This window comes from Oreochromis aureus, linkage group 11 (assembly GCF_013358895.1).
Source record: "Oreochromis aureus strain Israel breed Guangdong linkage group 11, ZZ_aureus, whole genome shotgun sequence".
NCBI classification, from domain to species: Eukaryota; Metazoa; Chordata; class Actinopteri; order Cichliformes; family Cichlidae; genus Oreochromis; species Oreochromis aureus.
In genome coordinates, this window is record NC_052952.1 from 11,851,276 (window position 1) to 11,923,364 (window position 72,089).

Genomic DNA, 72,089 nt, shown 5'->3' on the forward strand with positions numbered 1-72,089 from the left:
GCTTCCCCTCCAGCCTCCTCCTAGGAGATGCAGCTGTGGCATAGATTTGAAAATCCGACGTCACCTCATGCTTAAGTTACTGTGTTCACAAAGTTGGGTCTCCAAATCACCCATCCACCAGGTGCAGTTATGATGTGGTGAGGTGAAAAAAATGAATTGACAAACATTTGTGCTCCATTTGCAGTTTTATTTTTACACAAGGTTCACACATGACAGACACAAGAACATCATGTTTTAAATTAAACTACACTGAGCCTGAACCCATCACCTTTGATTTAGAGGAAAGTTTGCTACAACCCAACAAGCCACTACTGACACCTGTCTGACTGAATAAACAAAACCAATCCATGGATCTTCTTACTCTGCACAGATGAAATTATATTTATCATAAACAGACTTCTTGTACCACAGATGGTTCCCACTTGTATTCATGGCAGCCCTCGTGCCACAGACTGCTGTTCTTATCTCGTCTGGAGCCCACTGATCAAAAAATACACACTGATCGTTGACCCAGATCCAGAAGCCGAAGCCACAGATGTAGTGAAGGCCCAGCCAGACAAAGGGAGTGTCAGCCTTCTGAGCCTCCAACCCAACCCAGCCCTGGGTCTCTTTATCAAGGATGGAAACCAGATCCATGTGTTCCTCTCTGCAGTGGTACAGGGCGTCTTCCCATGTCTTGTTCTCTTTAATCAGTTTAAATGGCTCTAAAAGGTAAAACATCAAACACATGAAACTTAGAAGCATCAAACCAAACAGTGTTTCTGAGTGTCTAACATGCTGAGTTAATTCAAGCACATAATTCTTACTGTCAACATTTACACATTTATATTGACTCTACTGACTGACCAGTTAACTTACTGGGTAAGAATGTGTTATTGTACCTTTTTTTCTGCCTTTCATCGTCACCTCACACAGAATTACAAACCCAGATGTGTTTTTTTACACAGTTACATAACGCCCCCACTTTGGTTCATTTTCACAGTTAAATGTATTATTTTCTCCTCTAGTAGTTGTGTTGATTGTTGCACACCTGTAAAAAAAGACAAAAGGTTGGACATATGTACAGAAAGAGTTGTGTTTCTGGCTCTGTTTGATTAAATCATGCTGTAAACAGTGGAGACAGTCGAACAGCTGGATAATAAATGTGAGCTGCTGTCTGAGAACATTTTAGAAAGAAGGAAAACACCTACAAATAAACAACAAAGGAAAATGAAAATAAATACAGATTTTATATTTTACTCATAGAATTGATTATTATTCGAGATCACATCCCATCATATTAGACCTCCTATTTCATTTAATAGAACTGATACAGGGTTATCTGTGTTGCTGTATTACTGGGTTTAAAGACATTTAAATGTTCATTATAATTATCTAAAAATATTGGACATGCTGGAGCCTGACTGAGAACAGAATGATTCAAAGTAAGATGAAGGTATTACTCAGTGGTGTCAGCAGCATTTCTCTCAGATGAGTTCCCGATGAGGATCCGAGCGCCTCTTAGATCAATATTTGATTGATTTATGTTGTAAATAGTGATGCAGGAAATGTCATATAGACCTAATAAGTCAACTGTTCACAAGCTGATGGGATCATTTAAAGTGTCAGAACATGTCGTATTATTTCCATCTAAAGCTTTGTCAGCACTGAATTTGAAACCGTTCACGTCTGAAGACTGAAATGCCACTTTGTCATCCAATTTGATAGTTTCCCAGCCTCGACTATATTCTAATGATGTAAATAAAGTAAAGTTACAAAAAAAAAGAAAAAAAAAGACAATGTCACTGGTAATAATACTTCAGACCGGGACTTTGTGTTTCTTTATCAAAATCTCTTTTTCACTCCTAAATAATGAATCTGAATTATGACTTCATAATCTGACTAAATCTTGGTGGCAAACATGTTTTGCACACACACACTAACACACACACACACAGTTGGTGAATAAACATTCATCAGAATTAATGAAATTAATAATTTGACTCTCAAAACATCCTGAAGGATGACCCTGTTTAATATAATCCACTCCCACCCACACACCAAAGACTGCAGGTTTATCATAGCATTTATTTCTAAATCACAGTGATCACGTATCATAGAACATAATTCAATATAAATTTAAATTTATAGCATATATTTATACAGATATTTGTAATATTGCTTCAGTCCAACAGAAAATCCCCACATGGAACATGTTCCCACAAATATGACGTCTACTGTGATGCACAAGTAAATAAAGGCAAAAGCATAAAAAAAATAATTTATAAAAGCACACAATTAAATACTTTCAAAATAAGTATATTCAGAACAGAAGAATCATATTTTTTGATGTAACTTGAAGAAACTGGTTAGAAATGCACTCTTACCTGGATCCTGTTGAGTTGATCTTCCTGTGAAGTTTCAGAGAACGATGTAAGAATGAGTGAATTACTGCCAGCTCTGATATTGTTGTTTGGTAATACAGCAGAAAGCACAGAATGTAAACCATCCTTCAATACTCAGGCAGAAATGAAACCAGCTTTACTAAAGTCAAATCCTCTTTAAACTAAATGAAACGACTTTTGCTTTATCGAGCAGTTTGGATCAACTCACAGTAAAACTGAACTGTTATATTTGATCTTTTCATTCTTTATAAGGATCATTGAAACATCACTGTGCCAGGCAGGAACATCAAATGATCCACTTACCAATCAAAGTGATGAACAACAGACTCCACAGCATCTTTACTTTAGACTCTTTGCACAAATGTGTCCTCTAATAAGAGAAAGAAAAGACTTCTACCCTCACTCTGGAGTTTTCTGTAGTCACACTGATGTTGATATGATCCCCTCTCTGAGTCACAGCTGGATTTGTACTTCTGTCACTTCCCTCATAGCTGCCAACATGAAAATATACATTTCTCCTGTTTACACTGAGAGTGAGGCTGTTATGTTCAGTAGGCAAAGCATTCCCAGACTTTTACATCTGATTTGCAGATGTGAACATACCATGATTGTTATGATCACCATGTTCAACCTACAGTGTGCGTGCATCCAAGTTGCAGCACATGCAAATACTTTAGCATACCAGGAAATTTACTTCTCCTGTGGAGGCTGTGTGAATAAGAGATATTCAGTGACATTTGGTCTACTTTAAAGAAACAGAGAGCCATTCTTAACAATCGGTCATTCATTAATAAGGTGCCGGGGAAAAAACTTTTAAAAGTCCATCATTGTGTCTACTTTCTGCTCTGCATCTGCATTTAGTTGGGACTTCATGTTTCATGCAGAATTATTTAGAGCAAAGTGCTTCTCACACTGCGAGTATTTGTGTGTGCATGAGGGTGGGAATGCATGTTTGTGTCTGTGTGTGCCTGTATCTCTGTCTATGTCTGTCAGTCACCTCCCAGGTGTGGGGGCCAATCTCCCCCCACCACACTGGATGGTTGATGCCATCAGGCGTCTGTGGTTCTGTGTCCGGGGCTGGGAGCTCAGGTATGTACTGGCTCACTCTCCGTGGCTCAGTCGGGCCCCTTCCGGAAGGTGGGGGGCCCTCAGACCTCGGGTGGCTGAGCCCAGGCTCTCCCACAGCTGGCTGCCAGCACAGCCTGCGTGCACGTCACAGCAGCCCCCTGTACCTTCTGCACCGTGGCTGATTGGTGACCCCATCTGGGGTTCTCCTCAGCTCTTTCAAGGTGGGTGGCGCAGCTGCCCCTCCAGTGGTCCTCCTTGGGCTCTCATGCTCTGGGGGAGTCTTTAGATGTCTGGGGCCTGGATCTCCTCCACACCTGCTTCATGTCCTGGGGGGCAGGGCTATGGGTGTGGGAAACGCACTTTTTGGAAGCCACAAACACGCTCATGCACACAGGTGCTCACAGATACACACTATATCTTCCTTGGCTGTTGCCTCAAAGCATACCGTGTGTTGTCTGTCTCGTGTGCTGCTCATTAACATTCAATATGTTTTATTTACTCTTACTTATACTTATCTAGGTTGTTTCTGTGGTCTCCCTACTGTGTTCTCTTCTCCCTTGTTTTCTTTTCCTTTTCCCCCAGCAGGTGATCCAGCAGTTTTTTAGTGTCTTCTCTCACTGTCCCTCTTCCGATCCGTTTTTCTTTCCCTCTCCTTTTCTTAAACTTCTCTTGTCTATGTCTTTCCCTTTCCTATCCCCAGTCATGTCTGTTCCATTTGCAGTAACTTAAAAGTTTAAAAATAAATGATAAAACAAAACAAAATACAATAAAGTAAAAAAGATCATTCCAGTGGACTGTGATGGCATCAGCCACACATGGGTAAAACAGGGCCATTCATTTACTTTATTAGTTTGTACTTGCTTCACTAATATAATTCATTAACGTTTTTACTTAGACTTGACGCTGATATTATGAAGCGTGCACATGATAGCATTGTGTGTTTTTTCTAAAAATGTTTTTTGTTATATTAATTATGTACCTCTTTCTTTGAGTTATCCGGTTTGGGGAGGTGGCTGTTTCCTGTGGCCAGGAACAACCAAGTACTTATCAGAGACGGGTGTTTTTTACGTTTAGTTGTGTTGTTTTGTGTTTCTGGAAATTACTTTTTGTAGAGTTATATTTAGTTGACCTCTTTTGTCGAGCCTGCTAATAATGTAGTTTAAAAAAAAAAAGAAAGCACGGTTTAGTACAGGTTCTACTTTAAAAAGGGGAACCCTTCTTAAACGGGAAGAGCAGTAGCAGAGCCAGACAATAGGGCTTTGGACTTGACGTCATGCCGCAATGCATTGTGGGGGCGCGGCACCATTTTAGCAGGCCACGAATCAAAAGAAACACACTGTGTTGGAAGGAAGATCCAACACGCTACGAACCATACTTAAAAGCAGCTCAAAAGAAAAAGGACGTTATAGAGACAGATTGCGTCCGGATCCAAAGAGACGGTACTCGCAAAAAAGAACGTGCATTGGAAATGTGGACCGTTATGAAATATGGCAGTGGAGTAGAAACCCTGAAGACCGACCGCTATGATGATCCACTTGGTAAAGTAAATCCGTTGGGCCTTAAGACATCAATTCTGACGGCTAAAGAACCAAATGGGACAGGCAAAAAAAAAAAAACAAAGACATAGAGATACAGGCACACACAGACACAAACATGCATTCCCACTCTCATGCACACATATACAAATCCTCAGCAGTGTGAGAAGCACTTTGCTATAAATAATTCTGCACAAAACATGGAGTCACAATGATAGGACACAATGATGGACTTGTGAGGATTTTTTTTCCCTAACAGCTTATTAATGAAAGACTGTTTGTTAATAATGTCTCTTGTTTCCAATCAAGTAGACCAAATATCCACCTGTTGAAATATCACTGAATATCTTTTTAGTCACACAGCCCCCACTGGTGAAGTAAATTTCCTGGTATACTAAAGTATTTGCATGTGCTGCTACTTGGATGCACGCACACTGTAGGTTGAACATGGTGATCATAACAATCATGGTATGTTCACGTCTGCAAATCAGATGTAAAAGTCTGGGAATGCTTTGCCTACTGAACATAAAAGCCTCACTCTGAGTGTAAACAGGAGAAATGTATATTTTCATGTTGGCAGCTATGAGGGAAGTGACAGAAATACAAATCCAGCTGTGACTCAGAGAGGGATCATATCAACATCAGTGTGACTACAGAAAACTCCAGAGTGAGGGTAGAAGTCTTTTCTTTCTCTTATTAGAGGACACATTTGTGCAAAGAGTCTAAAGTAAAGATGCTGTGGAGTCTGTTGTTCATCACTTTGATTGGTAAGTGGATCATTTGATGTTCCTGCCTGGCACAGTGATGTTTCAATGATCGTTATAAAGAATGAAAAGATCAAATATAACAGTTCAGTTTTACTGTGAGTTGATCCAAACTGCTCGATAAAGCAAAAGTCGTTTCATTTAGTTTAAAGAGGATTTGACTTTAGTAAAGCTGGTTTCATTTCTGCCTGAGTATTGAAGGATGGTTTACATTCTGTGCTTTCTGCTGTATTACCAAACAACAATATCAGAGCTGGCAGTAATTCACTCATTCTTACATCGTTCTCTGAAACTTCACAGGAAGATCAACTCAACAGGATCCAGGTAAGAGTGCATTTCTAACCAGTTTCTTCAGGTTATAACAAAAAGTATGATTCTTCTGTTGTGAATATACTTATTTGGAAAGCAAAGTATTTAATTATGTGCCTTTTAAATTATTTTGATATTTTATTTTTCCATGTATTTATTTGTGCATCACAGTAGACATCATAGCTGTGGGAACATGTTCCATGTGGGGATTTTCTGTTGGACTGAAGCAATATTACAAATATCTGTATAAATATATGCTATAAATGTAAATTTATGTTGAATTATGTTCTGTGATACGTGATCACTGTGATTTAGAAATAAATGCTTTGATAAACCTGCAGTCTTTGGTGTGTGGGTGGGAGTGGATTATATTAAACAGGGTCATCCTTCAGGATGTTTTGAGAGTCAAATTATTCATTTTATTAATTCCAATGAATTTTTTATTCACAAACTGCATACCTATTCAAAATTTATAATGAGGTTGCTTGGAAATAATCTGTGTGTGTGTGTGTGTGCGTGTGTGTTTGGCACAAAAGATTTATTCAGATCATGAAGATTCATTATTTAGGAGTGAAAAGGAGATTTTGATAAAGAAATACTAGAAGTCCTGCTCTGAAGTATTATTATCACTGACCTTGTTTGTTTTTTTTTAACTTTACATTCAGTTACATCATCAGGATGTAGTCCAGGCTGGGAAACTATCAAACTGGATGACAAAGTCGCATTTCAGTCTTCAGTCTACACAGAGCCTTGAACGGAAATAATGCAACATGTTCTGACACTTTAGAACAGCCCATCAGCTGGTGGACAGTTGACTTATTGGGTCTATATGAAATTTCCTGCATCACCATTTACAACATAAAACAATCAAATATTGATCTAAGAGGCGCTCGGATCCTCATCGGGAACTCATCTGAGAGAAATGCTGCTGACACCACTGAGTAATACCTTCATCTTACTTTGAATCATTCTGTTCTCAGTCAGGCTCCAGCATGTCCAATATTTTTAGATAATTATAATGAATATTTCAATGCATTTACACACTGAACAGCAACTCAGATAACCCTGTATCCGTTCTTTTTTTTTTTTTTTTTTTGCGACTGTCCACACTGTAAAATATAACTTGTTGTTTCAACTTAAAAATATCAGGTACAGGGCTGCCTTAAAATTTTAAGTTAAGTCAAGAAATAGAGTTTGTTCTTATAACACAACCAGTTGTTATCTTAATGAAAAATCACATGTTGTCTAAACTTTCGTCTTAGTTTAGTTGACTGAGATTTGTTAGTCAGTTCAACTCCTTTAATTGTCCTTTTACTTGGGAAAACATTTTCAGCTAAATTAAAATAATCTATTGTTTAAACTCTTGTCCTAGTTCAGTTGACTTGGGTTTTTAGTTAATTCAAATACTTTAGTAGTTCTTTTAACTTAGGAATCTATTTTAGCTCAACTAACATAATCTGTTAGCTAAGTTGATTTAAGTTTATTAATTACCGGAGCTCCTTAAGGTAGCTGAGTGAACTTGTAAATCATTTTCATTTTAATTATCAGAGTTGATTGACTGGATGTAAAGAAAAAAAATGTGTATTAAACATCTTAAGTTTTGTTTTGTTTTTTTTAGTTTTCTAACATCCATTTCAGCAAAACTACCTGTTAGGTTTATCTTAGATCTCAGGTTTAAATATCTACATTCCTTTAAATTAATTTTCTGTTGTTTACAGAAAAAAAATAAAACCCACAGATTCCATTAAAGTCTATCTGATCATTTCATACAGAAAGTTTGTTTTAAGAACATGACAAGACAATTACTAATGAGCACCCAACATTCACCATTTATTGTGCCATCTTAGTCATCTGAGAAACAGAAAAATCAGTGACGTAGCTCATCAGGCTCACAATCCATCAAAACTCAAAGGCTGCTCCTGTGAAACAATAAATTTGAACTTGGTCTTGAGCCCAGTTTGGGTGAAGAGTAAATTCTGACCAATACTCTAGGAGCAGTAGTGATTCTTGTGAAGTAACAACATAAAGTCTGCATTAATGTAATGTATCAACGGGACACTTGCTATTTTAGAAAAGTTATTCTTTACATTTGCAAAATTTTTAAACTTCATTGTGCTCAGTCACACCTGTTAGCATAAAACTTGAAATACTAAAATAGTACAAAACCTTTGATAAGTGACAGTAAAGATCAGTTTATAACAACTAAGACATCAAACTCTTGTATTTGTCTTCGTTTACAATTGCAACAAATTCCACAGAACCAATATCTCTGAAAATGAGTGCATGCTTCTGAAACATTTGATAATATGAATATTTCAGAAACATCAGTTTGAGTCTGCTCAATTGCAAAACAAAGGAAAAACTACTGACTTGCATGAGACAAGCATCTGCAAAGTCCACCATTATATTGTTGTTCACATAAGTTTCTTAAACCATGAACAAATGAGTAATTGTCTAATCTGGAATGTAAAGTGTAGTCATTTAGTGACATACAAAAGTGAGAATGAAAACTTGCAAGAATAAAAAAACAAACGGTAAAATAAAAACTGTCCTTAACACTAAGGAACATACAATTACAGTTCTGCATGGCTTTCTGCAAGAGTCTGTTTCTTAGACCATGCACTAGTGAGATGCACTGACTTCCACCAATGTTCATTAGGATGTTCTGAATGACTTCAAAGATGTCCTTAAGTTCCTTTGGATAGTCTATGTTGAGGGCAAAAGAAGGCCCATCAGCATGGAAATGGCACTTGAGACATTCCTCAGATTAGACAGGATTACTGCCACCTCAAGGACAACCAACACATCGATGATGTCTTCTTCTTTCACCATCGCAATGCCAACTTTCATCCTCTTAGAAAACGTGTCTTCAATACCTGTCGGCTATAAAAGGGTTCAAAGACAAAAAAAAAAAAAAAAAAAATTACACAATTACAATTACACAATATCCCTTGTGCTTAACAATTCATGTCTTTCCAAAGAAGAGCCATACTGATGCTTTGGATGATGGTGATTGGCTTTGGGTAACACTTATTAGTTGTTAAAGTTTTTTCAGAATGAGATATGCACCCCCATGTTACAAATCCATTTCTTGCTTTAAACAAAGATCATGTTCATAAATAACTGAGCATGTCTTCAATTGCAGAATTCAAACAAAATTTTCAATTTAAATGGTAAATGGCCTGTATTTGTATAGCGCTTTACTAGTCCCCTAAGGACTCCAAAGCGCTTTACACATTCAGTCATTCACACACATGGGTGGATGACTGAATCGTGACTCAAGAGTTGACAGTTCGTCTTATAATTGGAAGGTTGCCGGTTCGAGCCCCGGCTCCGACAGTTTCAGTCGTTGTGACCTTGGGCAAGACACTTCACCTGTTGCCTACTGGTGGTGGTCAGAGGGCCTGGTAGCGCCAGTGTCCGGCAGCCTCGCCTCTGTCAGTGCGCCCCAGGGCGGCTGTGGATACAATGTAGCTTGCCATCACCAGTGTGTGAATTTAAATCTACTTATGCTAAATATTGGCTGTGCTCTAAACCAAATCTGGCTGAGAATACATGAAATGTGCAAACTGCAGCTACACTACAGGATCAGATTATGGCTCCATAGACAATGCTTCTTTAATCAGTTTATTGATTAAAGTTTATTTTTCCCCTATATTAACAGCATGAAAAAGAGCATATAGACATGGCTGAACAGGTTGCATAATTGGCACTGAATATCAACATCCACCTTTACCCAGCTGCCCAATGACTCTCGGCCAGTAACCTTTAATTGCTTCCCCAGTCTACACAGTCTCTTTTCCAGGGTCCAGGACATTTCACCAAAGTATTGCCCCCACAGCTGTAGCAGCCACTGCAGCCCCTTAAATATCCTAATATCTCTGCCATTACAATATACAATGTGAGAAATCAAACGTAAAGCTGAAGTGAACAGTACAGCAGCGAAATGTCAAAGACCCTGGTGAAGACATGAATAAACACAAGACACTAATAATATCAATGCTAGCTTGCCAGTTAGTTACTCTGAAACCTAGACCAAATCCAGTGTCAAAGATCTTGTAATAATACATTTGGTGAGGAAAAAGTACACATAGTTATCATGTGGCATCTATTGTTTCATAGATGCCACATGTTTCATTTAAAATCCACTGTGGTGCTGTCATTATTAAATTTACTAAAAGAAACAATGCTAACCTTCACAGTCTTGAAAGTGTGTGAGGGATCTTCCTTTAGAAAATGAGGTCCTCTGTCCTCTTCCTTTGTGTAGGGCTCTGGTCAAAGAAGTCAAAAACAAAACCAAAACATTTTTTAAACAGTGTTTATAAAGCATGTAGACAGCTCCAAATTCACAGCTTTTTGATACATAATTCCATCAATATATGATTATCATTGGAGATTTTGAATCAGGCTTATCAGGACATTCAAGTAGAATATGATATCCAACCTACCACCAATATACACAGATTCTGTAAAAGTTTCCACACTAAATGTCCAGTTGTGAAATATGATGACAGACTTTACTTATCAGCTTTCTTTCAATGAGTTCATCAGTTGAACTGGATAACCTAAAACTTAAACAAAGGAGAACATTTCGCAGTTGAACACTTACATCATCACCGAAGCATCTTATGAGCCTAGTTAGCCCTCCTATGCCGCTCTTGATTTTGTACAGCTCCACGAACCTCTCCATAATGGTCAAGCACAGCAAAAGGAACCCTTTCAGGTCAACAGATGTAAGACGGGCAAATTCTGCTTCAACCTGAGCAATAGAAGAAGAGGGGTGGAGAGTACAGGCAGAATAAAAAAGATTCTTTGAGACCCAAATTTAAGCAAACGGTCATCTGAGGCCCATTAGAGAAAACACAAACACACAAAAGCAAACAAACAAAAGATGCACTTTACCTGCCGTTCAGCAAACAAGGAAGTTCAGAGAACAATAAGCTCTGTCTTGAAATCTTTTAAAGTAGAATGATTGTGAAAATGACTTATGTGATGTAAAACTTTAGTAAACGTGCGATTAAAAGAACACTGAGTAAAAGGACAAGTAAGAGTTTCCTTATTCCTCAGATGTTTACCTTGATGAGCAATACTGTTTTAGTCCAACTGCCTCATTAAAGTTACACAACAGGCTTTTTACATTAAAGCCAGCAAGTCCATTACATACTCCCTTTTAGATCTGAAATACTGTGCACATTCTGTGTATATGTAGTGGACAGCAATTTACCCAAAAGAGTGCAAAGTTTGCAAGTCCACCTCATTTAAATGACAAAGTCAGATGTGATCATCTAGACCTGTGAAAATAAATTAATGACAAACTTGCAGTTATGGATGTTATTACAACCACAAGAACCTAAACAGTCTGCTCCATTGCTTTTGTTAATGAATCATTTGTTGGTAGCACGTCTGAATATTTAGTTTATGCCACCTGCATGCGATCATCAATAGTGCCATATTACTTCTTAAGAAGTACCCTGACACTACAATCTTTATATCATTTGTTCTACAGAGCTATTAAGTTACAATATAATCTGTGGTGTTTACAGTATGACAAAATACACAAATTGTAACTTACCATTGGACTCCACTGACAAAAATAAATCCCCAGCATCAAGTTTGGCTTCACAGACCTAAAATAAGTAAAATAAAAATATATGTTATAATTATATTGTTTTCGCCATTTATTCATGTTTGCTAATTTTCTGACATATAAACAATGTTAGTTTTGTTACAATACAGAGAATGCAGTTTAATTAAAAGGTAAATTATGCAAAAAAAAACAAACTTCTGCAGTATACCATGCCAAAATCAGTGTCTCTGATGCCAATTATTTTATCACTACAGCTCTTTTAGTATGGAAACTCACACAAACTAGTCATACTGATCACAAGAGTTCAAAAATAAGTTAAAATGGTGAGCTGTTGTTAAGCATAAAGCATTTCAGGGTAACAAATAACTGCACAATAGAATTAAAGCAAAAATAAACACACTGGAGGACTATCTGATAAAACTAATATAATGCTGGTTTGTAGACCATATTTTGTCTCAGTCCTCAGTGCACTCTTGCAGCTTAGCATGCAGCAGTTAATAACAACTTAAGTGATTACATAGGGGTAAACAGATGACAACAAGCATCCGAGTCCTGCCAAAAGTTCTTTTGAACCCAGCCAGTTATTTGAAATATTGCCAAAATGAACTTCCACCAAAATACAACAGCCTGTGAACTTGAAAGAAATTTACAAGTACAGAGACAATATGAAATAAGCTTTATTAATTAGCCGAGTTAGCTTGCTAATATCGCAACAGTGGTTGAGTGCACAACCTTAAAGCTAGCGGCACAATACTTGTGATTTAGTCAGTGCCACATTAAACCCATAAAAAAGGCCATGTGTCAGTTTATTAGGTCAAGTTTGGTCATGACACACAAGCTGGACCTTGTCGGCTAAAGTTACATTAGCTAAAGCAAACATTTCGGTAAAGAGAAAACACACATCATGCCATAAATTCAAAACATGTTCCAACTTTTGTAGCTCTCTTTCCTTATAGTTAAAACCAATGTTACTCACCTTGAAAGCATATTCCAAAGAAGACGATTAGAAAACGTCCAAGTAAAGCGAGCATGTCGTTAACCGCCAATTCCCCATGATGCACCTCGGTAGCAGTCACGTGAGGCAGTTTTGAATCCTGCTGTGCTCAACTTACCCGCATTGTCAAGTTCACATAAGTTGCTGATTTAGCTGGACTTGAGTTTTCAAGTTAGCTTTTTTTGGTGTAATTGGGACGTTTTTAACTTGTAATTCTGTTATAACAACAACTTCAGTCATCTATCGTCAAACTGATATAGAATAATATGTTGAAATAACAAACAGCTAGAATTATATTTTACAGTGCAGTTTTGCTCTTTTGCCATCAGAATTATTGTCTAAAGGCGAAGAAAGATGCCCAATGGATTTACTTTACCAAATGGACCATCCCAGTCTATTTGATTCACCTTTTGTTTATTTTATTTTATTTTCACTTGTTAAATACGGGACAGACTTGACTGGGGAAAGAAAGGGAGAAAGAAAGGAAAGAAAACAGCGGGGAAGAGGGACGGGGATAAAGGGCAAAAACAAAAAAAAAAATAAGCAGACAAAAATAAATATATCAATCACCTGGATCACCTGTTGAGAGAGAAAAAGAGAAAACAAGCAGAAAAAAAAAAAGAGCAACATAATAAACAACATCACGATGATCTATGGGAATGTAACAGTAAAAACTAAATATTAAACATTATTGTGAAGCATGTAAGATCGACAGCGCACAGTGTGCTTTGAGGTAGGAGCCAAAAAGGGTGTAGTTAGTGTGTGTGAGTCCCCGTGTGTACACCTGTGAGCATGAGCGCGCTTGTATTTAAAAGGTTCCTTCATGGAATGATCTGCTAGGGTGTGGGGAACCACAGCCCCGTCCTCCAGGGCATGAAGCAGGTATGGAGGAGATCAAGACTCCAGACATCCAGAGGCCCCCAGAACACAAGAGACCAAGGAAGACCAACAGAGGGGCAGCCACGTCACCATCCCAGAAAGAGCTGAGGAGAGTCCCAGATGAGGGGTCACTCAGCAGCTGGGAGCCGGGGGGGGGGGTTGCAGTGACGTGCCCGTGAGCTCCGCCGGCAGCCAGCTGTGCCAGAGTGACCGAGCCCCAGGCTGAGAGGCCGAGGGCACCCCACCCCCGAAGTGGCCCGAGCGAGCCCCAGGCTCCAGGCCCCGACAAGCAGCCACCAAGGAGTGAGCCGGTGTGTACCCGGACGCCCATCCCAAGACACAAAGAACCACCAACGCACCGATGTCTGAGGGCATCTGCCACTGGCAGGGGAAGTGGTGGGGGGAGATAGGCCTCCATACCTTGGAGGGCCTGAGATGTCCCTAGAGAGGTGGCGTCTGATACCCGACCTGACATATAGACACAGACATACAGGCACACACAGATACTGTCATGAAACGCTGTGTGGCGGGCAGGAGTAGGACAGAACGGGTCCAGAGGCCGGCCGGCCGCATGGAAGACGGCGGCGGCTACAGAACGGGTCCGGAGGCCGGCCTCGTGGAAGACGGCGGCGGCTACAGAACGGGTCCGGAGGCCGGCCGCGTGGAAGACGGCGGCGGCTACAGAGCGGGTCCGGAGGCCGGCCGCGTGGAAGACGGTGGCGGCTACAGAGCGGGTCCGGAGGCCGGCCGCGTGGAAGACGGCGGCGGCGGCTCTCAAGCCTTGGGCGTACTGGTCGAGGCTTGGTGGGCGTAGGACGGGAGGCTGGACGGGCCCCTCGGGCCCTCCAGCGGAGACGGGAGGCTGGACGGGCCCCTCGGGCCCTCCAGCGGAGACGGGAGGTGGCGGCGTGGGAGCCGCGGAGTGCTGGTGCTCATCCGAGCTTCCAGCGGGAGCTGATGTAGAGCCAGAGGGTATTGGGACCCCTGGCTGAATGTTAAGCTGACCAGAAGACTGAGCTGCTACAGGGGACTGAGCTAAAGGTTCAGGTGCGGGCTGGGCTACCGGAGATACGGGAAGCTGAGCTACTAATGGTGGTGAAGAAGATGACTGCACGGGAGATTGAACCGAGGGCGTCTGCACTGGCACAGGGGACTGAACTGATGTCTGTAGTAACGGTGGTGGTGGTGAGAGTGGAGTAGGTGGTGAAGTGGATGACTGTGCTAGGGGAGACTGAACAGGAGACACTGGAGACTGCACTGGGGAAGGCCGAGCTGCAGGAGACTGAACAGGGAATAGCAGTGATGGTTGTGGTGAGAGAGGAGTTGGTGGTGGAGTTGATGACTTCACAGGGGAATTAACTAGGGGTGACTGCGCAGGAAACTGAACTAGAGGTAGTAATGACGGTTGGGGAGAAAGTGGAGCTGGTGGTTGAGTAGACGACTGAGCTAGTGGCTGTGCTATAGAGAGCTGTGCTACAGGGAGCTGAGCTGGAGACTGAACTGGCACAGGGGACTGAATTGATGGCTGTAGTGAGGGTGGTGAGGATGGAGTTGGTGGTGGAGTAGATGGCAGCATGGGAAACTGAACTGGAGGTGACTGCACAGGAGACTGAGCTAATGGTTCTGGTACAAACATAGCTGCTGTTGACAGATCCAATGGCTGAGCTACAGGGAGAGGGGACCCTGAAGACGGAGTTATGGGTAGTGCTGATAAGGGCTGTGCTGCGGGCAGCAGTGACGGTTGTGGTGGAGGTGTAACGGGTGGAGGAGTGGCAGAAGTGGCTGAGTGTAATGATGGTGGTGATGGAAGAGAAGCAGGTGGTAGTGTGGATGATGGCGCTAAGGGCAGCTGAGTGGCAGACCGAACTGATGACTGAAGCGATGGTAGGGGTGAAAATGGAGCTTCAGGAGGCTGGGCAGCTAAGTGAGCTTCAGGAGGCTGGGCAGCTAAGTGAGCTTCAGGAGGCTGGGCAGCTAAGTGAGCTTCAGGAGGCTGGGCTAAAGGCAATGTAGGAGGCTGGAGTGATAGCTGAGGTGAGAATGTAGCTAGCAGGGACACAGGAGACGGAGCTTCTGGCTGGGCAGCTTTTGGAAAAACAGTCTCAGAATTAATAATCTCTGACTTAACATCCTCTGAGCTAGCAGACACGGAGTTAATTAGTCCACGCTCAAACGGAACGGAATTACCACAGTTCTTTGCATGATTATGGCTAGGGGGAGCATGAGGAGAACAGTCTTTTAGGTTACCCAAATGGGAAATCTTTGTTTCAAAGGAAGCAGTCTTTTTCTTCTCAGCCATAACATAATCAGACCTTGGGTCTTCAGACCCAGTAAACTGTTCAGTATCACTTACACTCACCAAAGGCGTTTGCAATGGCGAGGTCCTGGGTTCTGGCGGTGGCACTTTTTGCTGCCTGTGCGGCCGCCGCTTCCCCCTGGAAATGGGAGCGGAGATAGTGGCGGTTGTCGGTAATGGCGGAGAGGTCGAATCCGACTCCTCCTCCTCTGACCACATCGCTGCGAGGAAAGAGGCAGGTGAGCGGTGGTCAGAGCTGGACATGGAGAGTGAAGAATTCCGCGGCCGTGGCGTGGAAACACCCTGCCGCTTTAATGGCCGCTGCTGCGTTGCAGAGTGCTCCATCTGATGCTGCAGTGGTGGTGGCTTCGGCACTGAATATCGGGAGCGGGCAAAAATCCCTAACTCTCGGGCTTGCAGTACCTCCCGGGCCTCACGTATCATGTTTAGTGAGTCCAAAAATCCTCTGAGTTGACCAAAGTGGGGGTTCCTCTCGAGGATGGCTTCAATGGCTTTGATTCCCACAGTCATGGCCCGAACATCATCGGTGTGGAAATCCGTCCACCAGACCTTGGATGCGGGCGAAAATCAACTTCCCGGGCGGAGCCTGCTGAGTCCATGTCTGGTCGCGTCGTTCTGTCATGAAACGCTGTGTGGTGGGCAGGAGTAGGACCCAAAATGCAGGCCCTTAGACTCAAGGTGTAAACTCAAAGTCACAGCTTTATTGGCTGGCAGGGAAAAGGCATACAAACTAAACTAAACTGGGAAATATAAACTTACACTTGACGGAGAGGCACACGAGGAAACACACAGCTTGAGGGACGACGCGACACTGACTCAGAGAAACACAGGGTTTAAATACATTGGGAAGTGACGAGGGGAATGAGACACAGCTGGGAGAAATCAGGACTGACGAGACGAGGGAGCAAAGCAGGACACATTTACATAAGACACGGACCTTCAAAGTAAAACAGGAAGTATGACACAGACACGAACTTGGCACAGTGGAGACAGCAACTAGGAAACACAGAGACATAAACCATAAGACAGGACTCTAAGAACCGAAAGACACAGAGGGAAACTCAACATGCAGACAGACTACGCAGAACAGAGGGGACACAGAGAAACACGAAGGGCAAGGGATCGAAACGATACAATTCACAAGAACAATACTACAAAAATCATAAAGAATTAAACATGCTGGGTCAGGGGACCCAGGACCCTGACAGATACAAACATCCATTCCCACCCTCATGCTCTCATGTGCAATTACTCAACACTCACCCAATGTGGAGACAGACATAAAGAGACACTGTACACACAATCACACTCCTCAAGCGTACTCTAAGCCACAGGTCTAGGTACCCTTTCCCCCGGAGGGGGAAACTGCACCCAGACCCAGGTAGTGTTACCCTTTTCCCTGGGGTGGAGAGAAGCAGACTGCCCCGGCTCGGCAGCAGCAGGGAGGCCCCACATTCCGGACCCCAATCGGACGGCCAACTCCTCCTCCCAGCCTCCTCGCTCCAGCAGGCCGCAGAGAACGGGGGTGTGTGAAGACTCCAAACTTCCCTCCGCACGCTCATATGTAGTGTTGATGCATGTGTGTTCTAAGGTGCATTTAAAACCCAGGAGGGCATGGAGCTACCTGCCAGAGAGCAGCAGGTAAGCGCATAGCCCCTCCTGATAGCCCTCAATGTCTACATGTATTTAAAATTGAGAGGTGGGCAACGACGCCAGGGGGGAGGTAGAGTTGGATGTCTCGAGACCGGTCTTGGTCTCGAGACCGGTCTCGAGACCACTTTTACGTGGTCTTGATCTCGACGGACTTTTGTCTTGGTCTCGGTCTTGGTCTCGATGGACTTTTGTCTTGGTCTTGTCTTGGTCTCGACGGACTTTTGTCTTGTCTCGGTCTTGGTCTCGCTGTTTCGGTCTTCCATTCTCAAATCGACATAGTGTTCGGGAGATTTGGAGTCAACCATCAGCGGAGCGGGGGTGGCTTACTGGGCTTAAGCCCGGTCATTTTTTCAGAAGCATGGGGCACCGTCGTAAATTCCCCTAATTTTGGTATGATCCGAGCTCAGGCACTAGGCGACTGAGCACAGCACGCATGTGAGCGAGGAGAAGCTGCTGCCTGCGAGTTTGCTGCAGACAGAGGACAGCTTAAGTTTGACCAGGTACCAAAGCAAATCATTCGTACTGAACTAATAATGTAAATATGACAGTGTATCACAAAAGATTGATATCAAACTGATCAGTTGGTTATGCGTTACTTGCTCTTCGAGTGAATCAACAAATGGATAAATAAAAAGCCGAACAACAATGCTGATTTTTAGAGAGTCTTAGCTTACATTTCATATTTTCAGTTGTTACCCTCCACGGCTAAACAAACTCTCTAAATCGGTTTCAATTGTGTACTGATGAACACAACAATGGACATAAGAAGCTTCTTTCAAAGAAAAAACTCAGGTAGATGTTATTTTATATATTATGCTTTGTATGTTGTTCAGTATATCTATGCAAAACAAGAGAAATTTCAATACACAGCAGTATATTCACAGATGAAACCAGATATTTACATACACTTTAGGGAGAAAACATAAAAACTATTTTTACTGTTAAACATTAATTTAGAGTAAACTTTTGTTTTAGATAAATAAATGTTGAAATATCTTTTGAATTAGTTTAATGACAGATAAAAGAGAGACAGAGCTGTCTATTTTTATCCCTTTCATCAAATTTAGGAGAACATATACAAGTTTATTGTTAATTAATAAGAAAACTCCAGACGATTCCATTCTGAGCTTAAGAAGCTTCTGATAGGTTAGTAGAGTCCATGTGAGTAAATTGGTGGCACACCTGTGGATGCATATAAGGCAAAACACAGAGCCTGTTTCTGTGACATGTGAAAATCAAGAGATGTCAACCAAAACACCAGGAACAGAATTGTGGAGCTCCAGAAGTGTGGCTCAATTTTGAATACAATTTGGTGCCATTTGCAATTAAGAAATACATATAGTTTTTCTCTTTACTCTTAAAGTTAACAAATATGTTTTTATATTTATCAATCTAAAAAATAAACATTTAGTCTGATTTGATGTTACAATTAAAAAGTGTTTGTGTTTTTATCTGAAGAGTATGTAAATATCTGGTTTCAACTGTATATTTGATGATGTTGGTGTTTGGCTTGATTGTCAGCACAAAGAGGGAGAGAGAGGAACAGAGAGGGAGAGAGAGAGGAGAATGAGGGCAGAACAGAGGTGGAACAAGAGCAGGTGAGACACACATGTCAGTCAAATGGTTGTTTGGCAAAACTCATCAGAACATGTATCTAGTACCTGTTTCTGTTTAGATACCATTTGTTACTTTTCAAATTCTATATTTATTAAGTTATGCAGGCTTGTTTGCACAACAAGGCTAAATAATTATATAAACTTTTCAGAATCTAAATAGCGTACTTTGGTAGAATTAAAAAAATAAGTGTAGTGCAGGTCTATGATGATTTTCAGTGCTACTATCATCTAGTTCTGATTCTGGTTCCGTCTTGGTTAAGTCCTAAGTAGTCCTGATTTTGAACTGTTGTAGTCCTGTTTTAATTCTGGATTAGTTCTGGGTCTGGTTGAATTGGGGTTTAGTCCCTGTGTCTTGATACAGGCCCGACTTTGTTCTGCCTTGCTGCTTAATTAAAAAACTAGTTTAAGGTGTCCTGCATATGTGATATTTATTTTTTTTCCTATATGAAGTCATTCTTTTTTGAACAAAACTCAAAACAGAGCCTAATAATCTTTCAGTCATTTCTACCCTCACTTAATTTCCTTTCGCTGCTCAGCTCTCACACAGTGGCTCAGTTATGCTCCAATCCTCCATATTGTTGCCAATCACATGCGAGGATATAGGATAATATCATTATGTGAAAAACAGAGAGGGTGAGAGACGCGACAGTCAAGTGGAGCGTGCGTCTGTCCTCTCAGTAAGTGAGTGAGACAGTAGACAGCGGTGAGGAGGGCTGTGCGAAAGCAAAAACACATAAATATGCCTGACACCCGTAAACGAAGCAGCATCTGGCTGCAGTTTAAAGACTTTTTTTGTCTCGGTCTTGGTTTTGGTCTTGGTCTCGTCTCGACTCGGTCTCGGTCTTGGTCTCGTCTCAACTTGGTCTTGGTCTTGGTCTTGTCTTGGTCTCGATGCCCTCTGGTCTTGGTCTTTGTCTTGGTCTTGATACCCTCTGGTCTTGGTCTTGTCTTGGTCTCGGATTAGGCGGTCTTGACTACAAGTCTAGGGGGAGGTTGTACACCCTGATGGTCTTTTGGAAACCGTGTAGCGTGCCCACCCCCAAGATCCTATATGTATGTGTAATGAGAGTGTGAGTAATGTGAATGTCTAAGTTGTGGGATAAAACTGAGGCACAGGCAGAAGGGGACAGAGGGGGGAATGCCTCCCCTGCACCCTGGTGACATACCTTTACTCCAAGGCCCTGCGGGTGATTTTGGTGGAGCGGGAAGAGGGAGGCAGCTGGAGATGGGGAGGGAAGGAAGGGAGGGGCAAGTGACCCCTCCCTGGGGCCAGCTCCCCCGCTGACCCCAGTAGGCACCCCCGTACTCTGCAACCCGCCAGGGAAAGGGGGGCCCAGGCCCATCCGGGGCCTGTATCCGTTCTATCAAATGAAAAAGGAAGTCTAATATGATGTGATGTGGTTTGGAGTAATAATCAAGTATATGTGTAGAATATAAAATCTTTATTTATTCTCATTTTCCTTTGTTGTTTTCCTTCTTTCTAAAATGTTCTCAGACAGCAGCTCACATTTGTTATCCAGCTGTTCGACTGTCTGGCAAAACTTTGCTACACCCGCCGCTACACAGTTAACAGCTGTCAGCTACGTAGAAAAGGATCCTGGTGTTATTTGTCTCTCAGAAACGGTTCATAACTTCCTTTCACTTCAACTCATTCATGTCACCTAAAAGGTAAACCTGTTTCTACATCACCTGTTCAGCTCTGATGATTCACTAAGGACATCTCCTGGTTTCATCTTCATGTTTCCATCTCACCAGATATTCAAACTGATATCATCACCAGTAGCTTTTACGGTGTTGTGCCAAAAAGTGATTGTCTGCCAGAAAGTGATTGCTGTCTGCATGAGCGCGCGCAGCTGCTTAAAGCTGTAGCACCCAGATTACTTACGTAGACAGCTACTTTCATGCAACTGATATAAAGATGCAAAAAACAAAAAAACATTCACGCTTTTGTTATCAGGTAAAGCTATGCATTTATGGAACTTTAATGTTTCTTGTAACCAAATAATGACGCTTGTCAGAAGTTTGCAGTGTATAGCAAAGTCACGAATAACTGCAGGCAGCACGATGTAATAATTAATGCCTACAGTTCTAGTATATCTACTGCTGTTGTTTATATTGGTTATGAGACTGCAGAATAGTAGTTAAAACAATAAAGACCTATTGTGCCAGTATCCCCATGACTTTTTCTCGTTTTTTGAGAATAATGACTGAGAACATGCCATTTTAGGGCTGCCAAAAAGTGACTGGGGCCTATAACTTGTGACTTAAATACTGTTTGTACTGCAGACTTGCTGGATATCATTCAGAAGGGTTATATGTGACACATTGTACTGCAAATTAAATATATACATATATATATATATATATATATATATATATATATAAATTCCTTGCCCCCAGTAACTACAATTCTAACATGTGAAGAAACACAGAATACTGGAATAATTAAACAAATAAATTGAAATCAAAGCTGAACTCAAAAGTTGGGAACAATAATGAAAGCTATCCAGAATCAAACGCATAAATGAATTAATTAATAAACAAACAAATAAATGAATAATTTTGGATACAAGGATACAAAACACAACGTAATTGTGTTTTGTTGTTATATAAGCTGTGCTCACGGCCACTTTAAGAGGTATCTCTTCCAAGTAACATGCTGGACTTCTGTGTTCTTTCTGAACTACCTCAGTTCTTGGTAAAAGATGCTCTTTTGCATACCCTGAGATGAGTCCGACTACCGTGGTGTCATCAGCAAACTTGATGATGATGTTCACCAAGAACATCTTTTCAGCACAAAGTTTAGCTTCTGCACCTCTTTTCAGCACAAAGTTCATCTTCTTCACCTCTTTTCAGCACAAAGTTCATCTTCTTCACCTCTTTTCAGCACAAAGTTCATCTTCTTCACCTTGTTACGGCCCTAGCAGGGCCTTCTGCACTTGTGTGGGTGTGGTGTTGTTCTCTCTCCGTCTCCTCTCTTGTTCCACCCCTCTGTCTCTCTTTTACTCTGCCCTCTCTACAGGACGCACCTGCTGTTCATTACCCTCGTTGGCACCTGGACCCAGTCAGCAACCACCTCTCTGAGGTTATATAGGCTGGGGAAGAACGTGTGATAGAGGGATGTTTCTCTGGTATCTCTACATTGTGTTCTAGGTCCTATCAGGTCCTATTGTGTGATTGTTCTACCTGTGGTGTGGAGTTGTAGGAGTAGTGGGGAGAGTAGCTGCTTCATGTGAGTAGTGTGGTCTTGTGGGCCTCAACAGCAGCAGCAGAGCTTGCTGCTGCTAGTGACAGGGTGGGCCTGTGGGCCCTTGGAAGTGTTTCCTTCTTTGGTTGTTTGATTGGCTGTTTCCTTTGTTGTTGTGACCTCTTCTTTCTTTTGGTTTTATTTATAAAGCGGGATTGCCGACTCCTTATGTTAAGATTATCTACAATAAAAACCATACTATTTGCTAAACACCTCCTCCTGATTTCCTTTTCATTCTGTTCCAGACCCATTTGTTACCAGTCCCCACACACACCCCTAGACCTCCTTAATGGGGACGTAAAAACCTCTTTTCAGCATAAAGTTCAGCTTCTTTACCTCTTTTCAGCACAAACTTTTCTCTTTTTTTTGCAAATATTTTTATTGAAAAAAGAAAACACTGTACTTGTACTTACCGAAAACCAGTTAACTTTTCTTCATTTTCCTAAGTAAACATACATGAAAGAAACAACTAAACAAAAACACACTGTGAAACAAAGAATAACAAACTTCTTTTCAGTAGAAAGTTCAGCTTCTTCTTCTGCTTCTTCAGCTGTTTTTGGCAGATAATTTCCGCTACACAGCATTCACACTGCATATTCACATGAAATATACCTTTTTCTGGTTTAATTTGTCTTCAAGACCCAATAAAGTTAAATGTTCAGATTTTTTGTATTTTGTTCTAAACACAGTAGAGCACACAGACACGTAGGCTGAAAAAATTACTTGGTACACATGAGAGTCAACAGTAGTTTTTAAAATTTATTCTTTTATTTCCATGTTAAATAAACTATGTCATAATTTCATACAGCAGGTTATCAAAAATATAACATTTTCTCTTTGCTGTATTTCATATGCAAATACTAAACTAACCACAGGGGCCTCCCATGATACACTGAGCCTTTCTTCTTCACTCTCTGTGTGTTTATAAACCTCTACTACATAAGAATAATTGTTAAACTTTGTCTTGTATGTTTGCCTTTTGTTCTGTTTTTGTTGTGGTCCTGGGTCTGTTTACACAGCGGTTTTGAGATTTTTGAACTTTTGAGTTTGCTTTCTTTAAATCTAGACAATTATAAATTTCTTAGGGTTTATATTATTTCATGTACATCTTCCTGTTTGTGTAATCAGACCTGTTCTTGGTCCCTAGATTTGAGTACGATCTATTTCATCCTCTTTTATCAAGTACTCATCAGTAATGTTCCTGACAGCCATTCACTCTCACATTCACACCAATAGCCCATTTCAATTCACCAGTAAACCTAACCCTGCTAAATGCATGTGTTGAACTTGGGGAGGAAGCCAGACTACTTGGAGAGAACCCACGCAAACACAGGGAGAACATGCAAACACCTCGGCCAGATGGTGGAGCTTTTCTCCAGTCTTATCATTTATTTTTATATTTTTCAGCTGTGCTCCCACCCGTTTCCGCTTCCTTCTTTACTTTGGGCGTGTTCCAAATGGACTTCCTATCATCTTCTGCCAACCTCTTTTTTTCTTAACCTTGATGATGTTTTTATCAAGGTCAAAATCAAAGGTTGGTGGGAGAATTGATAAGGAGCTAGAAAAAAAAGAGGCATGCACTAAGTAGAACAATCTTACTCTAGTATCCTTAATAGTATGGTACTGGATGTCCACCATGTGTAAACTACAATGTGCAGAATACAGACCACAAAATTTCCATCTTAATTTACTAAGATGTGTTCTAACCCAGTTGTGAGTGAGTCATGCAAAAGTGAATTCAAAAATCTGTGGAGCACAATTTACTTTGCAAATTGCACAAAATCCAACTCCAATTAAAATCCTGTCTTCTGTCTGTAGTGGCTGTGATAGTTGCTTCTAGAAATTTGTAGTTTTAGGAGGGGAAGATTTTATCAGTGTAGTGATCAAATGGTGCAAGAACTCTGTGCTAGTTTCTGATTACTGCTCATTGCTGGTAGAATTTATGACTGATAGATGCAGACCAATGACTGTTTTCTACAGTCATTGATGCAGACCTTTTTATCTACCTCGGGAATTCACCGCTGTGTTCATTACAGCAGTGTACATCCCACCCAGTGCTATTACTAAGGAGGTGCTCTGAATGTGTGAGTTGTACGGGGTGATCAGTGAGCTCCAGAACTCACACCCCAGTATTGTCGCCGGAGATTTCAGTCACACAAATCTGAAGTCAGTGCTTCCGAAATTCCATCAACACGTGCACTTTGCGACGAGGGGGAGAAATGCGCTGGATCTTGTTTACACAAACATTGCCAGCGCGTACAGATTGAAGCCCGCTCGTCTGTATGCCAGAATTAGCAGAACTGACAAGTGGTCTGAGTGTCCGAGGTGGGGCTTCGATCTGACGCTGCAAGCCTTTTTGAGGCTCACCTGAGACAGGTGAGAACTTGGCCTGCAGGAGCTCTCTCTGCCCTTCAGGACTGTTTTGAGCACACTGAATGGGACATGCTCAGGAAGGCTGCAACAAATGGCGACCGCACCATTTTGGAGGACCATCTTACTGATTTAACTGGTCACATCAGTTACATCAGCATCGCCACATGGACTTTTTCTGCTTTCTACCAGAGTGCTGCTTGACCTTTAGGCATATCTGCAAATCTCTGTACAGGAAATGAGGCGATTCTGTTACATTCACTGAGACCACTTTCAGAGTCAGGCTGCTGTGTTAACATTAGTACAAAATAAATGAACCTACTAAAAAAGCCTTTTCCTTCTCCCTCTCTATCTACTCTGTGAAAACCCTCTTTGCTTCCACTGGTCCATTCATCTCAGTTGTTTTAACTTCCTGCTACTACCAGTCCCACTACTTCGATTAATCTTCCTCCTCCTGCTACTAATATTCACATGGTAATTATAATAATAACTGTGGCTCAAATATAGCAAAATGATTTCATGGTTTTATGTGATGGTCAGTTACCAACATGCATCGTAAATATTTTTAGACATGGATACATGCAGGTATTAAAATGTTAGTGTACTAATACATGCTGTGTTATTGTAGATAAACTTGTTAGTCTGTAGTGGACCTCTTATCACTTCTGAAGGCTGACTGACGTGTTAAAATGGATTTAGAAGCATTTGTCAGCTCAGGAGCTGCTTCATGTTTGAATCTTAGGTCCTTATTTTATGCAGCACTGCCACCTGCTGCTCAAAGCAATGAACTATCAGATGAGGTTGAATATTGTCTCCTTGGTTACAAATTAGGCTCTACACACCTCCATGTTCACTGAGCTGTACAACTCCTTCACCCTCTTTTACACATGAACACAGTGACAGACCTGAGACTGAAACCAAATACCATTGAAAAGACACTCTTGATTAAAATGACTGACAGTATTAAAAACAAAACAAAACCAGAACTTCACATTGTGATAATAAAACACACCAGTACTTAAGTCTGAAATGCAGATTCCTGTAAAAATCATGATGCTGCTTTACTTTGACAATCCCAGCTTCTTCTCTGTTTCTCTGCTCCAGCTGCACAATGACCAAATGTATTTAATGTGCACAGATCAAAGTGAGAACTACACTTCAAGACTGTACATGATGGAATTCATGTTGTTGGTGATGAATGGGACTCTCTGCTTATTGTTTCAGTGAGTTTTCATCCTGGCAGCAGTGAGAGGTGAGGGAACCTCTGCAAGATGCAAATAGGTGTCACTGAACTGAACTGGAGCTCTGGTACAGACGTCACTTTCAGGAATTTAAATAAAGCTGAATATGGCAAAATATGAATCACAAGTCCCTGAAAATTATAGTTTGTCTTGATGTCATCGTTTTTCCTCCATGGATAGAAGAGCCAGCAACAACACTTTTGCCCTGCAGTACAACCGACTGTCCACTACTGGCCAAGTTGGTCACATGACTAAAATCTATGTTGGAGGACAAACCCAATACATTTGGATCAAAAGATGCGCACGTGCGAGAAGTACTTTTTTCTTTTTCTTTTTTTGTCCCTGTCCCCTTCAGTACTGTAGCAATCAGAATTATTGTCTGAAGGCCAAGAAAAATTCCCAAAGGATTTATTTTTCCAAGTGGATCGTTATGGCTTTGCCATGGTCCATGTGAGGGACCAGGCAACAAAGGCATAAAGGACACAGGAAAAAAATGTCTCCAAGAAGCTTTTTTAAAATGTTTATTTTAAACTCCAAACAAAGCTAAAAGAAAAAGACAAAATTCAAAAATATAATTAGCAGGCCCATAAAAGAGGTCAACTAACTCTACAAAAAGTAATTTCCAGAAACTTAAACAAACAAAGTGGATGCAACTTGACTCACAAACTGACCTAAACACAAAGACACAGGAGGGTAGCTTTTATAATGGTTTGACCAAACCATTTACACACAAAAGGGGGAAACAAAAAACAAATACTAATACTAACTAAGCACAAAATAACACAACTAAACCTAAAACACCTCTGTTTAGAAACATTTTTAGAAAGACCACACAATGCTATTATGTGTGCGCTTCATAATATCATTGTTAAGTTTAAGTAAGAACATTAATGAATTATTTTAGTGAAGCAAGTGCAAACCAAACTAATAAAGTAAATAAATGGACTTGTTTTTCCCATGTGTGGCTGATGCCATCACAGTCCACTTCATTAATCTTTTTTACTTTATTTTGTTTTGTTTTGTTTTATTATTTATTTTTAACTTTTAAGTTACTACAAACGGAACAGACATGACTGTGGATAGGAAAGGGAAAGACGTAGACAAGAGAAGTTTAAGAAAAGGAGAGGGAAAGAAAAACAGAGGGGAAGAGGGACAGTGAGAGAAGACACTAAAAATTCTGTTTGATCACCTGCTGGAAAAAAAAAAGACAACACAGTAGGGAGACCACAGCAACAACCTAGATAAGTATAAGTAACAGTAAATAATAAATATTGAATGTTACTGAGCAGCACACAAAACCAACAACGCACGGTATGCTTTGAGGCAACAGCCAAGGAAGATATAGTGCTCACAGACACACGTGTGTCTGTGAGCATGAGCATGTTTGTGCGTTTCCCACACCCATAGCCCTGCCCCCCAGGACATGAAGCATGTACGGAGGAGATCCAGGCCCCAGACATCTAGAGGCTCCCCAGAGCATGAAAGCCCAAGGAGGACTACTGGAGGGGCAGCCGCACCACCCACCATGAAAGAGCTGAGGAGAACCCGAGATGGGGGGTCACACACAGCAGCCACAGTTAGAAGCTACAGGGGGCTGCGGTGACGTGCCCCAGGCTCTGCTGGCAGCCAGCTGCCTGAGGTCTGAGGGCCCCCCGCCTTTCGGTAACTATAAACGCCTGAGGACATCAACCACTGGTAGGGAGTGTGTGTGTGTGTGTGGGGGGGGGGGGATCGGCCCCCACACCTGGGAGTGGGGTCTTCATAGACATAGACATACAGGCACACAAAGACACAAACATGAATTCCCTCCCTCATACACACATATACAAATACTCGCAATGTGAGAAGCACTTTGCTATAAATAATTCTGCATGTAACATGAAATCCAGACTAAATGCAGATGCAGAGCAGAAAGAAAGACACAATGATGGACTTGTAAGGGTTTTTTCCCCAGCAGCTTAATAATGAATGACCGATTGTTAATAATATTTCTTGTTTTCTTTAAAGTAGACCAAATGTCACTGAATATCTTTTATAAACACAGCCTCCACCGGTGAAGTAAATTTCCTGCTATGCTAAAGTATTTGCATGTGCTGCTACTTGGATGCACACACAATGTTGGTTGAACATGGTGATCATAACAATCATGGTATGTTCACAATGCAAATCAGATGTAAAAGTCTGGGAATGCTTTGCCTACTGAACATAACAGCCTCACTCTCAGTGTAAACAGGAGAAATGTATATTTTCATGTTGGCAGCTATGAGGGAAGTGACAGAAATACAAATTCAGCTGTGACTCAGAGGGGATCATATCAACATCAGTGTGACTACAGAAAACTCCAGAGTGAGGGTAGAAGTCTTTTCTTTCTCTTATTAGAGGACACATTTGTGCAAAGAGTCTAAAGTAAAGATGCTGTGGAGTCTGTTGTTCATCACTTTGATTGGTAAGTGGATCATTTGATGTTCCTGCCTGGCACAGTGATGTTTCAATGATCGTTATAAAGAATGAAAAGATCAAATATAAAAGTTCAGTTTTACTGTGAGTTGATCCAAACTGCTCGATAAAGCAAAAGTCGTTTCATTTAGTTTAAAGAGGATTTGACTTTAGTAAAGCTGGTTTCATTTCTGCCTGAGTATTGAAGGATGGTTTACATTCTGTGCTTTCTGCTGTATTACCAAACAACAATATCAGAGCTGGCAGTAATTCACTCATTCTTACATCGTTCTCTGAAACTTCACAGGAAGATCAACTCAACAGGATCCAGGTACGAGTGCATTTCTAACCAGTTTCTTCAGGTTATATCAAAAAGTATGATGGTACTTCTGTTCTGAATATACTTAGTTGTAAAGTAAAGTATTTAATTTTATGCCTTTTAAATTATTTTTATGTTTTATTTTTCCATTTAACATGTTCCATGTGGGGATTTTCTGTTGGACTGAAGCAATATTACAAATATCTGTATAAATATATGCTATAAATTTAAATTTATATTGAATTATGTTCTATGATACGTGATCACTGTGATTTAGAAATAAATGCTTTGATAAACATGCAGTCTTTGGTGTGTGGGTGGGAGTGGATTATATTAAACAGGGTCATCCTTCAGGATGTTTTGAGAGTGAAATTATTCATTTTATTAATTCTGATTTTATTCACCAACTGCGTGTGTGTGTGTGTGTGTGTGTGTGTGTGTGTGTGTGTGTGTGTGTGTGTGTGTGTGTGTGTGTGTGTGTGCTAAATATGTTTGCTACAAAGATTTAGTCAGATCATGAAGTCATAATTCAGATTCATTATTTTGGAGTGAAAAGGAGATTTTCCTAAAAAACCCTAGAAGACCCGGTCTGAAGTATTATTACCACTGTTTTTGTTTTTTTAGTTTTTTGTGTTTTTAACTTTACATTCAGTTACATCATCAGGATGTAGTCCCGGCTGGGAAACTATCAAACTGGATGACAAAGTGGCATTTCAGTCTTCATTCTACACAGCCAGTGGTGTCAACTACACTGCTGACAGAGCTTTGGACGGAGATAATACGACATGTTCCGACACTGTAAAACAGAACATCAGCTGGTGGACAGTTGACTTATTGGGTCTATATGAAATTTCCTGCATCACTATTTATAACAAATATGAATCAAAGTTTGATCTAAGTGGTGCTCGGATCCTCATCGGGAACTCATCTGAGAGAAATGCTGCTGACACCACTGAGTAATACCTTCATCTTACTTTGAATCATTCTGTTCTCAGTCAGGCTCCAGCATGTCCAATATTTTTAGATAATTATAATGAATATTTAAATGTCTTTAAACCCAGTAATACAGTAACACAGATAACCCTGTATCCGTTCTATCAAATGAAATAGGAGGTCTAATATAATGTGATGTCGTTTTGGGTAATAATCAAGTATGTGTAGAATATCAAATTTTTATTCTCATTTTCCTTTGTTGTTTATTTGTAGGTGTTTTCCTTCTTTCTAAAATGTTCTCAGACAGCAGCTCACATTTATTATCCAGCTGTTCGACTGTCTCCACTGTTTACAGCATGATTTAATCAAACAGAGCCAGAAACACAACTCTTTCTGTACATCTGTCCAACCTTTTGTCTTTTTTTTACAGGTGTGCAACATTCAACACAAAGACTAGTAGAGAAAATAATACATTTAACTGTGAAAATGGACCAAAGTGGGGGCGTTATGTAACTGTGTACAAAAACACATCTGGGCTTGTAAATCTGTGTGAGGTGATGATGAAAGGCAGAAAAAAAGGTACAATAAAACATTCTTACCCACTAAGTTAACTGGTCAGTCGGTAGAGTCAATATAAATGTGTAAATGTTGACAGTAAGAATTATGTGCTTGAATTAACACAGCATGTTAGACACTCAGAAACACTGTTTGGTTTGATGCTTCTAAGTTTCATGTTTTTGATGTTTTTCCTTTTAGAGCCATTTAAACTGATTAAAGAGAACAAGACATGGGAAGACGCCCTGTACCACTGCAGAGAGGAACACATGGATCTGGTTTCCATCCTTGATAAAGAGACCCAGGGCTGGGTTGGGTTGGAGGCTCAGAAGGCTGACACTCCCTTTGTCTGGCTGGGCCTTCAATACATCTGTGGGTTCGGCTTCTGGATCTGGGTCAACGATCAGTGTGTATTTTTTGATCGGTGGGCTCCAGATGAGACAAGAACAGCAGACTGTAGCATGAGTGGTGCCATGAATACAAGTGGGAACCATCTGTGGTACAAGAAGTCTGTTTATGATAAATATAATTTCATCTGTGCAGTGTAAGAAGATCCATGGATTTGTTTTGTTTATTCAGTTAGACAGGTGTCAGTAGTGGCTTTTGGGGTTTTAGGAAACTTTCCTCTAAATCAAAGGTGATGGGTTCAGGCTCAGTGTAGCAGGAAGATAAACAGTGGTGAAATTAAGCAGAACTTTTCTACTTACACATTTAGAAATATTTTATTGTTTATTTTTAACAATCTTCTACAGCCTACTTAACTGTCTTCACTGCCACCTTTGTGTGTCTGAAGTTACATTCAGCACAAACTTCTGCTGCATGTATTTTGATATGATGGTTATGTGAAACTAAAATAATTAGAGCTATTTTTTTTCTTGAATTTAAAACATGATTTCCTCATGTCTGTCATGTGTGAACCTTGTGTAAAAATAAAACTGCAAATGGAGCACAAATGTTTGTCAATTCATTTTTTTCACCTCACCACATCATCACGCCACCTGGTGGATGGGTGATTTGGAGACCCAACCTGGTGAAAATAGTAACTTAAGAATGAGGCGATGTCGGATTTTCAAATCTATGCAACAGCTGCATCTCCTAGGACAGGGGTGGCCAACCAGTCAGAGACCAAGAGCCACTTTTTTTTTTACTGTGTTACCGCAAAGAGCCACATCATACACATGGGCACACATGAACACCACCCATCCCTTCCCCCCTTTCTCTCCCTCTCTCTCTCTCTCTCTCTCTCTCTCTCACACACACACACACACACACACACACACACCTCTGCTTCCCCAGATTTATTTTAAATGTCACACACCAACATGATAATGACAGAAATGGAGCCCTACAGTACTAAAACCACAGGCCAGTCATTTTCAACAATGAACATTGTGTGCACTGTCTCACACACACAAACGCTCAGTTCAACCAAGTCCACGAACAAAAATATAATAATCTACAACAGCATTTTTCTTTTACAATGCATGTTGTTTAGTGGGACTTCTGGCATTCCTTGCCTTGAACAATCCACTTCAAATCTGGCTTGTATTCCGTTGTTGCCACTCGAAACAATTCTTTCACATGAGTGTCAGTCAGAACAGATCGATGCTTTGATTTCACATGTTTTAGGGTAGAAAACACAGACTCGCAGACGTATGTTGACCCAAACATTGACAGTATCTTAAGCGCAGCCCGTTTGACATTGGGGTATTTTTTCCATTGGCACACTTTTCCAGAACTCAATGGTCCCTTCCCTTAAAGCAGGTTTCAATTGGTCCTCCTCACAAAGATCGATCATCTCCAACTCAGCCGCAGCTTCATCTGTGACTAGCGGGACTTTCAAACAGCCGGTCTCTGCATTAAATGGGTCGACAAGGAACGTAATCTGTGGCCTTTTCAATTGTAGATCATGGAACCGGGTCACAAAGCTTTCGTGCAAGTTTTCAATCAGCGTTGCATATCTGGCTCTTTGCTTACTCAGGGCAGCGCTGGCGACTTGCCCGCTGGCTTTTAGCAGAGTGGGAAAATGTGTTAAATCTCCCTTTTGAATATGTGTCTTGAACAGCTTCAGTTTGTTGACAAACGCGAACACACTTTGCACTAGGTCAGGAAGCATTACCCTGCGGGGTCAGGTTCAGTCTGTCCAAGTGACACAGTATGTCGACCAAAAAGGCCAGATCCATAATCCACTTGAGGTCCGAGAGCTCGGGATAGTTCTTGTCCTTCTCTTCCATAAACAGTTTCACGGCATCCAAAAGCTCAAAGAAGCGAGAGAGTACCTGGCCTTTTGACAGCCACCTCACAGTGCAGTACAGCGGCAGGTCACCTGGAAGCCCTTGGTCCAGCTCAGCGATGAGATTCTTAAATTGCCTGTGGTTAAGCGCATGTGTGCGGATATAGTTGACGATTTCCATCACAGGCTTCATGACGTTATCTAAATTCAATGATTTAGACACGAGTTGCTCCATGTGGATGATGCAGTGGAAATTCCAAAAGTCAGGAATAGTTTGGTCAGCTTTGCACAGCCCCACAAGCCCGTTCACAGATCCCATCATGGCTGGTGCTCCATCCGTGGCTATTGCAGTTAATTTTGTCATGGGCAGATTTGCTTCTTCAAATGCAGCCATCATGGTTTCTTTCACATCTATGCCACAGGTTCTGTCTTTTAATGGCACAATATCCAGGAGTTCTTCTTTGATCACACAATCGTTTGACACAGACCGTGCAAATATTGCCAACTGAGGCTTGTCTTGTATATCACAACTCTCATCCAATGCGACACTAAAATACTCACATGCTTGAAGGTCAGAGTGCAACTGTGATTCAATAGCCGTGTTAATGTCCGATATTCTGTGTTCAACAGTGTGGCGGTGGGACAGTTGGACGTCTGATACCATGCGTTTTAATTTGTCGTTTTCAGGAGACAAGATTTCAACAACGTCACTGAGGCATTTTTTAACAAACTCCCCTTCATTGTATGGCTTTTTAGCCCGTGCAGTGTTCCAAGCCAGCTGATAGGATGCGAGCGTTATGGTCTCTGACCGCTTTGTAAATTTTTGGAAAAACTGTATCTGCTTTTCTGCCTGACTTTTCAAAGTGGCCAACTCGTGCTTGCGGTTCAGTCCCTTTGGAAATTCCTGGTCGATGTTAGCATGGAGTGAGCTGAAGTGGCGCTGAAGATTTGAAGCTTTGAAATGCGCTAATGACAAGGCAGAATGGCTTGCCATTGCGTTCAACAAAAAAATATAAACTCTCCCACTCTGTTAAAAACGTCCTGTGTTCATCTTCATATTTTCTTTTTGCTGTGCATTTTTTCCCTGCCATTTTAAGGGCGAACTTGCTCCTACTGGGAAACTTTGCGGTATTTTCATCTCACACACATGCGCATTTGATGAAAATACCGTATTGAACTCAAGCGAAGCGACGCATAAAATTTTAAAACAACAACACACACACAAAAAACCCCAAAACACAAACACAAACTTTGATATGAACGTAAGAGCCGCATGAAACCAGGCAAAGAGCCGCATGCGGCTCGAGAGCCGCGGGTTGGCCACCCCTGTCCTAGGAGGAGACTGGAGGGGAAGCACAGGCAGCCACCAGTGTGGTGTGATGTTTCTATCAAGGTTATTCAGTGACTGCATCTGTTTTTCAGATTGTCTCCTTTAAACACACTGTATAATTCTACACGTCTTGCTCAGCAAGACAAATAATAATAATAATAATAATAATAATAATAATAATAATAATAATAATAATAATAATAATGGCTCTGTAAAAGGCTTTGGATAGTAGTTGAAATTTCTTCATAGTTTTTCTTCATAGTTTTTATATACAATTTATTTTTAAAAAGGCTCACAGATGTGTACATTCTGATCTACAAGTATAAAGATTCACAAATGTAAACTGTAGTATAATAATAAATATTATTATTATTATTATCATTATATTGATGTTTAAACAGAGAGGAAGCTGAGTAGCTGCTGCATCATGGAGACATGTACTTCTCTGGCAGTGACTGACTGAGCAGCATCCTCTAACAGCTTCATGCTGTGTAGTAAAGTTGTTCCTCTCTGCAGTGGTTTTGTGACAGTGCTGCTCTGGATACTGAAGATTCTCTGCAGAAGCAGAAAGTCTACAAGTTCAGAGGTGACCTGGCTGTGAGACAAGGAAACTATCAGGTACTGTCACTCATTCAATTTAGTCTGTGCTAATGGAGGCCTTTTGTAGCTGGTATTTGTACTTTCAAGGTGTTGCTTTAATATTTAAAATGACCAATGTTGTGGAAGTTTTCCATTAAATAAAGCCTGCAGATGAGTGGTGAGCGATAGCCAACATTCTTTTAATCAAAGCACACAAAGAACAGACAACCAAGCTTGGTGGAGAGCCTGCATGACCACGGGGCAGGGTCAGCAGAGTCTCACTGAGCCTAGTGTGGCTCTCAGTTAAATACCCTTCTCCAGGAACAAAAGGCAGTACACAGTTGTTTCACACCTTAAGGTTCACACTACCTTGCTACCTCCCAGAGTCCTCGAAGAGACAAAAGACTCTCCCTCCTGTGGAGTTGTCTGCTTCCCCCAACTTCCTAAATAGACCCCCACCATTTGTCTTACAGTATGAGTGTCAGACATGTTAAAATCACCAAGGCATTACAATAACGTGATTAATACATAAGTGAAAGAAATTCCATTACAATCCCACCCTTTGATTCTTAAATCAAGAATCACATTAATACCAGAATTTCTTTCCTGACATTCTGTAATCACATCAACATTATTTTACACTTAAAGGAGTTTCACACTGTGTATCCTCACTTCACTGTTCTCCCACCACCCTTTGTTCATCTTTAATCTTCCCCAATCTAAGCTCTCACATGCAAATGGCAACAACAATGATACAGAGGAAAGGTCTTCTCCAGAGTGTCAAAGTACTTTGCATGGCAAAGTGAAAAAGCATTAGATGGTCATTCCCAGTCCCCGGTCATGGCTCCTGGTGTCTGTGCCATTTACAGAGTTATAATTCCAACGCTGATCTTCCTCTGCGCTGTCACTTTTGGAGCTTGGCACGCTCTCTCCATCCCTCGATTTCTGTTCCAACGCAGCTGTAGATTTAAGGCAGAGCACGTCGTACACCTTAGTTGTCTTCCTCAACGTCAACGGCGAAACTCTTTCATTTTATTTTAAGATTTTGCTGTTCAAAATCTCCTCGTGACAATCATTTCGAAGCCCAGGGGTGCAGCCCACTGTTGTTTGTCTGCTGTCCTGCAGATGGTCCCTGCTTCTCACTGGTCCTGTTGAAGCGTTCTCTCCCGGTCGTGGTCTGTATCTGCGTCAATCCTTCCATATCTCTCATGTCACGGTCACTGCAATTTAAAATGAAAGCTTCCACAGAAAACCCTCTTTTGCCCTATGTCAGCTTAGCACAATTAGACATGCACAATGAAGTTGTACGTTGTCTCTTAAAAATTCTCAGGGATTCTCCCCTGGAGTAGCTTCACTCCAGGCCCTGTTGTAAGAAAAAGGTAAAACATTAGCCAGTGGTGTGTCCTGCTGTAAATCATGTGATTAGATCCCACGATTAACCCTTTGCTGTGGAAAAATAGATGTTAGCGCAGCGCATCTGTATGCACACTTTCTCACAGTGACCTCTGCACTGTAAACAATACAAGGTCATGAATAACACACTGCTGGTAAATTCACAAAGACTCAGAAAGTGGTAATTAAAAGGTTAAGTTGGCATGGCCCAAAGGTCATGCAACCTGTTGCTGTCACCTTTCTGCTCCTGTAAAAAGAAATATACCTACATACATCCACCCTTTTGTCAGGTCATGGTGGAGGTGCAATCTTGCATACTGGTGTCAAGTCAGTCAAGCTTTTGTCAGTCCAGTCAGTCCCCATTTTTATTTGCTGACAGTAGAACCTCGTGACGCAATAAGTTTCTACTGCCAGCAATGACGTCATTTCAAAAAAGAAAGAAAATTTAGACTGGATTACCTCGCTGAATCCGTTTTGACAGGGACTTGTTTTCTGATTGTCCCAAATAAGTGGCTTTCTCCCGAGCCCATTTTAATTTTTTGGAGAAACTCACTTGCGATTGTTCAACATGTTGTGTAGCGCTTTCGGTCCCGATCTTGCAGGCCTGCTTCAAAAAAGAAAATTGCTAAACAAAAAAAAATCTCAGTGCACTGTTAAAAATCAAAACAATATGAAGGCCTCTTTTTAGAAGTTGTCTAAGCATGCTCTCTTAGAATGATAGATCAAAACAAAACTAATTGGCAGTTTGAAAGTGGTACCAAAGAAAAATGCTGAATCCCCAAAACTTTCATCCACCAGTCACACCTCACACAACAACAATATTCTATTAGATAATGAGTTTTGTTTTCCCCACATGTACCCAGATGTGTGTCATGATAAGACCTCCCCCACACATCAGAAACAAGAAACTCAATAATCTATTAGTCTCCACTCATCTGACCCCCTGCAGCATTCTGTTCACCCTGCAATGATTCAATCATCCTTTCCCCAAAATAATACTAGTTCACTAGTCTATGTATCACTTTTTAACCCACTAAGTGAACCGGACAAGATGATGGTAACAGCAATGCATGCTTAAAATGCTATTTGGTCTTCATGAGCTTCATTGCATGTGTGTTTGTGTTAGTAGGATTAATGCATTTTTCTGTTTGTGTAATTTTTGTGTACCTCTCCTCTTTGCGGTGCTCCAGACACTTTTCAATTCTCCACGCAAGGCAGTCGTTTTTCTTCCCAGTTTCCTAAACCCAAATTTCAGTTCCCACACTAAAACAACCTTCCTCCATGTTCTCCCCTGCTCCTTCCACTGTGGTCTCATCTCATCTCTCCTCCCTTGCAGCAGTCCAGTGAGAGTCAGTTGTCTTTCAGCTTTGTCCTGTGTTTTCCACTGTCTCATCTTGCCATTTTGCTCCAAATGTGGCAAATGTCCAACTCAGGCAGTCTTTTATAAAGGTCCATTTATACACAGTGAAGTTGCAGCTCGTTGGAAATGCACATCCATCCATTCATGATGATGCCATTTTTCTCCTTGCTGTCGCTGTCTTGCATAGCTGCTGCTGCTGCTGGACCTTTTCTTCACTGCTCAGGACACTGCTGTGAGCTCTTGAGATCCATCTCGTTGTTCTGGAACTGCTTTTCTTGTCTTCAGGGAGAGATTCTTGGAGCTTGTGTTCTCAGGGTGACAAACACATGGAAGTTAAGCTGTAAAACAATTCAGCCAAAACTTGGCTTGAGTGTTTCTAATGATGTTAACCTATAATTTCTTCCGACTGCTGCACGTGAAAAATTGATCAGGGTCTGCTCTTCACCTGCAAGTGACACACTGAGACATTTTGATCATTCTTCTCATTGCTTAAAACAACACATCTCCCTCTCTGGTTCTGAACTCCCTTTCTTAAAAACCCAGAAAGATTGTAGTTGTTCTACGTTAAAACCACCAAACCCTCTTCCTATTTTTATTGCTTATTTTTATCAACAATTTTGCTAAAAAGAAATTTTTTGTGTGTCCACACTAGGGGAGCTGGTAGCCTGCAGTATCACCCTCTCCTGCTAGTTGGAAACAACTTTTACACACATGTCTACACTCCTCTCTTTTTTTTTTTTTCCCTTTTTTCCTGTTCCCCATTTTCAACATTTTGAACCCCATTTTTCGCTGTTTTTACACACACATCAACTTTTCCCACACAACCACTCTCTTTCATCTCACACCACACATTTACTCAGTTCTTATCATACAGTCAGTTATTGAGTTTTGTCTCTGGCCGCCTGGTGGAAGGCCTGCCGCTTTACTGGATCCAGTTTCCCATTACTACACGGGCGTCCCCATGAGGTTCCTTGCCTTCTACGGACCAAGGAACGAACACCGCCACTCTGCGCATTGTATTACGCAGAAATGGTCCCCGACAGTGTACCCAAACCGCCGTTCCTGTGGCGTGCTTGGACCGAACACAGGTCTGGGCGGCTTCTCCCCAACTGCGTGTTCGAACCACTGTCCTTGTGATGAGCCGTTCCCAACACAAGCCTGGGGTCTCAAACCACCAGGATTTTCCCGACAGTGTACCCGAGCCGCTGTCCTGTGACGTGCTTGGACTGACCACAGGTCTGGGCGGCTTCTCCCCAACAACGTGTTCGAGCCACTGTCCTTGTGATGGGCGTTCCCAACACAAGCCTGGGGTCTCAAACCACCAGGATTTTCCCTCCGGAGACTCGAACTCCGGAGTCGGCCAGCGTTCCCCCCCTCAGCCAGACAAAAAAACTCTCCATGACTGTATACAAGTTAGCTACAACTCACCCATCTGCAGGAGTCCCCTCAAAATCGATGGTCTCGGTGGTGACTGAAACACACGGCTCCGTGACTCCTCCATTTCCTTTGCTTCAACAGCTGGTAGGACAAAGGTACCTTTTCCCCTCAGGGGTGATCAGCCCATCCACGGAACCGTTGTTCAGCGACCACACGGACCACCCTGCTCGCAGCGCCATTCTGTTGTGGAAGTTTTCCATTAAATAAAGCCTGCAGATGAGTGGTGAGCGATAGCCAACATTCTTTTAATCAAAGCACACAAAGAACAGACAACCAAGCTTGGTGGAGAGCCTGCATGACCACGGGGCAGGGTCAGCAGAGTCTCACTGAGCCTAGTGTGGCTCTCAGTTAAATACCCTTCTCCAGGAACAAAAGGCAGTACACAGTTGTTTCACACCTTAAGGTTCACACTACCTTGCTACCTCCCAGAGTCCTCGAAGAGACAAAAGACTCTCCCTCCTGTGGAGTTGTCTGCTTCCCCCAACTTCCTAAATAGACCCCCACCATTTGTCTTACAGTATGAGTGTCAGACATGTTAAAATCACCAAGGTATTACAATAACGTGATTAATACATAAGTGAAAGAAATTCCATTACACCAACCAGCAGATATTCTTTCTAAAATGGAAGAACCAGTTACTGTGATTTGAATTAATTGTGACCAGTGTTTAATTTTTTTATATCACAACAACAGTATGAAGAAATTTCATATCTGAGGTCATTTTCACAGCCTGTGCTGCCATCTTCAGGCCAAAAACTGCAAAAAAAATTTTGAATGTCTTTTGAATAAAATATGAAATATTTAGAAACCAAAAGCTCAAAGAAAATAGTTTTAGTCTGCATCTAAAACCTGTTAGAGACACATTGCAGATATATTTGATTTGATAACTTTCCATTTTTACTCCCTGGATTTTTGTTTTTTTAAGCAAACTTCAGTTCTCAGTGGAAGTCCAGCATCAAACTTATGTGGTTTAGATTTATTACTGGATGGAAAACTTACTTTCATATAAAACATTTTGGTTAGATGAATGGAATAAAAGACAACTCTTATCCAATAGCAAACATGAAAATCAGAGCACCTCATTCCAGTGGCGTGTCTAGAAAATTTTTGTTGGGGGGGCCAGGTAGGGGCACAGATTTGGAGAAGGGTGGCAGATGTAATTGGCAGATAATGTTAAAAAAAAAAAATCTACCAACCGTTAACCATCATTCAATAACCCTATAAACCTAATAACTGAATGCACTTTTAACTCTTATTAGAATGAGGTTTTAACCACTACGGTGCAAAGTTTTTAGATACTGCGTTGATGAAGTACAAGAGATACAATCAGTGCTTTGTCAGTGTTTACTCAGCATTCAAGGACAGCAATATTTACATAGTATTTTTACTGACATATAGGGCACATATGTTTTGGGCAAAAACATTTTTGAATATTAAAATACAAACATTTTTAACATACAATTGCCAAATTAGCCAATGCAAAACTTTATCTGCCTATTAAAAAAAGAAGATAATCTTCTTACAAACTGGTGTTTGATTTTGAAACAGGAAAAAAGTGCAGAAACAAATGAAAAGACTAACATTTGAATGAAACCTGAAAGCAAGTAAATGCTTTCTATGCTGCCTTATGGTAAACTTTGGTAATACTGATGTATAAAGAACAACACTGGCTGATGATGAAATACAGTCAGCTGGCATGGTGACACTGTCAGTATTAACCTGCAGGGCTGCACTGGGACAAAAAAATTGGGCATTTTGACTACAGACCGGCCCACCAGGTATTAAAGCCATAAAGCCTTTGAATGAAAACAGATGCTGTTGTGACAGTGATGTACACTGTCTTGTTGGTTTACTGTATGTATGATTTCTATAAATTTTACGTCAGATAAAAACTTTGTTCGCAAGATTCAGATAATTGTTTAATAAAAGCTAGATATTTTAAATGAGAATAAGTAAGAAAAGTATTTCTTTGTCCCCCCCTTTCCCTGTTAATGCCCTACCTGGCCCCCTGGCATAACTTTCCTAGATCCACCCCTGCACAGTTACCAGCTGTCAGCTACGTAGAAAAGGATCCTGGTGTTATTTGTCTCTCAGAAACAGCTCATAACTTCCCTTCAACTCATTCATGTCACCTAAAAGGTAAACCTGTTTCTCCATCACCTGTTCAGCTCTGATGATTCAGTAAGGACATCTCCTGGTTTCATCTTCATGTTTCCCTCTCACCACATATCCAAATCGATATCATGACCAGCAGCTTTACAGCTGTGGCTCCAGCAAACATCAGCTGATACTAGAAATTAATATTAAATAAATTCTAACAACAGCTGATCAAGCTTAAACGTGCTGCTGTTGTTTAGCGCGACATCCACTGGTTTCCTCTTTCTGGCGCAAAGTGGGCGATAAATAAACAAGAGAGAAAAGCCGATCAGCTGATCATTGATCAGTTTCATGATTAAAGTAGCAACAGGAGAGAGAGGGGAGAGAATGAGAGAAGAGGAGGCAGCTGTGCAGCGTAAACACAGAATAACTCCAGCTTTGTGTCTTTTTCATTCTAGCTTAAGTCCGGGACAAACTGCGTCTCTTCTCAGCTCAATACAAAACCTGTAATATTTTCTCTGAATGAGGGACCATTCCATTTTTTAAGGAGCTGTTGGCAACTCTACTAACTAACCTTATGAATAAAATAAAGTTCACTATCAGTAACATCATAGCACCCACCCAGCTGTATAGAAACTCCATCATGCTAGCTAGTACGCAGTACGAGTTATTGTAACTGACTGTAAAAAGTCAGCACAACGAAAATAAACTCCACCTAAACTTGGTTTATATCTGACCCAGATAGACTGCAGGTCATAACTTCTTACCTGAAGGTCAGTTCACCTGACACTCGGACTGGCGGCTGCCTCGGGTCTCTCCTCCTCCTGCCTACCCTTCCCTCATCCACCTGCTAGCCGCCGTGGAAGCTCCGCCATGCTCGATGGCCAGTCCAGCTATGTTAAACTGTTAATCTTTCGCCGAAAAACTGTTTTCTGTGGTGCCGTCTTTTGTGCTTGGCTCTCCTACCTTTGCTAACATGATGCTCATAGCGCAGAAGCCGATGCTGCATTCACGTACACTCGGATATCTGAGCTTCACTGTGAAAACATAATCGTACATTTGATATTTCATTGGATTTTATTGTTTTGGCTTCGGGGTGGCACCTGGGGTGGCCAGTCTGGTTGGGGGGTGGCCTGTGCCCCCCCAGGCCACCCCGCTGGACACGCCACAGCCTCATTCTAAAAGAAAATGAAAATAAAAATACTCAAATACTATGTAGGTGGGGAGAAATTTCACAAACTGACTCGTTGCAGTGGCGGTATCCTTTTACAGTACCATACTCCAATTCAGTGAGCTCTTTAGAGCGTCATGTTTTTGTAAAGACACACTACAAAGCTGAGTGTTACACATCCATGACCAGGGTGCATTTGTTTGAAGGACCCAGGGGGGCTCGTATATGTTTCCCCCCAGCAAAAAATACTTCAGGAACCAGTGGTGCTGTATACTCTGAGCCTGTACTGTACTTCCTACTACTACCAGTCCAACTATTTCTATTAATATTCCTGCTACTAATAATAATATAGTGATTATAACAATAACTGAAGCACAAATATAGCAAAAATGATTTTCATGGTTTTATGTGATGGCCAGTTATCAACCTGCATCATAAATATTTTTAGTCCTGGACACATGCAGGTATTAAAATGTTAGTGTACTAATACATGCTGTGTTATTGTAGACAAACTTGTTAGTCTGTAGTGGACCTCTTTTTACTTCTGAACGCTGATTCATGTGTTAAAACGGATCTAGAAGCAGTTCTGAGCTCAGGAGCTGCTGTATGTTTGAATCTTAGGTCCTTATTTTATGCAGCAGCGCCACCTGCTGCTGAAAGCAATGAACTAGCAGATGAGGTTTAATATTGTCTCCTTGTTCACAAATTAGGCTCTACACACCTCCATGTTCACTGAGCTGTGTACTTTATCAGTTCAACTCCTTCACCCTCTTTTACACATGAACACAGTGACAGACCTGAGACTGAAACCAAATCAAAAGTTCCTTTTCACTGGTATTTGGTTTCAGTACTCCCTGCTCCCTGTTTCAGTGAGCTTTCATCCTGGCAGCAGTGAGAGGTGAGGGAACCTCTGCAAGATACAAATAGATGTCACTGAACTGGAGCTCTGGGACAGACGTCACTTTCAGGAATTTAAATAAAGCTGAATATGACAAAATATGAATCACAAGTCCCTGAAAATTATAGTTTCTCTTGATGTCATCGTTTTTCCTCCTTGGATAGATGATCCAGCAACAACACTTTTGCCCTGCAGTACTACCGTCCATTATTGGCCAAGTCAGTCACATGACTGAAAACTACGTTGGAGGACAAACCCAATAAATTTGGATCAAAAGGTCCGAGCGTGTGAGAAGCACTTTTTTCCTTTCTTTGTCCCTGTCCCCTTCGTGCTGTAGCAATCAGAATTATTGTCTGAAAGCCCAAAAAAAAAAAAAAAAAAAAAAAAATGCCCAATGGATTTATTTTTCCAAGTGGATCATTATGGCTTTGCCGTGGTCCATGTGAGGGACCAGGCAGCAAAGGGATAGAAGACACAGGAAAAAAATTCTTCAAGATGGGTTTTGTAAAATGTTTATTTTAGCCCCCAAACAAAGCTGAAAAAGGAGACAGAATTCAAAAATATAATTGACACGGCGAGGAATGGACAAGTTTAACTAACTGTTTTTATTTTGCATGTGTTGCTGTGTTTTATTAGTTTTAATTTTTTAATAATGTACAGTGTTTTGTTCTTATGGTTTTATTGCATGTTTTATTGTATATATTAACTTGTTCTGGAGAGACTCCAGCCCCTCCTGATCACTAATTGCACATTGCCTGCCAAAAACTGATTTCCGGTATTTGCCAAAAACGGATTGCTTGTATTTAAACCGCTATAAATAACTTATTGGTCTATAATATGTGAAACATATGTCAAATGTATCCCTCATCAATGATATACAAGTCATCTTGAGCAACAAACAACATTCCTGTAACAAGGTAGAAGCCGCAATCAGTCTTTGGCAGTGACTTTTATGTATCCTTTATTTATGCAGTTAAAAAAATTCCTGTCGACGTTAAAAATGTCTCTTTTAAGAGTAATCTGGCCACGAGGACAATTGCAACAAAAGCAAAAATAGTTCTGTAAATATATTTTAAGTGACAAAAGGGAGCTGATTGATTATAATGTAAGTACAATAACACAGCTACAGAGATACTTGAGAAACAGGTAATTTTTTTAATTTTATATATAACCCCTTTGTAATACCTGTTCACCAAAGTCTATTTAGCAACATACGTAACGATATTACACATAAAAAACACACGGAAACATTGGAAATCAGTTTTTGGCAGGCAATCGCTTTTTGGCACAACACACAGGTCACAGAGACCTGGCAGGACAGAGCGAGGGATTGGCAAAGTAGCTGGCGGCAGGCGGCGGCGACGACAGAAACCGAGAGATCGGAGGATATTCTCGAGGGAAGCTCAACTGGCGGTGGCAGCGGGCTTGAACTCGCTGGCGAGTTGGTTGCAGAGAGGCAACTGGGAATATTCAGCAGCGGTGCGGGAGATTCTCAGCTGGGGGACGCCGGATGTCGGGCGAGACACATGACGCGCGCTTGGGTCTAGGATAGCACCGGTAGAGTTCGGAGCTCTGCCCTCGCGGGGTAAGTCTCGCCCAACTAATGATTAAAAGGCGTTCCGGTCATTAAAAGGAAAGTGAGTGCCGTTTTCCTCCTGCTGTCCCTCAGCGACGGCCGGTGAGACCTGGTGGAGATAGTGAAAACAGCAGCATTTTAACGGACCATTTATTAGGACTTTTAGATTTAGCGGACTTTTTATAGTAACATTTTATATTGGTCTTTTATTCTATTTTAATAATTGTTGTCCCTTGCCAGGATATCTTATTGTGTTTTATGTGCGAAAATATTATATTTTTAAAAACGTAATTCTAAAATGTCCTATTGTTTCTGGCTCCGCTACTGCTCTTCCCGTTTAAAGTAGAACCTGTACTAAACCGTGCTTCTTCTTCTTTTTTTCTTTTTTTTACTACATTATTAGCAGGCTCAACAAGAGAGGTCAACTAAATATAACTCTACAAAAAGTAATTTCCAGAAACTTTAACAAAGTAGATGCAACTTAACTCATAAACTGACCTAAAAACACAAAGACGCAGGAGGGTAGCTTTTATAATGGTTTGGCCAAACCATTTACATACAATAATAGGGGGAAACAAAAAGCAAACACTAAGCACAAAATAACACAACTAAACGTAAAAAAACCCACCCGTCTCTGATAAGTACTTGGTTGTTCCTGGCCACAGGAAACAGCCACCTCCCCAAACCGGATAACTCAAAGAAAGAGGTACATAATTAATATAACAAAAAACATTTTTTTTAGAAAAAACACACAATGCTATCATGTGCACGCTTCATAATATCAGTGTCAAGTTTAAGCAAAAACTTTAATGAATTATATTAGTGAAGCAAGTACAAACTAATAAAGTAAATGAATGGCCCTGTTTTACCCATGTGTGGCTGATGCCATCACAGTCCACTGGAATGATCTTTTTACTTTATTGTATTTGGTTTTGTTTTATCATTTATTTTTAAACTTTTAAGTTACTGCAAATGGAACAGACATGACTGGGGATAGGAAAGGAAAGACATAGACAAGAGAAGTTTAAGAAAAGGAGAGAAAAGAAAAACAGAGGGAAGAGGGACAGTGAGAGAAGACACTAAAAACTGCTGGATCACCTGCTGGGGGAAAAGAAAAGAAACAAGGAGAAGAGAACACAGTAGGGAGACCACAGCAACAACCTAGATAAGTATAAGTAAGAGTAAATAAAACATATTGAATGTTAATGAGCAGCACACAAGACAGACAACACACGGTATGCTTTGAGGCAACAGCCAAGGAAGATATAGTGTGTATCTGTGAGCACCTGTGTGCATGAGCGTGTTTGTGGCTTCCAAAAAGTGTGTTTCCCACACCCATAGTCCTGCCCCCCAGGACATGAAGCAGGTGTGGAGGAGATCCAGGCCCTAGACATCTAAAGACTCCCCCAGAGCATGAGAGCCCAAGGAGGACCACTGGAGGGGCAGCTGCGCCACCCACCTTGAAAGAGCTGAGGAGAACTCCAGACGGGGTCACCAATCAGCCACGGTGCAGAAGGTACAGGGGGCTGCTGTGACGTGCACGCAGGCTGTGCTGGCAGCCAGCTGTGGGAGAGCCTGGGCTCAGCCACCCGAGGTCTGAGGGCCCCCCACCTTCCGGAAGGGGCCCAACTGAGCCACGGAGAGTGAGCCAGTACATACCTGAGCTCCCAGCCCCGGACGCAGAACCCCCGACGCCTGATGGCATCAACCATCCAGTGTGGTGGGGGGAGATTGGCCCCCACACCTGGGGGGGGACTGACAGACATAGACAGAGATACAGGCAAACACAGACACAAACATGCATTCCCACCCTCATGCACACACAAATACTTGCAGTGTGAGGAGCACTTTGCTCTAAATAATTCTGCATGAAACATGAAGTCCCAACTAAATGCAGATGCAGAGCAGAAAGTAGACACAATGATGGAGTTTTAAAAGTTTTTTCCCCGGCACCTTATTAATGAATGACCGATTGTTAATAATGGCTCTCTGTTTCTTTAAAGTAGACCAAATGTCACTGAATATCTCTTATTCACACAGCCTCCACAGGAGAAGTAAATTTCCTGCCATACTAAGTATTAAGTATTTGCATGTGCTGCTACTTGGATGCACGCACAATGTAGGTTGAATATGGTGATCATAACAATCATGGTATGTTCACATCTGCAAATCAGATGTAAAAGTCTGGGAATGCTTTGCCTACTGAACATAACAGCCTCACTCTGAGTGTAAACAGGAGAAATGTGTATTTTCATGTTGGCAGCTATGAGGGAAGTGACAGAAGTACAAATTCAGCTGTGACTCAGAGAGGGGATCATATCAACATCAGTGTGTCTACAGAAAACTCCAGAGTGAGGGTAGAAGTCTTTTCTTTCTCTTATTAGAGGACACATTTGTGCAAAGAGTCTAAAGTAAAGATGCTGTGGAGTCTGTTGTTCATCACTTTGATTGGTAAGTGGATCATTTGATGTTCCTGCCTGGCACAGTGATGTTTCAATGATCGTTATAAAGAATGAAAAAGATCAAATATAACAGTTCAGTTTTACTGTGAGTTGATCCAAACTGCTCGATAAAGCAAAAGTCATTTAATTTAATTCAAAGAGGATTTGACTTTAGTAAAGCTGGTTTCATTTCTGCCTGAGTATTGAAGGATGGTTTACATTCTGTGCTTTCTGCTGTATTACCAAACAACAATATCAGAGCTGACAGTAATTCACTCACTCTTACATCGTTCTCTGAAACTTCACAGGAAGATCAACTCAACAGGATCCAGGTAAGAGTGCATTTCTAATCAGTTTCTTCAAGTTACATCAAAAAGTATGATGGTACTTCTCTTCTGAATATACTTATTTGGAAAGTGTTTAATTGTATGCCTTTTAAATTGTTTTTTTTATACTTTTCCCATTTATTTATTTGTGCATCACAGTAGACATCATATCTGTGGGAACATGTTCCATGTGGGGATTTTCTGTTGGACTGAAGCAATATTACAAATATCTGTTTAAATATATGCTATAAATTTAAATTTATATTGAATTATATTCTATGATACGTGATCACTGTGATTTAGAAATAAATGCTTTGATAAACATGCAGTCTTTGGTGTGTGGGTGGGAGTGGATTATATTAAACAGGGTCATCCTTCAGGATGTTTTGAGAGTCAAATTATTAATTTCATTAATTTTGATGAATTTTCTTTCACCAACTGCATAACTATTCAACATTTATAATGTAGTGAGGCTGCTTGGAAAGTGTGTGTGTGTAAAAAACAAAAAACAAACAAACAAACAAAAAACAAACATGTTTGCCACCAAGATTTAGTCAGATTATGAAGTCATAATTCAGATTCATTATTTTGGAGTGAAAAGGAGATTTTGATAAAGAAACACGAAGTATTATTTATTATCTGAAGTATTATTACCACTGACATTGTTTCCTTTTTTCTTACATCATCAGGATGTAGTCCAGGCTGGGAAACTATCAAACTGGATGACAAAGTGGCATTTCAGTCTTCAGTCTACACAAACAATGGTGTCAGTTACACTTCTGACAGAGCTTTGGACGGAAACAATGCAACATGTTCTAACACTGTACCACAGCCCATCACCTGGTGGACAGTTGACTTATTGGGTCTATATGAAATTTCCTGCATCACTATTTACAACGTAAATCAAGACAATATTGATCTAAGAGGCGCTCGGATCCTCATCGGGAACTCATCTGAGAGAAATGCTGCTGATACCACTGAGTAATACCTTCATCTTACTTTGAATCATTCTGTTCTCAGTCAGGCTCCAGCATGGCCAATATTTTTAGATAATTATAATGAACATTTAAATGTCATTAAACCCAGTAATACAGTAACGCAGATAACCCTGTATCAGTTCTATCAAATAAAACAGGTCTAATATGATGTGATGTGGTTTGGAGTAATAATCAAGTATATGTATAGAATATAAAATCTTTTATTCTCATTTTCCTTTGTTGTTTATTTGTAGGTGTTTTCCTTCTTTCTAAAATGTTCTCAGACAGCAGCTCACATTTATTATCCAGCTGTTCGACTGTCTCCACTGTTTACAGCATGATTTAATCAAACAGAGCCAGAAACACAATCTTTCTGTACATCTGTCCAAACTTTTGTCTTTTTTTACAGGTGTGCAACAATCAACACAACTACTAGAGGAGAAAATAATACATTTAACTGTGAAAATGGACCAAAGTGGGGGCGTTATGTAACTGTGTACAAAAACACATCTGGGCTTGTAATTCTGTGTGAGGTGACGATGAAAGGCAGAAAAAAAGGTACAATAAAACATTCTTACCCACTAAGTTAACTGCTCAGTCAGTAGAGTCAATATAAATGTGTAAATGTTGACAGTAAGAATTATGTGCTTGAATTAACACAGCATGTTAGACACTCAGAAACACTGTTTGGTTTGATGCTTCTAAGTTTCATGTTTTTGATGTTTTTCCTTTTAGAGCCATTTAAACTGATTAAAGAGAACAAGACATGGGAAGACGCCCTGTACCACTGCAGAGAGGAACACATGGATCTGGTTTCCATCCTTGATGAAGAGACCCAGGGCTGGGTTGGGTTGGAGGCTCAGAAGGCTGACACTCCCTTTGTCTGGCTGGGTCTTCACTACATCTGTGGGTTTGGCTTCTGGATCTGGGTCAACGATCAGTGTGTATTTTTTGATCAGTGGGCTCCAGATGAGACAAGAACAGCAGTCTGTGGCACGAGGGCTGCCATGAATACAAGTGGGAACCATCTGTGGTACAAGAAGTCTGTTTATGATAAATATAATTTCATCTGTGCAGTGTAAGAAGATCCATGGATTGGTTTTGTTTATTCAGTTAGACAGGTGTCAGTAGTGGCTTGTTGGGTTTTAGGAAACTTTCCTCTAAATCAAAGGTGATGGGTTCAGGCTCAGTGTAGCAGGAAGATAAACAGTGGTGAAATCAAGCAGAGCTTTTCTACTTACACATTTAGAAATATGTTATTGTTTATTTTTAACAATCTTCTACAGCCGACTTAACTGTCTTCACTGCCTCCTTTGTGCGTCTGAAGTTACATTCAGCACAAACTTTTGCTGCATGTATTTTGATATGATGGTTATGTGAAACAAAAATAATTAGACCTATTTTTTTTCTTTAATTTAAAACATGGATTCCTCGTGTCTGTTGTAAAAATAAAACTGCAAATGGAGCACAAATGTTTGTCAATTCAGTTTTTTCACCTCACCACATCATCACACCACCTGGTGGATGGGTGATTTAGAGACCCAACTTTGTGAACACGGTAACTTAAGAATGAGGTGAAGTCAGATTTTCAAATCTGCTACAGCTGCATCTCCTAGGAGGAGGCTGGAGGGGAAGCACAGGCAGCCACCAGTGTGGTGTGATGTTTCTGTCAAGGTTGTTCAGTGACTGAATCTGTGCATCAGACTGTCTCCTTTAAACACACTGTATAATTCTACATGTGTCTTGTGCACAGCAGGATACCAGATAATAATAATAATAATGGCTCCATAAAAGACTTCAGATAGTAGTTGAAATTTCTTCATACTTATGTATGGAGAGAAATATTTATATTTGTAATAAGGCTCACAGATGTGTACATTCTGATTTAGAAGCATAAACAAAGATTCACAAATGTAAATTGTATAATAATAATTAGTATTATTGTTATTTTTATTATATTGTTTTTGTTGTTATGTGAATAATCTATTTACAGAACAGTTGTCTTGCTGTGCTCCTGAGGGCTGAATAGGACCCCAGTTTAAACATAGATGCTTCTTTTTTAAGGAAGCTGAGTAGCTGCTGCATCATGGAGACATGTACTTCTGGCAGTGACTGACTGAGCAGCATCCTCTAACAGCTTCATGCTGTGTAGTAAGGTTGTTCCTCTCTGCAGTGGTTTTGTGACAGTGCTGCTCTGGATACTGAAGATTCTCTGGAGAAGCAGAAAGTCTACAAGTTCAGAGGTGACCTGGCTGTGAGACAAGCAAACTATCAGGTACTGTCACTCATTCAATTTAGTCTGTGCTCTCTTACATCAAACACTTCCTGAAATAACATCCAGCTTAGTTTCAGTGAGACGTGGAGTTCTTTTGTGGCTGGTATTTTTATAGCTGATAAACAAATGTCCATTCATGACCATCAGTTTACATTTTTATCAGCAGCATCAGTATTTGAATATTTCCGTGAGACTTGAACCTAGTTTGCTCATTTCCATGTTTCCTGTCCAACAAGCCGTCTCATTAAAAAGAGATTAAAAAGTCATTTCACGCAGCCAAAAGTGCACAGATGTAGTCAGCACTGTGTTACACTGTGTGTATTTATTGACAGTTAAAAACAACTTGACAAACTTTCTTTTGCCTTTATTTTGTCATTTAGTTTGCCCTTAAAAGCTAATAAAGTTAAAAGTTCAGATTTTTTGTATTTTGTTCTAAACACAGAAGAGTGCTCACACACACAGGCTGAATAAGAAAAAAATAAAAAAAATACTGAAATATTACTGGGTACACATGAGGAATGGGCTGTATGAAAATAATAATAATAATAATAATCAAAAATGCAAATGTTACAGCAGTAAAGCTGTTTCTTCCAAGGATAAAGAATGATGATATAATTTTTTTCAAGATAATTCTCACTTTTGGGAAACATGTTTATCATACCTAAACACATTTTTTCCCCTTAAAGTTTGAACTATTTTACTGCTGTGTTGACCTTATTACCATTTTTTAAAGCCTGTGATACTGGACTCCTTGTCATTCTCGAGCACCCTTGGGGGTGTGTCCATTTTGACTTTGGCCATACTCGGCACAGATCTTCCTCTGCACTATGCAGCTACTTGGTTGTGATGTTCCATGTTTGCCCTGCATGCTAGCATCTTGCACCCTCCTGTTATGTGGTTCATAACAGTCTTTCCTTATTTTACTGCCCTCTGCCATGGCAAAGACTAGAGATAATGCTCAGGTCAAGATGGTATCTGAACATGTAACAAGAAGAGATGAGTAAATAGTGAGAGTCAGTCAGGGTGTTTGTGTAAATCAGTGGCATGTGTAGCTGTGGGAAAGATGAAGAAATACATACTGAATTTTTTATCAATAATTAAATGATATGCATGTAAAATCTGAGGCATTATTCAAAGAAATGTTTCTTTAAGATGTACCTGTGCATGTGGAGAGCTGTTGCTGTTTCTGCAACACTACACCAGTCTATTTTCCATGGAGGCATGGCTAGAATATTTAGTTTCCCTGAATCACTGTGTTTCTCAGAAATGTCTTCATTTGTTCTAACGCTCAACTTCTGCTCTAGTCATGGATCACTGGGAGAGTGAGAGTCTCTGAAAAGACTTCCCCATGGTTGTTGAGCTGGAGCAGGTCTACAGCACCACAGGAGGCTCTGAACTCTTCCTTCGAGTAGTCGAGGCAAAGCTTGGTCTTCAGTTTGCCTCCACTGAGGACAGGATAGACCAGGGGTCTGCAACCTTTTACACCCAAAGAGCCACTTGGACCCGGTTTCCACGCAAAAGAAAACACTGGGAGCCGCAAATACTTTTTGACATCTAAAATGAAGATAACACTGTATATATTGTTTTTTACCTTTGTGCTTTGTGTGAACAACTAAGGTGTGCTGTTTATGAAATCCATGAAGTGCTACAGAGAAAATTACATTTTATTTATGTAATCAACACATTTTGAACTCTTAAAGAAATATAACAAAAGCAAAGACACCCAGCTGAACTAAAATGATCCAGCAAACAAAACTGTTGTCAGCCTCCACCCTTATATCGCCTTTGGGCTGTTGGAGCCTTGACCTGACTCTTAAAAATAATTGGAAAAAAGCTCTATGCTGCTGAAAATGAAAAATAGATATTTGCAAAATTCTGCCTAAATATGTATTTTACCTGGTTAATGCGTCGCGGCGGGCGTGGTTTGCAGCGCCGCTGCAGGGGAGGCGGACGCACCTGAGCGACACCCGCAATCACGCCTCGCTGCCTTTACGTCTGTGCTATCTGTGCTGTTGTGTTGTTGGTGGTGTGTGTCGGGCTGTGACCTGAAAAGCTACAGCCGGCTGTATGCGTACAGCAACCGTGTGTGAAAAGTGGTCAATAAAGAGATGCTCAAAAGCATGCTCATGGAAACATCGTCGGGTCTGCCGTGATTTGTTTACAATGGGACTTCTGCTCCTGAACCTCTGCGCACAGAGTCCGCCAAATCGGGGCTGTACGAAGTCAGTTTACGCAGGACTGTAAGCTGTCATCTGTCAGGCGTGAGCAGTGTTTGTCTTTAACATAGTTCACGGTGGAGAACAGCTGCTGACATAATGTGGATCCGAAGATCCATAATTGGCCTACCTGGGGTTGAAAGTCTCGATAAATGCACGGCGTTTCAAGCGGGTACACCAAGCTTCCGCGAGTGTGGCGCTTATTTTGAGCCATGAAAAATAATAGAATATAATTTTATTTTTATATTTCAATATCACAATAATCTTCCAATTTAGAACTACGAGTTAAAAAGAACTAACATAAATAAAATACACTTCAGCTAAATACTTCTCATTTATTTTCCCAAACTAGGCGGAGCCGCAGTATAAGGACTAAAGAGCCGCATGCGGCTCCGGAGCCGCGGGTTGCCGACCCCTGGGATAGACTTTCAAGGTGTTGCTTTAATATTTAAAATGACCAACCAGCAGATATTCTTTCTAAAATGGAAGAACCAGTTACTGTTATCTGAATTAATTGTGACCAGTGTTTAATTTTTTAATATCACAACAACAGTGTGAAGAAATTTAAAATCTGAGGTCATTTTCAGAGCCTGTGCTGCCATCTTCAGGACAAAAAGTGCAAAACATTTTTGAATGTCTTTTGAATAAAATATGAAATATTTAGGAACCAAATGCTCAAAGAAAATATTTTTAGTCTCCATCTAAAACCTATCAGAGACACATTGCAGATATATTTGGTTTGATGACTTTCCATTTTTACTCCCTGGATTTTTTTTAAGCAAACTTCAGTTCTCAGTGGAAGTCCAGCATCAAACTTATGTGGTTTAGATTTATTACTGGATGGAAAACTTACTTCCATATAAATAATTCTGGTTAGATGAATGGAATAAAAGACAACTCTTATCCAATGGCAAACATGAAAATCAGAGCACCTCATTCTAAAAGAAAATTTAAAAAAAATACTCAAATACTATGTAGGTGGGGAGAAATTTCACAAACTGACTCGTTGCAGCGGCGGCATCCTTTTACAGTACCATGCTCCAGTTCAGTGAGCTCTTTAGAGCGTCATGTTTTTGTAAAGACACACTAAAAAACTGGGTGTTCCACATGCATGACCAGGGTGCATGTGTGTGAAAGACCCAGGGGGGCTCGTATATGTTTGTTTCCCCCCCCCAAAAAAAATACTTCAGGAACCAGTGGTGCTGTATACTCTGAGCCTGTACTGTATTTCCTACTACTACCAGTCTATTTCTATTAATCTTCCTCCTCCTGTATGATGTACTGATTATAATAATAGCTGAGGCTCAAATATAGGAAAGTGATTTTCATGTTTTTATGTGTTGGCCAGTTATCAACATACATCACAAATATTTTTAGACACGGACAAATGCAGGTATTAAAATGTCAGTCTACTAATATATGCTGTGTTATTGTAGATAAACTTGTTAGTCTGTAGTGGACCTCTTATCACTTCTGAAGGCTGATTCGTGTATTAAAACGGATCTAGAAGCAGTTCTGAGCTCAGGAGCTGTTTGAATCTTAGGTCCTTATTTTATGCAGCACCGCCACCTGCTGCTGAAAGCAATGAACTACCAGATGTGGTTGAATATTGTCTCCTTGTTCACAAATTAGGCTCTACACACCTCCATGTTCACTGAGCTGTGTGCTTTATCAGTACAACTCCTTCACTCTCTTTTACACATGAACACAGTGACAGACCTGAGACTGAAACCAAGTACCAACGAAAAGGAACTTTTGATTTAAATGACTGACAGTATATAAAAAAAAAAAAAATCAAATCTTAACTCCAAACGGTACTTAATACAACACCCCAGTACTTAAGTCTGAAATGCAGATTCTTGTACTTTTGCAGCAAAAACCATAATACTTTGACAATCCCATCTGCTTGTCTGTTTCTCTGCTCCAGGTGCACAATGACCAAATGTTTTAATTCGCACAGTTCAAAGTAAGTGAGTGTCCATTCTTAAAAGAGTCTAGAAACATATCGGTCAGTGGTCCAGCAAGAAGGTGACTTAGCTTTTTATACAATTCTGGGGAGAAACCATCGGGTCCTGGTGCTTTTTCGTCCCGGTCCCCAAAAGGAACCGTCCCAATGAGCTGAATGACTTCTGACCGGTGGCACTGACGTCACATCTTATGAAGACTCTAGAGCGGCTCTTCCTCAACCTCCTCCGACCACAGGTACAACATGCCCAGGACCCACTACAGTTCGCATACAAGGCGGATGTCGGAGTGGAGGATGCCATCCTGTACCTCCTACATAGAGCCCACTCACACCTGGACGGGGGAAAAGGCACGGTCAGGATCCTGTTTCTTGACTTTTCCAGTGCCTTTAATACTATCCGGCCCTGTATGCTCCAGGAAAAACTGAACAGGATGCAGGTGGACCCCTGCCTGGTCGCTTGGATCTCCGACTACCTCACTGACAGACCAGTACTGCAGCCTGACGTACTGCAGTACGTCAGGCTGAAGGACATCATGTCTGACACTGTGGTCAGCAGCACAGGAGCACCACAGGGAACTGTGCTGTCCCCTCTTCTCTTCACCCTGTACACCTTTGACTTCTGCTACAACTCTGAATTATGCCATGTTCAGAAGTTTGCAGACGACACGGCCATCATGGGGTGTATCTGGGATGATCAGGAAGAGGAGTACAGAAGTCTGGTGAGGAACTTCACATGGAGTCACACAAACCACCTGCAACTCAACACTTCAAAGACCAAGGAACTGGTTGTGGACTTCCGGCGGTCCAGAGAAGGTCCACTGCCGGTTCAGATAGAGGGGGAGGAGGTGGAGGTGGTCAACAAGTACAAGTACCTCGGGCTGTGGGTGGACAACAAACTGGACTGGTCATGCAACACAGAGCACCTGTATAAAAAGCCCAAAGCCGACTGTACTTCCTCAGGAGGCTGAGGTCTTTAACATCTGCAGGAAGCTCCTGAGGATGTTTTACCAGTCAGTGGTTGCTGGAGTACTTTTCTATGCTGTGGTGTGCTGGGGAGCAGCACAGCAAAGGACTCATCCAGACTGGAAAAACTGATCAAGAAGGCTAGCTCTGTGGTCGGCATGAAGCTGGACACTCTGGTGTCAGTGGCAGAGAAAAGGACACTAAAAAAATTGCTGGACATTATGGACAATGCTGGGCATCCTCTGCACACGGCCATAAACAACCAGAGGAGTCTGTTCAGTGACAGGTTGCTTCTCTCAAAGACAAGAACCAACAGACTTAAAACTCCTTTGTCCCACACGCCAGCAACTGTTTAACTCCTCTCTGGAGGGAGAGGAGGGAAACAGGAGGACAAAGGAGGGGGAACAACTAAGCTGTAGTGCCTCTTCACTTCACTGTGCAATACTTTTGTGCAATACTTTTTGTTAATAGTCAACGGTGCAATAGACTTCAATACTTGAAATGTGCAATTCCCTTGTATTCTTATTCCTATTTATTCTATTTATCCCTTTCGTATATTTTATTTATATATGTCTCTGTATTTATATATGTGTATATATATAATATTCTGCTCACGTTCTGTAACTTCTGTCGGTGCTGTGCTTTTGGAAACCGAATTTCCCAGAGGAACCCACCCGAGAGATTAATAAAGTTTTATCTTATCTTATGTTATCTTATCTCTTATGAGCAGTGGCGGTCCTAGCCTGTTTGGCCCTCTGGGCGAACACTCCCTCTGGAATTTCATATATACTGAATTTCACCATACTGAATTTCACCAGAGAAACACACACACACACACACACACACACACACACACACACACACACACACATGAAGAGAGAGAGAGTTTGCATTGTATGCAAATGGCTACCAAACAGCCATCATAATTCGTCATACAATGAGAACAGGACAAATCAACAATTGACAATGACTAATTAATATTAAAATCTGTAACATAATGTATTGTTTGAAGTTTAGTCTGTTACTGTTACTATTTTTACCATTTCTTCTAGGGATGGGTACCAGTATCGGTTCTGACATAAACGGTAGTAACCAGACCGAAAAGCAGCGCACATTTCGGTGCTTTATTTCGGTGCTTTTTTTTCCTGAGATGTCATACACTTTGGATTCGAGCCAATCATTTTACGTTTCCGAGGATAGTAGGCGGGCCCAGGTACGTCCGTTCTTTTAGAGCAGAGCTACAGATTAAAAATGCTAAAGATGAAGCGGTCAAAGTGTGGCTGTACTTCACAGCAAAAGATGCAAACTCAGCAGCCTGCAACAAGTGCTTTAAGCTGATACTGTGATACTGTCAAAGGAGGTAACACCTCAAATCTGATGAAACACCTGGCGACGCATAGCGTTTTTTTTTTAAAGCCGAGAAATGCACCGTATTTGATAGCTTGCAGCGAGACCTCACACCGTGCACATCTACTGCGGGTGTGGTGCCTGTTATCGGACCCGGAGTTAGCAACATCCCCCAAAAACCCGAAGAGTCCTGGCCCCTAGCCCTGCCAGTGTAGCAGAAATGATGACGGATGATGATGGCAGCAGTCGCCGTTCTTCTCTGCGTGAGTAGCTTAATGTTGTTCGTGTGTAATTTACGTTGAGTACGCAAACCACATTATTACATTAATGCATGTAAGGTGAACTAGCAAACACCGTCATAGTTACATGCTGCTGTCTTCTTGTTTGATGGCAGATACTCCCTTCACCCTGGCCAAAAAGGCTAAAATGACCAAAGAAAAAGTGGGAAACAGCTAAACATGAGAGGTTTTTGGGCAAAGTTTGTGTTTTTTCCATTGTTTAAGAACTGCTTCCAGCCAAGAGTGATACCATATATTCCCTATAGCTGCAGAAAAGGCTAACATTGTTATCTTTTTACAAAAAAAACAGCTAAAAATGAGAGGTTTTAGGACAAATTTGTGTTTTCCATTCTTTAAGCACCGGTTCGAGCACCGTTTAAGCACCGGCACCGTTTCAAAAGTACCGGTTTGGTACTGGTATCGGATAAAACCTAAACGATACCCATCCCTAATTTCTTCTTGGAGCAACTGTAACCCACATAATTTCCTTGGGGATTAATAAAGTATTCTGATTCTGATTCTGATTGTTTCAGGATACATGACCTGCCATTATCCAGTGACACATCTGCTACCTGTATCTTTTGCTCGTTTGTCCTCCTCTTCTTTTCTCTTTTTTCTAAACTGAGCACCTGATGGCTTTGAACTTTTCTTGTCCATCTTCCATTGGTTTTAATTTTGCACTCCAGTATGAACACCCATCCCCCAACCCGAGGATCACCACAACATAACCTATTAGACTATTAAGGTTCAAAAATTGGAGAAAAGGAGTACGGAGGGCTCACAAGCAAATAACAACTCTGGTCCAGAAGATGTGATCAAAGCAAAGATTTATTGATTACACGCGCGGAGTCCGACGCTGGGCAAAGTCAGCAATCGAACTAAACTTACAATAATTAGACAAAGGTTTTATATGGGTAGGACAACAAAGCCCCCTCTTTTGCAAAAACAGACACAATACAGCTTACGTCAACCTAAACCACAAAATGTTCCGTTAACTTTTACCATAGTTTTAAAGAACATTACGTCTCATCTCCATCCCGGTGTCACACCATGAGCGCCTTCTTATCTCCCAGAACATCAGGTGCACTTCCTGTAACCATCTGACAGTACGCCGGCACAATTTGCACTTGCAGCAAAAATACATCTTAACTTCTTACCTACTAAAATGAATCTACTATGGAGTGTACGTGTGTGTGTGTGTGAGTGTGTGTGTGTGTGTGTGTGTGGGTGCCTGCTGTTTATGCTATGTATGTGTCATGACCTCTTCTGCACCCCAGCTCACCTCACACCTCTCGTCCTAGCCAGACATAAGGCCTGAGCTCATACACAGCTGAACTATGTGTGACTTCTAGACTAAATGTCACACTCAAATGATGATACTCAAACCATGAAGGAAACTTACTTAAACTGAACATAAATGAAACTTAAAACGTACTTCAAAGGATATAAGTGATAAATGATACAAACTTAAATCTTAGCTCTAAAGGATATAAGTAATAAAAGATAAAAATCACTCTAGGCGTCTGTCATGTAAGCAGGTGTGTTGCAATTCCTTTCAGAGCTCCTATCCTCTTCACCGTGTATTGGCTGATCCTTAACGCCTGCCAAGAGTTTCTGACCCTCAGTTGACCAGGAGCCACAGCTCTTTAATAAGCTCAAATACAATCATGTATAAAAGATTAAAATCATTTTCATAACAAAGGTTCTTTCTTCTCAGATCTGCCAATCTGTTTGCTCGTCTCTACTACAGTTTAATCATTGAAAATTACACTGATCAGCATACTATGTGGAAGTTACAGATTACATAATGGCAAAAGCATTTTGTCAGACCCCTCAAGACCTACACCTTAGTTCACAGATTCACTTTGTCTAGGGTGCATTTCTGAGATTTCACACAACCCAGGATTCAAATCATGAATACATAATGGGCTTGGATTTACAATATTATGAATGAAATCTGCTCCATTTGGAAGCAGCCAGCCCCCCTTTCCTTTCGACGAGTTGTGTGTGAGACTTTAAATCATCAAACTGTAAATTATAAATTTTAAATTGTTATTGATCCCTTTACCCCTAGTCCTAAAGTGTATATTTATTTTCTTACTCTTCTTATATATATTGTTTGTTTACTTGCACTGCTGTAACTGGAGCCTCGTCGTCTCGTCTCTCTATATACTGGACTGCAGAGGTGTGGACTCGAGTCACATGACTTGGACTCGAGTCATTAATTTTATGACTTTAGACTTGACTTGAAAAAAGGTTGTAAGACTTGTGACTTGACTTGGACTTTTACACCAGTGACTTGGGACTTGAATTGGACTTGAACCTGTTTACTTGAAAAGACTTGATATTTTACCCAAATCTAAAATTTAACATACATATTATATAAAAAGTGCGGACCATTAATTCACTTTATTCATTCATTCATTCTTACCACACTCCGTATGTATGTGAGCGTGGGCTGTAGCACAGCCAATCAAATTAACCAGATTTGAAAAAAACAAGAACAAAAACGCTCGAGCCAAAAATGCTTCCAAGAGTAATTTCTTTCGGGTACATAAACTACGAAGTAGTCAACAAAAAACGAAATGCAATATGCAAAACATGCAAGAAGAGAATCACAGACAGAGATGGAACAACTTCCAACTTTGTCCGACATTTGAAGTTGCATAAAGAAGGTAGGTGGTGCTTTTTTTTTTTTTTTTTACTACGATGAGACAGCTGACTTAGCTAACTTCATCTTATTAGCAAATGTTCTTCGGGCTACGTTGATGATACTGTTTGGCTTTAACAGGTATGATATGTTTGTCATGCTATTTTAAATCCGGTCCTGCAAGCGCATCCAAGAATAACATGCAACTTGTTAGCTCAGAATTGTCGGTGAATGGTGAGCAGGGTCCGTTTCAGAAAGTGGGTTCTGTAGCTGTACTCAGTCTCTCTCCGTCTCCTCCCATCATTAACCCTGTAGATTTAACCCAGTTTAGACTGACAAATATTTATTTTACCATCACATCACAATTCAAAATCACTGTGTTTAATTTGCAATTAGTGTATGGTCGTGTTTAACTTTTGCATGTCTGAGCCTGGGAAAAAATTTTTTTGGTTAGAAAATCTGGCCCACCTTAGTGTGTAATTGAGTAGTCCTGCTATACATGGCCTTTTTCTTCTGTCATTTATGTCAATACATCAAATAAAATACTTTGATCTTATATTATTAGCTGTTGTTTATTTGCAAAGGTTATTCTCAACAGGGATGCTAGACAAAAACGGCGTTTTCTACAGACAGCCTAGCATACGCTCTCCACTTGCGAGTGAAAAAGAAAAGAAAAACACCCCTTCCCTATTGGTGTTAGAGTTTACCATGTCAGCCAATCCAAAAAATGATAAGGCAACATGTGACATTTGGTTGTGTAGGGAGAAGGGAAAGTTTTTAGGAGTGACACCCATGACGGAAAGCGGTCGAGCGAAAGAAAGAGAGAGAGAGAGAGTTTTCATATGTGAGACATTAGTGACGTTTAGCGTGTTTGGAGGCTATAGTTAGTTTGTTGTGTAGTTATTGTTTTGTATTGTGTGTCGGTTAGACTGCTGAATTTCATATTTGATCTAAAAAGCTGTCAAAGGCAGATTCCAGTGTAAACGCTGTCTCCACATAGAAAACTGGACTGTTGCACCTCCAGTTGTCAGACCTGCAGGGTTTAGGCCTGTGGTGTTCTCCTCTGTCTTATACTGAACACAAACTACATTTTTGGACTGGCACAAATAATTTGTGTGCCTTCTTATTTGATGCAGCACACCTGATTGTTCTGTAAATAGATTTAAATGGTTATATAAAAACGCCTGAGGCCTTGGCTGCATTTTTAGGTAAATAGTACCATATAACTTTGTTGTTTGCAAAACTTGTGCATAATTTTTAGAAATGTACAATTTCTATTTGCATTTCAAGTTATGAAAATGATTAGATTAAACATGTAAAAAAAAAATATAACTTTTTTCTACTCGGATTCTGAATTTTTTGTCTGAATTTAGATCAACTGTGCTAATATAGTATACCAAATGAAAAAATAACTCAAATTTCAGATATTTGAGGTTGTGCTGTAAATAATGATACCAAACAAGGCAAGAAAACATATTTTAAAAGTGAAATATAGAAGTAAAATCAAAAGTAGTCAAGAACGGCCAATTATACCCGGGACCCCAGAGGGTTAAAAAAAAGACTTGAAAGGACTTGAAATTCAAAGTTTCGGACTTGGGACTTGACTTGAAGGTTGTCTGTCTTGACTTGCGACTTGACTCTGACTTGCTTGACTTTACTTGAGACTTGACTTGTGACTTGAGGATAAAGACTTGGGACTTACTTGAGACTTGCAAAACAATGACTTGGTCCCACCTCTGCTAGACTGTATGTAGTGGAGATGACAATAAAGTTTACTTTGACTTCAGCAACAAGCAGGCACACCGAGGGCTCTCGCGCTCACTTTTCGCGTATAGTCAAAGGAGTTTGCAAAGAAAAGCGTCTGGACTTCTTTGAGTTGCTTGAAGACGTTTCACCTCTCATCCGAGAAGCTTCTTCAGTTCTAAGGTCAAATGGCCGAGAGTCCCAGATTTAAACCCAGTGGGAGTATCCCCAAGGAGGGACAAAGGACCCCTGGTGATCCTCAAATCACATGCGCCAAGGTGTGAAAGCGGGTGTGGGACCTAATCAGCCAGGGTTTCGGGTGAGCTCATTGTGAAACCTGGCCCCACCCTATCATGTGATTTCCTGAGGTCAGATGGCCCAGGATGTGAGTGGGCGTTAAGTTCTGGGGAGGGAACTCAAAACTGGATTATAGATGGCAGACAGTTTTGAGTTCCCTCCCAGACGCCTTAACATTTGCATAATGACTGAAACCAGCCCACTGAAGGAACAATGGGCTGTGAGGTCAGTTCCTTAATCATAATTATGCAAATTCTTATGACCATTGATCAGCGCGCTGATCAATGGTCATGAGAATAATCACTGACCAAAACCCACTGACCAAAACCCACTGATCAATGGCCATGAGTCCCATTCACAGAGAGTTGGGGAATGGCTCCAATCACAGCATTGTAAGATGGCGAAAGATGTACCCTTAGGCGTCGCACTTCCTCCTCTGTCACTGGGATATTTGACATTTCCCTCTGATTCTCTGATAACGATACAAAAGGTACCTTATTTAAAAATCCCCTTATCTTCCCATCTGTATTACTACACTCTGTACAAGTTCATATAAACTGCTTAATAATTCGGTAACCTGTTTATTATCAAACAGTGATGGCATAATGTTTGTCTCTGTTCTACCTTTTGCCAATTTTGCTAAGAGATGGCCAGGTTTATTTCCAGATTCATATAGCCCATGCTTATAAAAGAAAACAGCTGACCCTGCTTTTTCAGTCAGTAATTGGTTTAAAACTGAGCAGGCTGCTTCTAAGTTCTTCAATATAGTTTTGGACCTAGTGATTTTAAACTGTACTTCCAGTTTTTCTATTGTGTGTTCTAAATCGAGTTGTTATTTCGTTGATGCCTTTTTCTGCGCTGTGGTGTATGATACAATACTACCCCTAAGATAGGCTTTGGCAGTTCCCCGCAGTAAATATGGACTAACTTCTTTAGTTTTTTCAGTGGCCATAAAAGCATCCCACTGTTTAGTGATATACTCAGTAAATACAGGACTACTCGTTCATCCTCCATCGGTGTGAATTATGCTCAAAATAAGGTGGGTGAATAGTTATACTTACCAATGAGTGATCAGATAATGGACACATACTTGCTGAGCACTCTTCCATCCTATCCAGCACCGTCCTGGATGACAGGAATAAATCTATTCTTGAGAAACTCTGATGGGGTAAGAAAAAACTCTGAAATCCCTATCGGTGGGGTGAGCTACTCTCCAAGTGTCATAAATTTCTAGATCGCAACAAAACTCTTTCAGTCTACGGCCTCGTGGAGATTTATCAAGCTTTGGATCGGATACACAATTAAAGCACCTCCCAATACCATATATGGAGAGGCTATGGTTGAAACAAGGGTTACGTCACGGCTGGGGCAGCAGTCGTGTGGCGTTGTGAGAAAAGGACACAAAATGCAGGTACTCGCTGAGGTGCGAGTGAGCGTTTATTTACAGTGACGGGAAAGTTACAAAAACAGGAAATAAAAACAGGGAGCCACTAAAACCTAGTCTGGGAAAAACTAATAAACAAACCTGAAAACATAAGGACACGGGATGATACGTGGAGATGACACGGAAAATGCAGGGCAGAGAAACGCGGAGAAACACAAAATAACGAGCCGACAACGAACACAGACAGGCACACACTATAAATACACACACAAGGTAACTAGGGAATGACACGACAGAGGGGAACACAGCTGAACACGACGAGACACAAACCTTCAAAGTAAAACAGGAAACTCACAGACTGTTTTACAACACAAACTCTGGGATACGAACAGAGCACAGGGGGGAAAACACAGGTAGGAATAATAAAACACTAAACACAAGAACCAAACCATAAGAACTAATACAAACTCAGAAGAAACTAAAAGTAATAACAATAAACTCACACCGCTGGGTCAGCGACCCAGGATGATGACAGGTTATGAGGTTGGTGAAAAAAAGGCATCTTCAGAATTTGGACCGTAAAACCATGCCATAGAAATAGATTCTCCAAATACGAATGTAACGTCCTTTGTTTTGTTTTATAACTTTTTCTATGGTTAAAGGCAGATTACGATGAATAAGATGAATAAGGATGGCCACTCTTCTACTCTTTGTGTTATAAGATGAGTAAAGGACTTGGCCAACCCAACTTCTCTTTAATTTTGAGTGTTCCAAATTGCTTAGATGAGTTTCTGATAGAAGAGCAATTTGTTTTTTGTTTTTTTCCTTTTTCAAGAATGAAAGAGGGTTTTTTTTAATGTCTTTTTACAACATTATTCAGCCCTTTGACGTTTAAGAAAATTATTTTGAGGTCAGTCATATTAACACGAAAGCATTTTTTTGTAACATGCTGTGTAAGACATTTCTGGAAGTGCATTACTGTACAAGAGCAAACATATGCTTTCATAAAAAGAAATGTGGGTGAATTTAGATACATTGTAACCAACAAAAAGAAAGAGCTAAACAAAAGAAACTGCAGCCTTGCATAATCAAAAGAAAAGGGGAAGAAACCCCAATACCCACCTCCCCTCCCCAAATAAGCCGATCCTACGATCCATAAGAAAAAAGAGATCGGGTCTTGTGAAACCGAGCTAGAGTCACTGACAGAGAGGCAAAAACAGAACAAAAAAAAAAAACCCAAAACAAAAATTCCCCTTCATACCCCGCACTAATGGAAAAACAAACCAACCTGGTTATCCAGTTATATTTCTAACTTAAACTCGTTTTTCTTTTTATAGTCCATAACAAAGAAATAAATAAGAGAGCGTTATTTGTGCATCATTATGTTCCGGTCCGACTTAGCATCAGCAAGGTACCCTTAATTTGGAGAATATATAGAGTACTGCCATCGGAAAACTAGTCTTATTCCCCGAATTGCTGTCTATGAACTTCATATTAACTCAAGCTGTCCGAAAAGGCAAGAATATTTTCAGGTGTACGGAAAGAATAAAATTCCCCTTCGGAAAAAGGTCAGTGTGGCAGGGCAGCGCATAGATAACCGCATTTTTTGGGGTGGGGATAAGCTTTTGGCGTGCTCCGTGAAACGCGCGTCGCATCTCTTTAACTCCTGTTGCCAAACCTTATCGGATATAAATCATCTGTCCATTATAAGTCAGAAGACCTTTGTCTTTAACTGCAATGAGGATCCTCATCTTGTCCACCGGGTTATGCAACTTAATAATCACTGCACGAGGATGATTAGGTCTTGATGATCCAATAGTCTGATGGGCTCTGTCAATTTTAATCTTCCCCTGTTTACTTTGTAGACTCAGCAAAGCAGGTAGCCAGCTTTCAAGAAATCTCACCGGTTCTCGGCCTTCAGTAAATTCAGGATTGCAATGTTATCTCTTCGTATTCCGGAAACACGGTCCAGAATGTAGTCCAGTGGAGTGGTTTGGTTGAAACTAGATTGAAACCAATAATGGTCTTAAATAATCATATATTTTAAAATAAAATAATTAAACATACTAACCGAAAATTCTGGACCGTGCTTCCGGAATGAAGGAAGTAGCAAGCGGGTTGATTGGAGACCGTAACAGCCAATCAGAATGTTTGCATCCAAGTCTGGTTTTGTGGCACACTTATAACGGTGTACAGAGAGTTGAGTGCGCACGGGGCATCGAACGACACACTCCGCAGATGTCTGTCAGCACACAGAGCAGAGATCTTAGCAAGAACAAATGCCAACAACTGCGCGAGAGGGGCTGTTATTGTGTATGTATATGGATAATAGCAAACGCTGAAATATATTTCTTACACACACAAGTGAATTTTGTTCGCTCAAATTAAACTTCTCTTTGCTCAAAATAATTTTCTCCTCAAAATGCAACATTTGCGCTTGCAATTTTCTATTATTTTTTATCATTATTTTTACGTGCACTCAGAACAGAGGCACAAAAATAACGCCATAGTGTTACTCCGACTTTAATCTCGGCTTCACACAACTCAACTCACAAGGCGGCAAAAACCTCCAACAACCCGAAAACATTACCCTTGTAGCTGGGTGTGAGTGGGGCCCCCTGGTGGTCTGCCACAAGTTTTGCTTTAGCAATAAACAATTTCTTGTTCTTCATCTCCCACTTAGCATCTAGTTTCAAAAACATGTACCTTTCTGTATTTAGAAAGTTACATATTACATGCATGTGCTGCTACTTGGATGCACGCACAATGTAGATTGAACATGGTGATCATAACAATCACGCTATGTTTACATCTGCAAATCAGATGTAAAAGTCTGGGAATGCTTTGCCTACTGAACATAACAGCCTCACTCTGAGTGTAAACAGGAGAAATGTGTATTTTCATGTTGGCAGCTATGAGGGAAGTGACAGAAGTACAAATCCAGCTGTGACTCAGAGAGGGGATCATATCAACATCAGTGTGTCTACAGAAAACTCCAGAGTGAGGGTAGAAGTCTTTTCTTTCTCTTATTAGAGGACACATTTGTGCAAAGAGTCTAAAGTAAAGATGCTGTGGAGTCTGTTGTTCATCACTTTGATTGGTAAGTGGATCATTTGATGTTCCTGCCTGGCACAGTGATGTTTCAATGATCGTTATAAAGAATGAAAAGATCAAATATAACAGTTCAGTTTTACTGTGAGTTGATCCAAACTGCTCGATAAAGCAAAAGTCATTTCATTTAGTTTAAAGAGGATTTGACTTTAGTAAAGCTGGTTTCATTTCTGCCTGAGTATTGAAGGATGGTTTACATTCTGTGCTTTCTGCTGTATTACCAAACAACAATATCAGAGCTGGCAGTAATTCACTCATTCTTACATCGTTCTCTGAAACTTCACAGGAAGATCAACTCAACAGGATCCAGGTAAGAGTGCATTTCTAACCAGTTTCTTCAGGTTATATCAAAAAGTATGATGGTACTTCTGTTCTGAATATACTTATTTGTAAAGGAAATAATATTCTACTTTTCAATTCATTTATTTATGCATCACAGTAGATGTCGCATCTGTGGGAAGATGTTTCATGTGGGGATTTCCTGTTGGACTGAAGCAATATTACAAATATCTGTATAAATATATGCTCTAAATGTAAATTTATATTGAATTTTTTCTTAGGATTAATGATCACTGTGATTATAAACATGCAGTCTTTGGTGTGTGGGTGTGAGTGGATTATATTAAACTGGGTCATCCGTCAGGATGTTTTGAGAGTCAAATTATTAATTTCATTAATTCTGATGAATTTTTATTCACTAACGGCATAACTTTCAACATTTACTGGAATATAATGTAGTGAGGCTGCTTGGAAATAATCTGCATGTGTGTGTGTGTGTGTCTGTGTGTGTGTGTGTGTGTGTACAGTAGCGGTTTTTGATATGGACGGTTGCTCAGGGCGGCATCATGGCATCGGCAAAAAAAAAAAAGTTGCTCGTACCCATTCTGCCCTGACATCATCCTAGCAAATTTTGGGTATTGCATAGGCACTAAACAGTTTTCTATTGTGCATTTCTGAAGTATTATTACCACTGACATTGCTTTTTTTTATTTTTTAACTTTACTTTCATTTACATCATCAGGATGTAGTCCAGGCTGGGAAACTATCAAACTGGATGACAAAGTGGCATTTCAGTCTTCAGTCTACACAGATAAGAATGGTGTCAACTACACTGCTGACAGAGCTTTTGATGGGAATATCTTCAGATCTGCTCACACTGCACAAGATACCAACTCCTGGTGGACAGTTGACTTATTGGGTCTATATGAAATTTCCTGCATCAGCATTTACAACGTAAATCAAGACAATATTGATCTAAGAGGCGCTCGGATCCTCATCGGGAACTCATCTGAGAGAAATGCTGCTGACACCACTGAGTAATACCTTCATCTTACTTTGAATCATTCTGTTCTCAGTCAGGCTCCAGCATGTCCAATATTTTTAGATGGTGTCCATGAATAATTTCAGCGATTATAATAACCAAAAGCAAAATATTTGAATTTTTTCCGGTTCTAAAACACTTTGATTATAATGCTTGTAGTGAAATTTGTATCTCACAGTGACTGTAGAGAAACCTCTGTGGCTTGATTTTGCTGATTGAATATAAATGATAGATGTCACAGTTGATGTACTGAGAGGCTGATGCACTACAAGTTAGAAAACATCTGCAAACAAGCAAAACAAAAGCAAATGAGGAAAATATTTTCAACATTTTATATCACATTCAAAGTAAGAAAAGAAGAACTGAATAAAGAAAAATGTTGTTAAACAGAAAATTCAACCAAACACTTAAATGTCTTTAAACCCAGTAATACAGTAACACAGATAACCCTGTATCAGTTCTATCAAATGAAATAGGAGGTCTAATATGGATGTGGTTTGGAGTAATAATCAAGTATATGTGTAGAATATAAAATCTTTATTTATTCTCATTTTCGTTTGTTGTTTATTTGTAGGTGTTTTTCCTTCTTTCTTCAGACAGCAGCTCACATTTATTATCCACCTGTTTACAACATGATTTAATCATGATTTCTGTACATCTGTCCAACCCTTTGTCTTTTATCACAGGTGTGTAACAATCAACACGACTACTAAGGGAGAAAATAATACATTTAATTGTGAAAATGGAACAAAGTGGGGGCGTTATGTAACTGTGTACAAAAACACATCTGGGTTTGTAATTCTGTGTGAGGTGACGATGAAAGGCAGAAAAAAAGGTACAATAAAACATTCTTACCCACTAAGTTAACTGGTCAGTCAGTAGAGTCAATATAAATGTGTAAATGTTGACAGTAAGAATTATGTGCTTGAATTAACACAGCATGTTAGACACTCAGAAACACTGTTTGGTTTGATGCTTCTAAGTTTCATGTGTTTGATGCTTTTCCTTTTAGAGCCATTTAAACTGATTAAAGAGAACAAGACATGGGAAGACGCCCTGTACCACTGCAGAGAGGAACACATGGATCTGGTTTCCATCCTTGATAAAGAGACCCAGGGCTGGGTTGGGTTGGAGGCTCAGAAGGCTGACACTCCCTTTGTCTGGCTGGGTCTTCAATACATCTGTGGGTTCGGCTTCTGGATCTGGGTCAACGATCAGTGTGTATTTTTTGATCAGTGGGCTCCAGACGAGACAAGAACAGCAGTCTGTGGCAGAAGCGCTGCCATGAATACAGGTGGGAACCATCTGTGGTACAAGAAGTCTGTTTATGATAAATATAATTTCATCTGTGCAGTGTAAGAAGATCCATGGATTGGTTTTGTTTATTCAGTTAGACAGGTGTCAGTAGTGGCTTGTTGGGTTTTAGGAAACTTTCCTCTAAATCAAAGGTGATGGGTTCAGGCTCAGTGTAGCAGGAAGATAAACAGTGATGAAATTAACCAAAACTTTTCTACTTACACATTTAAAAATATTTTGTTTATTTTTAACAATCTTCTACAGCCTACTTAACTGTCTTCACTGCCACCTTTGTGTGTCTGAAGTTACATTCAACACAAACCTCTGCTGCATGTATTTTGATATGATGGTTATGTGAAACTAAAATAATTAGAGCTATTTTTTTTCTTTAATTTAAAACATGATGTTCTCATGTCTGTCATGTGTGAACCTTGTGTAAAAATAAAACTGCAAATGGAGCACAAATGTTTATCAATTCATTTTTTTCACCTCACCACATCATCACACCACCTGGTGGATGGGTGATTTAGAGACCCAACTTTGTGAACACGGTAACTTAAGAATGAGGTGAAGTCAGATTTTCAAATCTATGCCACAGCTGCATCTCCTAGGAGGAGGCTGGAGGGGAAGCACAGGCAGCCACCAGTGTGGTGTGATGTTTCTATCAAGGTTGTTCAATGACTGCATCTGTGCATCAGACTGTCTCCTTTAAACACACTGTATAATTCTACATATGTCTTGTGCACAGCAGGATACCAGATAATAATAATAATAATGGCTCCATAAAAGACTTCAGATAGTAGTTGAAATTTCTTCATACTTTTGTATGGAGAGAAATATTTATATTTGTAATAAGGCTCACAGATGTGTACATTCTGATGTAGAAGCATAAACAAAGATCCACAAATGTAAATTGTATAATAATAATTAGTATTATTGTTATTTTTATTATATTGTTTTTGTTGTTATGTGAATAATCTATTTACAGAACAGTTGCCTTGCTGTGCTCCTGAGAGCTGAATAGGACCTCAGTTTAAACATAGATGCTTCTTCTTTAAGGAAGCTGAGTAGCTGCTGCATCATGGCAAAAGTAAGGACATGCACTTCACTGGCAGTGACTGACTGAGCAGCATCCTCTAACAGCTTCATGCTGTGTAGTAAAGTTGTTCCTCTTTGCAGTGGTTTTGTGACAGTGCTGCTCTGGATACTGAAGATTCTCTGGAGAAGCAGAAAGTCTACAAGTTCAGAGGTGACCTGGCTGTGAGACAAGGAAACTATCAGGTACTGTCACTCATTCAATTTAGTCTGTGCTCTCTTACATCAAACACTTCCTGAAATAACATCCAGCTTAGTTTCAGTGAGACGTGGAGTTCTTTTGTAGCTGGTATTTTTATAGCTGATAAACAAATGTCCATTCATGACCATCAGTTTACATTTTTATCAGCAGCATCAGTATTTGAATATTTCCATGAGACTTCCCAGATAGCAAGGAAACATTGAAACAATGTTGAGTCAATATGAGGCGACATCATTGAAGCAACGTTGAAGTGTGACGTTGACCCAACGTCATTCTTGCACCCATTTTTAACGTTGAAACAACGTCAGGTTTTGATGTTGAATCAATGTTGAAACCTGACATTGATTCTACGTTATATTTTCTAACACTGTTGACATTGAAACAATGTCAGATTCTGATATTGAAACACTGTTGAGCTATGGTATTGATTTTCCACCTCTTTCGCACAGTTGCTTTTTATTGAAAAAAACAAAAAAAAAAAAAAGGTCAATAGACATGTATCATTTGCAAAATACTTTATTAAAAGACAAAGTTTCCTATTTACATTTCTATGTTTCACGTCACTTTTATTATTTACTCCGGGATGGGGATGGATGATGTGCGTCCTGCGCGCGCCACCCGTCGATCTGGAGCATATCTGAGCCATTTCTGGACTGCTTGAGCAAAGACCAACTCAGACAGAGTTAAGCTAGCTGCTACGCCAGGCCATCTAGGACAAAAATAGACACACACAAAAACAAAGACAAAAAAAGGGAATTAGAGCACATGAATAAGCTCTTGTTAACTGTCTTCAGCAGGGAGAAAGTATGTAAACTCCTAGGCTGATAAACATGAAAGTCACCAGGCGGAAATCAGCAAACTGCCACATTTGATTCCCAAAGAGCTATAAGCTGAAAATGTGATATGTCTTAGCATGGTGTGCCGCGTATCCTTTAAAAAAAAAGAAAACATGGGGTCCTCGGGCTGTACAAAGTGTACAACCCGAGGACAAAACAAGCCGAAGACCAAAGACTCCATCTCCAGATTAACCGGACATGAAAGTCTTGCTATTAAGAAAGACAAAGTAATATAGCAAAACCAGACATAGGAAATGTGAAACGCACCCAGCACATCAATTGATCCCTTTATTGTTCACTTTAGGTTCATAAAACTACAATAAATGTTAAAACTTACCAAATATGCATCTGCACAGCGCTGTCTCTTTAAATGCCCTTTTTTGCTTTGTCTGGTCCTTGGTTTTTTTCCCTGCCCAGTTGAGTACAGAGGCCAGCTCCTTTGTAATGGCATAAACCATTACACGGCGGACTCGCACCTCCAGTGTGGTCCAGCAGCACCAATCAGCATAAGCGTCTCACCTATAGACACATTTTAAGAGATGGAATTAGCGTGTCTCATGTCTTAAATGTGTATGCAAGTGCTTGTGTGTTTACTTCATGTAATTGATGATAGAAACATGTCATTTAGTTTTCCCTAAAGCCTGATTTTCAAGTCATACAAAGAATAAACCAAAGTATTGGCAGTACAATGTATTTCTATTCCCTTTTGTTGGATATTCATTTGTTAGTTCTTGTAACTGCTAAAAGTGTTTACTAGTTTTTGCCTGTCACATATATTTGTTATACCATGTAAACTGTGAAATTCCAAGATTTTCAAACTTGCCTTGTAATAGTGGCCTCACAGAGTCTCTGGAATCTACAGGAAAAAAAAAAAAAAAATCACAACAAGATGACATTCAGGAGTATAAATTGTTTTTTTAAGATAAGAGTACAATGACATTGTGATGCAGCTTTAAAACTTTTAAAAAGCATACCATCTATAGGGAAGACATCAGACTCTGCATGCTGGCGAGATCGCAAAGCTGTGTCGGTTTGTGCCGGAGTGGCGAAAGGTGCCGGGAGCTGGGTGGGGCATTATGATGGTT

The 72,089-nt window shown here is 40.6% G+C and overlaps 3 protein-coding genes and 2 long non-coding RNA genes across 8 annotated transcripts; 4 read left to right on the top strand and 1 right to left on the bottom strand.

Annotated features, from left to right (window-relative positions):
• Window positions 1-261: 261 nt before the first annotated feature.
• On the bottom strand, window positions 262-1,576 carry LOC116314962. Its single transcript, XR_004199068.2, has 3 exons — window positions 1,443-1,576; window positions 882-1,030; window positions 262-704 (listed from the first exon to the last, which is right to left on the bottom strand). It is a non-coding gene; the product is annotated as an uncharacterized LOC116314962 (long non-coding RNA).
• Window positions 1,577-5,614: 4,038 nt separating this feature from the next.
• Window positions 5,615-30,892, top strand: LOC120442517. 3 transcript variants are annotated; one of them, XM_039619091.1, is made up of 5 exons: window positions 5,615-5,754; window positions 6,052-6,075; window positions 29,372-29,675; window positions 30,083-30,231; window positions 30,409-30,892. In XM_039619091.1, exons 1-5 carry the CDS (start codon window positions 5,721-5,723, stop codon window positions 30,753-30,755), a joined length of 858 nt encoding a protein of 285 aa, XP_039475025.1. In that variant the 5' UTR covers window positions 5,615-5,720; the 3' UTR covers window positions 30,756-30,892. The 3 variants fall into 3 exon arrangements, 2 of the variants coding, with proteins under 2 accessions (XP_039475025.1, XP_039475023.1); XM_039619089.1 differs by lacking the exons at window positions 5,615-5,754; window positions 6,052-6,075 and adding exons at window positions 28,271-28,410; window positions 28,708-28,731; XR_005614749.1 differs by lacking the exons at window positions 29,372-29,675; window positions 30,083-30,231; window positions 30,409-30,892 and adding an exon at window positions 6,726-7,094.
• A 15,655-nt stretch (window positions 30,893-46,547) lies between these two features.
• Window positions 46,548-47,797, top strand: LOC120442519. Its single transcript, XR_005614750.1, has 3 exons — window positions 46,548-46,731; window positions 47,030-47,053; window positions 47,737-47,797. It is a non-coding gene; the product is annotated as an uncharacterized LOC120442519 (long non-coding RNA).
• Window positions 47,798-48,321: 524 nt separating this feature from the next.
• Window positions 48,322-49,243, top strand: LOC120442518 (snaclec 5-like). The gene is made up of 2 exons (XM_039619092.1): window positions 48,322-48,582; window positions 48,760-49,243. The coding sequence occupies exons 1-2, from the start codon at window positions 48,564-48,566 to the stop codon at window positions 49,104-49,106; spliced, it is 366 nt and encodes a 121-aa protein (XP_039475026.1). The 5' UTR covers window positions 48,322-48,563; the 3' UTR covers window positions 49,107-49,243.
• A 16,109-nt stretch (window positions 49,244-65,352) lies between these two features.
• LOC116314963 (fucolectin-5-like) lies at window positions 65,353-69,966 on the top strand. Of its 2 annotated transcripts, XM_039619088.1 has the most exons (7): window positions 65,353-65,456; window positions 66,056-66,243; window positions 66,541-66,564; window positions 67,264-67,570; window positions 68,262-68,410; window positions 68,588-68,781; window positions 69,931-69,966. In XM_039619088.1, exons 2-7 carry the CDS (start codon window positions 66,210-66,212, stop codon window positions 69,940-69,942), a joined length of 720 nt encoding a protein of 239 aa, XP_039475022.1. In that variant the 5' UTR covers window positions 65,353-65,456; window positions 66,056-66,209; the 3' UTR covers window positions 69,943-69,966. The 2 variants fall into 2 exon arrangements, with proteins under 2 accessions (XP_039475022.1, XP_039475021.1); XM_039619087.1 differs by lacking the exon at window positions 69,931-69,966 and having other exon boundaries at window positions 67,276-67,570; window positions 68,588-69,016.
• Window positions 69,967-72,089: the final 2,123 nt, after the last annotated feature.

What these genes read in the sequence shown, in the direction of transcription:
- LOC120442517 (XM_039619091.1), top strand. Translation starts at nt 5,721, where the DNA reads ATGCTGTGGAGTCTGTTGTTCATCACTTTGATTG. An exon ending in GTTGTTCATCACTTTGATTG is followed by an intron (nt 5,755 to 6,051) that starts GTAAGTGGATCA and finishes GAAACTTCACAG; the next exon opens with GAAGATCAACTCAACAGGAT. An exon ending in AATGCTGCTGACACCACTGA is followed by an intron (nt 29,676 to 30,082) that starts GTAATACCTTCA and finishes TTTTTTTTACAG; the next exon opens with GTGTGCAACATTCAACACAA.
- LOC116314963 (XM_039619087.1), top strand. Translation starts at nt 66,210, where the DNA reads ATGCTGTGGAGTCTGTTGTTCATCACTTTGATTG. An exon ending in AATGCTGCTGACACCACTGA is followed by an intron (nt 67,571 to 68,261) that starts GTAATACCTTCA and finishes CTTTTATCACAG; the next exon opens with GTGTGTAACAATCAACACGA. An exon ending in GATGAAAGGCAGAAAAAAAG is followed by an intron (nt 68,411 to 68,587) that starts GTACAATAAAAC and finishes TTTTCCTTTTAG; the next exon opens with AGCCATTTAAACTGATTAAA.